We start from the raw sequence: 69,241 nt of genomic DNA, 5'->3' as shown, positions 1-69,241 counted from the left end.
GCCAGGGGTGTGGTTGCACATGATACCAGACATTATTGCTAAAAGGCAGCTGGGATTCATTTTGCATGCTCGACACAACGTGAAATATTCAATCTTTACCTGTGGGCAGGAAAATTCTGCACTCTAATCCCAGGATCCGGTGTTCTGGGACAGGGAGAAAAGTGGAGGGGAAATATTTGTGCTCTGGAGGGTTCTGCTGTAACTCTGTGCAGTCCCTTTAGCCAGCAGGGAAACCCACCTGGACATCCCTGTCAGGTGCACTGGGAGCTCCCTGTAGCACAGCTCTGATCACCCATGTGCTGCAAGGAGCAGCTGGGATGCTGAAAATCCTCTGCAAAAGGGATGGGGATTGAGAGGAGTCTGGTTTGGGGTTTTTCCTCTTTGTTTTCAGTCTGGTTTCTCCAGAAAAATGAGATTTTCTGCCGTCACAGGGAATTCTGTCATTTCTCACCTCTCTCCCAGGAACTTCTGAGATAGGATGGCTTCAGCTCCATTCGGCTGCATGTCAGTTTTTGATCCCCAGTCAATGGGAACTGCTTTGGGTTTCAGTTACAGAAGTCATTTCTCCTTTTGGCTCTAAAAAAACATTTTTACTTCAAGACAAGACTGGAGAAGGGCTGTGACCTTTCCCTTTGGGCAGGGAGGGAGAGGGGTCTCTGGTGGGGCTTTGCTAGGGTGACAACTGCAAATGCCTCATCCTAAGGAGCTCTGTGATTAACAAACCATCAGAGATTCCAGTCCAAGGATTCTTCAGAACATTTCTGAAGTTTCTGAAGGAGGCTCACACTCCTCAGACAGTGATTTTCTGCTCCTCCCTGTGTTGAGGCAGAGCTGCTGGTGCATTCCTGTCCCAAGCCCATTGTGGTGGCCTTTGGGCAGTGACATGGGGCCAGAGGAAGGGGCAGGGTGTGATTAAACCCTCCTTGGGCTTTGCAGGTGTGCCATGGCAGGAAAGGAAGGGGCAGCAGGTGGGGCAGTGCCAGAGCAGGAAAAGGAATTTCCAGCATCACTCCACGCTCACCCTCTCAGCCTCCAGCCTGCTGGTCATGCCAATTTGTCACCGAGCTGGGATTTCAATTAAACCCCAAAAGAAGGGGTCAGAGGTTATGCAAACACGTTGGGAAAGGCCACTTTGCCTGGAGGGCTCTCCCGGGGCCACTGGAGCTTTACACAGCCCCAGTGACCCGGGCTGAGGCCAGCATTGTTCCCCCTGCTCCATTCAAGAGGCAGTTTGTCAATAAAATTGACCTCTTGGCTCCTGGGGGTGCTGCCACCTCATCTTTCCCCTTTTCCTGGGTTTGGCTGGAGCAGAGCTGAGGTTTCTCTGTGGTCCCTGTGCCATGCCAGGGCTGGGAGCAGGAGCAGCACCCTCAGCACCTTCTCTTCCCCTTGGGGGTTTTTATTCTGCTTTCTGCCTTTTGGGGCACCTGAGGGCAGTTTCCAGCTGGACCCCTGGGAAACACCATCACAAACATCAGGTGTCACAGACAACTTTTATGAAAAATCCTTTCTTCAGGATTTTTTCCTCCTGAGAAGCTGAGAGGCCTCAGGAACACAATGTAAACAATGGTTATCTGCTGCTGTGGAATGCAACAGGTGGAACTGTGATTGGTCTCATGTGGTTGTTTCTAATTAATGGCCAATCACAGTCAGCTGGCTCAGACTCTCTGTCCAAGCCACAAACCTTTGTTATCATTCTTTCTTTTTCTATTCTTAGCCAGCCTTCTGATGAAATCCTTTCTTCCATTCTTTTAGTATCGTTTTAATGTAATATATATCATAAAATAATAAATCAGCCTTCTGAAACATGGAGTCAGATCCTCGTCTCTTCCCTCATCCTCAGACCCCTGTGAACACCATCACAATCAGGTTCTGTTCATCCTCTCCAGACCTCGTTCTCCTTTCAGGGCCATCATTCTCCACAAGAATCCCACATTTATTTTCTGCCCCTCACCAGCCAGGCTGGCTTGGGATGAGCTCGAGGTCCCTCCCTGTTACACAACTGGCACCAAAGTCCCCCCCAGGGCAGCAGCTCTCCCTGCCAAGCTATGTGCCAACCAGCACACCCACCCACTGTGGGCACAATCCCATTTCTGGGGAGGTGTGAGGCTTCCTGGTGGGTTTGGGTGGTGGGGCTGTGTTGGGATCGCTGCTGCTCAGAGTGGCCCCAAGAAAAGTTGGAAAGTCTCTTTTCCCAGCCCAGCACTTGAAGAAGGAGTCAGGGCTCTTCATTTCTCTGTCTCAAGGTTGTTTATTGTATCTTTTCTATAAAAAATTTTCTCCTGCCCTGCTGGGTTCAGCTCAGCAAGACAGTCCAGGCACTCTGCCTGCCCCAGGGCAGTGTTATGTCTTTATACTAAAAACTACCTGTGCAATATTTACAATAACTTTCCAATACCTATCACCTATATTAGACAGTGAGCTTCTAGTCTAAACCAATCCAAAAGTGCCACCATCACAGCAGAAGATGGAGGCCAAGAGGAAGAAGAAGAAGCAGAAAGGCTGGACACACCCAGATCCCTCCATCTTGCCCCCTGAACCCCCATTCTAAAAACCCCAAAAAATCTATTTTTCACCCCATGATAAATTCACTATCATTCTACTCAAACTCCTGTGGCTTGTAACTTCTCACTCAAAGCTGGTAATTGTTTCCAGCCCTTGGGGTGGTGATAGTTTTTTATACTAAAAACTACATGTACATTATTTACAATAACTTCCCAATACCTATCACCTGTGTTAGACAGTGAGCTTCTACTCTAAACCAACCCAAAAGTGTCAACATCACAGCAGAAGATGGAGGCCAAGAAGAAGAAGCAGAAAGGCTGGGCACACCAAGATCCCTCCATCTTGGCCCCTGAACCCCCATTTTGAAAACCCTAAAATCTATTTTATCACCTTTTGATAACTTCACTATTATTCTATTAAACTGTTGTGGCTTGCAGATCTTCATCTAAGGTTGGTTAACTTGCTCCACGGGTCATAATCAAACCCACAGGGGCATTTTGGGCTCTGTGCCAGGGTCCCTGTGCCCCCTGGCAGGGTCTGGGCTGCTCAGGACAGCCATGGGGATGCCCTGGGTGCTGACAGGACTGTAGCAGCCCCTGTGCTGCTGCACTAATTGCACTGGGCAGTGCTGCAAACAACCCACAGGGCTGAGGAGGCCATTTCAGCTGTGAGATAAATGGATATCATGGAGCAAGTGGCAATTAGCGTGGGTAAAGAGCCCCTTAGTGACTGTCCCTTACATAACACCTTTGTTCCAGGCCCTTCACTTCATACTCGGTTTGTAAATAAACTTGACTCCCGGCTTTGCTGAGGCCTTTATTCCCTCTTTATTTTTATTTTATTATTCTTTGAACCCAGGGAAGAACGAGGCGATTGTTCACCCCCAGGGACATGCAGCAATGTGAGCCCTGCCCAGCCTGGCAGTGCCCACTCACCCCAAAAGGGGCACTGGCATCATCCCACACCAGAGCCACCCACGCAGCCACCAGGGCAGCGATTTTAATTGCTTTCCCCCCCATGATGAGGCCTGAGGGCTCATTATGGCTCTGGCAATGAATGGGGGCCTGAAAAGGTGGCTCTGTAATTGCAGTGGGCACCGAGCTGTGCCCCCAGAGTTTGGGGTCAGGGAGGAACTGGGGGGCTCTGGGGCAGCCCAAGCACAGGCACCTGCTTCTAATTCCCATTGTGTCCCCCCTGTCACCATCCAAACTGTGGCAGGGTTTCCTGCACCCACGGTGCCACTGGCATGAGCAGAGGTTCTGATGTGCTTTGGAGGGTTTGGGGTGCCAGGGCTCCCTGCATCCACGGTGCCACTGGCATGAGCAGAGGTTCTGATGTGCTTTGGAGGGTTTGGGGTGCCAGGGCTCCCTGCATCCACGGTGCCACTGGCATGGGCAGAGGTTCTGATGTGCTTTGGAGGGTTTGGGGTGCCAGGGCTCCCTACACCCCCAGGCTGGCACTGAGCAGAGGCTCTGATGTGCTTTGGATGGTTTGGGTTGCCAGGGTTCCTTACACCCACAGTGCCCCTGCCAGGCTGGCACTGAGCAGAGGTTCCAAGGCATGGTGGGATGTGCTTTGGAGGGTTTGGGGTGCCAGGGCTCCCTACACACATGGTACCTTTGCAAGGCTGGCATGAGCAGAGGCTCTGATGTGCTCTGGAGGGTTTGGGGTGCCAGGGCTCCCTGCATCCAGGGTGCCACTGCCAGGCTGGCACTGAGCAGAGGCTCCCAGGCATGGTGGGATGTGCTTTAGAGGGTTTGGGGTGCCAAGGCTCCCTATACTCACAGTGCCACTGCCAGGCTGGCATGAGCAGAGGCTCTGATGTGCTCTGGAGGGTTTGGGGTGCCAGGGCTCTCTGCATCCACAGTGCCCCTGCCAGGCTGGCACTGAGCAGAGGTTCCAAGGCAAGGTGGGATGTGCTTTGGAGGGTTTGGGGTGCCAGGGCTCCTTACACCCATGGTACCACTGCCAGGCTGGCATGAGCAGAGGCTCCCAGGCATGGTGGGATGTGCTTTAGAGGGTTTGGGGTGCTAGGGCTCCCTATACCCATGGTGCCACTGCCAGGCTGGCATTGAGCAGAGGCTCTGAGGTGTGCTGGGATGTGCTTTGGCGGGTTTGGGGTGCCAGGGCTCCCTACACTGCCAGGCTGGCACTGAGCAGAGGCTCTGATGTGCTTTGGAGGGTTTGGGGTGCCAGGGCTCCCCTACACTCATGGTGCCATTGTGAGGCTGGCATTGAGCAGAGGCTCCCAGGCATGGTGGGATGTGCTTTAGAGGGTTTGGGGTGCCCCTACCAGGCTGGCACTGAGCAGAGGTTTCCAGACATGCTGGGATGTGCTTTAGAGGGTTTGGGGTGCCAGGGCTCCCTACACCCATGGCACCTTTGCAAGGCTGGCATGAGCAGAGGCTCTGAGGTGTGCTGGGATGTGCTTTGGAGGGTTTGAGATGCCAGGGCTCCCCTACACTCATGGTGCCATTGTGAGGCTGGCATTGAGCAGAGTTTCCAAGGCATGGTGGGATGTGCTTTAGAGGGTTAGGGGGCCATTGTCAGGCTGGCACTGAGCAAAGTTTCTGAGGTGGGATGTGCTTTGGAGGGTTTGGGGTACCAGGGCTCCTTACACCCATGGTACCACTGCCAGGCTGGCATGAGCAGAGGCTCCCAGGCATGGTGGGATGTGCTTTAGAGGGTTTGGGGTGCCAGGGCTCCCTATATCCATGGTGCCACTGCCAGGCTGGCATGAGCAGAGGTTCTGATGTGCTTTGAAGGGTTTGGGGTGCCAGGGCTCCACATCTCTGCTGCCTTTAACCTTCACTTGTCACCTTTTCATGTCCTTTCCCAAAGGGCAGAGCTGCCTGGGGGGTTTTTGAGGTGTTCACTGGTGCCTCTTCCTCCTCTGCCACCTCTGCCTGGGCTCTCTCCTTGCTGCTGACCCCCCAAAGCATCACTGGTGATACTGGTCCGTACTGGGAACTTCCTGGGTCCGTACTGGGAGGCTCTTTGTTCAGAGTGGGGGCGGCCAGGCCCCTGTGGCCCCTCTCCCCAGCCCTGCCTCTCCCATATGGTGCCCATTATGGGATGTGTCTGACAAGGAGCTCTCCAGGTGTCGCCGGGATAACGATTCACACTCCGAGGAAGGTGGCAAAGATGATTAGCTGCCTTTCCATCAACCAGCACGCGGCATCAGCTGCTCGGGGGTGGGGGCTGTGGATGTGTAAGGACACGCACACCACGAGCTCGGGCTTTGTCCTGCTCCTAATTCCAATGGACTCCCGGGTGTCCCGTTCTCAGCTGTTTTTTGATGGCCTGGAAAGGCTCAGGATGGCCTTGGGACAGCCCGTGCTCCAAAGGACGAGAAGAGTCTTCAGGTTTTTTCTTGGTCTTCAGTGTTTATTGGTTTTTATCTACAAGATTTTCTCTTGGCCCGACAGAGGTCCGCACAGCACGTCGGCCATGAGCACACTGAGAGCCCTCGGGGCGGTCACTTATCTTTATACCCAAAACTACGTGTAAGATATTTACCTATTTTCCCCAATGCCTTTCACCCTTATTGACAAGTGCACTTTTAGCAAGAGCCAATCCCAAAGTGCCACCACCACCACAGAAGATGGAGGCCAAGAAGAAGAAGAAGAAGGACAGGACACGCCCCAATTCCTCCATCTTGTTTCTCTAGAACCCCCCTGTACCGAGATTCTAAAACCTGTGTTTCACACTATAATTAACCTATCCCTTCACCATTTATCCCAGTGAGATCCTCCCATCCTCACACAGGTGTCGTCTCCTGTGCAGGATCAAAGTCCAGCCACCAGACACTTCTGGCAACATTCCAGGACCTCCGAGCCCCCCAAGGGTTGTCTCGGTGACTCTGCACATCAGGGCTGCTGTGCTGAGATCCCACACCCAGGCACCTCTTTGTGTGCCTTGGTTTCCCCAGCTGTAGCACAGGGATGTTGTTATTGCTTTGACTCGTGAAACGCCCCCCGAGCAGCTGATGGAGCTCTTGCATTAGCGAGAGGTGAATTGGGCAGGTCTGCGGGCAGCTGGGCTGGCATGGAGAGGGCACGAAGCTGTCAGAGCCGGGGCTCTCGGGGGATGTGAATAAACAAACCCTCCGGACACGGGCATGGGGTGCAGGGTGCCTGGGGTGTGTCCTGGGGGCTGGGAGAGCCCCGAGGTGTGGGGAAGGGTCTGTGGTGCCAGCCTGGAGTGAGGAAGAGTCTCTGGTGCCAGCCTGGTGTGGGCAGGGCTTGCTCCATGGTGATGTGTTTGTGCCCCATGGCGTGGGGAAGGGTCTGTGGTGCCAGCTTGGTGTGGGGAAGGGTCTGTGGTGCCAGCCTGGAGTGGGGAAGGGTCCCTGGTGCCAGCCTGGCATGGGCAGGGCTTGCTCCATGTAGATGTGTCCATGCCCCATGATGTAGGGAAGGGTCTGTGGTGCCAGCCTGGCATGGGGAAGGGTCTGTGGTGCCAGCCTGGCATGGGCAGGGTTTGCTCCTGTGTCCGTCCCCTGCCTGCATCATATCTGTGGGGCCTCGGGCTCTTCCCGCTGATGTTTTTAATCAAGTTTTAATAAAGTTTTAAATAAAGACTCATTTAGTGAGCAGATCCCGGCATCCCTGAGCTCGACACGGGCACACTGCACACCCAACCCCTGGAATTTCTTCAGCTCTTTCCACATCTCCAGTACTGCTGGAAAGAGGGGCAAAATAGGAAAAGGAGAGGGAAATGAGCTGCTGGAATTTCTTCACCTCTTTCCACATCTCCAGTACTGCTGGAGAGTGGGGTAAAATAAGAAAATGAGAGGGAAAGGAGCTGTTTGAATTTCTTCAGCTCTTCCCACGTCTCCAATACTGTTGGAGAAAGGGGCAAAAACAGGAAAAGGAGAGGAAAATGAGCTGCTGGAATTTCTTCACCTCTTTCCACATCTCCAGTACTGCTGGAGAGAGGGGTAAAATAAGAAAAGGAGAGGGAAAGGAGCTGCTGGAATTTCTTCACCTCTTTCCACATCTCCAATACTGCTGGAGAGAAGGGTAAAATAGGAAAAGGAGAGGGAAAGGAGCTGTTCTCAGCTGTGGGAAGGCTGTTCTGTCTCACATCACATCTCCCCAGGTCCCTGCGATCCGGAGGTGAGCCCTGCCTTGCAAAGTGACGGAGCAGAGGCTCCCCACGGGGGAAACTGAGGCACGAGCGGAGTCTGGCACCCAAACGGGGGCAGCAGAGGTGTGAGGACGGGGTGAGCTCCCTGTGCTCGGTCGGGTGCGATCACCGGGGTCCCCCCGGTCCCGGGCCGGCCGCGGGCGCTGCGGGCAGAGCCGGCGCTGCTCTCGCCGAGCCCGTCGGGATTATCCGTGCTTAGCTGCACCATCTGTTCCTCAAACTGCCATCATTATGTTCAACTCGGGAAGAAAACGGCCCCTACAGAGAAGCAATTTGTTCGCTGACTAAACCTTTCAGGCTCCCCGCGCACGGAGAGCTCCGCGCTCGCTTAAACAAGCGCGGGGAGAGCGGCCGGAGCGGCGTGGGGAGGGCGCAGGGCTGCCCTTAATCCGATTACAAAACATAACAGCCGAGGAGGAGGAGGAGGAGGAGGAGGAGGAGGAGGGAGGGTCCATTTCACACCCGACCCCGACGTCTGAGGGTCTCGCAATGATCTCACTGCAGCGGATTTGCTCGCCGGCGCAGTGGGGTTGCTTTTGAGATGCGCTGCGAGGAGATCAAAAAAGGAGAAGGGGGATGGCTGGGAAAGGGGAGGAGAGGGATGGGGAAAAGGGTGAGGTGGGTCAGGGGTCTGCAGGGTGAAATAAACAGGGGATGTGGGGTTGGGGTCTGCAGGGGGGTGTGGGATTGGGGTCGGCAGGGTCAGGGGTCTGCAGGGGATGTGGGGTCAGGGTCAGGGTTCTGCAGGGGGATGTGGGATTGGGCTTCTGTAGGGGGTGTGGGGTCAGGGTTCTGCACTGGGATGTGGGGCCGGGGTTCTGCAGGGGGATGAGGGTCAGGGGTCTGCAGGGTGAAATAAACAGGGGATGTGGGGTTGGGGTCTGCAGGGGGATGTGGGTCAGGGTTCCATAGGGGGATGTGGGGTTGGGGTTCTGCACTGGGATGTGGGGTCGAGGTTCTGCAGGGGCATTTGTGGTCTGCAGGGGATGTGGGATCAGGGTTCTGCAGAGGGATGTGGGGTTGGGGTCTGCAGGGGGATGTGGGGCTGGGAGTTCTGCAGGGTCAGGGTTCTGCAGAGGGATGTGGGGCTGGGGTCTGTAGGGGGATGTGGGTCAGGGTTCCATAGGGGGATGTGGGGTCAGGGTTCTGCAGGGGGATGCAGAACTGGGGTTGTGCAGGGGGTTGTGGGGTCTGCAGGGGATGTGGGGTTGGGGTTCTGCACTGGGATGTGGGGTCGGGGTTCTGCAGGGGCATTTGGGGTCTGCAGGGGATGTGGGATCAGGGTTCTGCAGAGGGATGTGGGGTCAGTGGTTCTGCAGGGTCAGGGTTCTACGGGGGGGGATGTGGGATTGGGGTCTGCAGGGTCAGGGGTCTGCAGGGGGATGCGGGGTCTGCAGGGGATGTGGGGTCAGGGTACAGGGGGATGTGGGTCAGTGTTTTTCACAGGGATGTGGGATTGGGGTCTGCAGGGTCAGGGATCTGCAGGGGGGATGTGGGGTCGGGGTTCTGCACTGGGATGTGGGGTCAGGGGTCTGCAGCTCAGGCAAGGGGCAATGAGCACCAGCCCTGCTGCACCCCGTATCTCCCTCCTCGTGTCACACGGATGTGGGGACAGGGACATGTCCTCCCCTGCCCCCTGAGCCAGGAGTGGGGCTCTGGTCCCTGCACAGACCTTCCTCAGGGCCTGCAGCGGCAGCAGGAACGCCTGACCCACTTCCCTGCGTTTCGTCATGGAATTTCAGTGACACCAAGGCTTTAATGTGCTGATTTCACCATTTTCTGTAAGGGACAACGAAACTGGGGAAGGTTTAAAGTGACAGTTTGACTTATATCAAAGCAAGATGTTTTGACTTCCTGCTGTGTTTTAAAGTGACGTTTTATGACCACCTGCAAACAAATGCTTTTCATTAATAATTTCATTAATGCATTGAATTAATGAATTTTCTTCCTCCTTTTGAAATTTTGAAATTGAAATTTTGAAATTTTGTCCTCCTTTTTGTCCTGTCAGTTAAAAGAAACCCGAGTGCTTCAACAGCAGCAGATACCAGCACAAGAGAGTCCCACCTGTGGCAAAGCATTTCCCCCAAACTTTTCTGTGGTGTCCCCCGTGGGGCTGTGTCCCCTCCTCAGGGATGGTGGCACTGGCAGCTGGGCACACCTGTGCCCACAGGAATCCCACATGGTGAGTGCCAGTCTGGCACAGGAGGTGTGGAAGCGTCTGGCAGCCACCTCAGGCTCGTGGGAGAAGGGACCCCAAGGTGTCCCCCACACTGGGGACCCCCAGCACATCCAGCATGGCCCCTCTAGGAGCCCTGTGGGGCTGTGGCCCTGCTCCAGTCGCTGCAGGGCTCTCTGTGGGTTCCAGAGTGTTCCAGAATGTTCCAATCTGCTCCCAGGGGAGTGGGAGCCCCTCTGTGGGGTGCAGGGCAAACCGGGGGTTCCAGAGGAATGGAAAGGGGCATCAGTGTTTGGGGTGCAGGGCAAACTGGGGGGCTTTGCCTTCCCCCCTGGATGACACCTGAAGGAAACAGCCAGCAGAGCTGGGCAGGTGCCATGAGAATTCAGGGGCAAATCCAACAAAGCTACAAAAAATTCCATATATTTTAATTGCTACGTGCACACAAATATCTGTACAAAGTCTTTGCTGCTTTCTGCTCAGCCTGCTGGGCCCGCTCCCCACCACAGCCATCCCTCCTCTCGCCATTGCCTCCCTCCAGAAAGCAGCTGATGGGGAAACTGAGGCAAGGAGCAGGGAGGGGATGTGGCGGAGCCAAGCCTGGACACCCTGAGCAAACACAGGGATCCTGCAGCTCCTCTTCACCCTGCAGAGGCCTGTGGACACCCAGCTGCTCCCAAAAACATTTGGCTGGCTCCTGCTGGGAGGTTCAGGCTGCCAGAACCAGCTGGCACTGGCCATGGCACAGCCCACAGAGGGGTTTTGGGGTTGTCACACCAAGGTGCTGATGCCCAGCTCCTCCTTTCCACTGGCACTGGGCTCAGATCCTTCCTCAGGCACCTGCACCAGAGACAAGAGAGGGGCAGAAATGGGCCCTGCACCAGAGAGAGACAGAAATGGGCCCTGCTCAGGGACAAGAGAGGGGCAGAAATGGGCCCTGCACCAGAGAGAGACAGAAATGGGCCCTGCTCAGGGACAAGAGAGGGGCAGAAATGGGCCCTGCTCAGAGAGGGGCAGAAATGGGCCCTGCTCAGAGAGGGGCAGAAATGGGCCCTGCACCAGAGAGAGACAGAAATGGGCCCTGCTCAGGGACAAGAGAGGGGCAGAAATGGGCCCTGCTCAGAGAGGGGCAGAAATGGGTCCTGCACCAGAGACAAGAGAGGGGCAGAAATGGGCCCTGCTCAGAAACAAGAGAGGGGGCAGAAATGGGCCCTGCACCAGAGAGACAGAAATGGGCCCTGCTCAGGGACGAGAGAGGGGCAGAAATGGGCCCTGCACCAAGGACAAGAGAGGGGCAGAAATGGACCCTGCTCAGAGACAGAGGGGCAGAAATGGGCCTTGCTCAGGGCAGAGCGGGGCTGGGTGGGGGCTCAGCTTGCACCAGGAAGGTTTAGATGGAATATTGGGGGAAATTCCACCACTGGAATCATCCAGCACTGGCACAGGCTGCCCAGGGGAGTGGTAAAGTCTCCATCCCTGGAGGGATTTAACAGATTTTTGGGGACTGGAGGGATTTAACAGACTTTTGGGGACATGGTTTCGTGGTGACCTCGGCAGCAGTGCAATGGTTGGACCTGGTGCTTTTGGAGGGCTTTTCCAATCTAAAACGAGTCAGGGATTCTCTGACCAGGGGCATTTACTGCACCTCTCCTAAATGCTGCTGCAAGAGGAGGGAGCTGGAGGAAAATACCCAACCCCTGCCGCTGCCTGAGACCCAAAAATCCCTTTTTACCACCAATTCCCAGCTTTACCTCCTGCAAGCCGGGGCTCTCCTTGTACTGGGTGTCCGCGCAGCACCTCGGCACCTTGATTTTCAGGATGGTTCCTGAGGACACCCAAAGCCGGGCGAGGGCGGCTGAGAGCGGGGCGGCCGCTGCTCGGGCTTCCCCTGACATCTAGCGGCGGCGGCGGGGACCGAGACCGGGGGAGCGGGGGGAACCGGGGGGAGACGGGAGCCGGGACTGGGGGGAACGGGGATCGGGGGCAGCCGGGACCGGGAGGAGCAGGGGGAACCGGAAGGAACTGGGAGCCGGGACCGGGGGGAGCCGGGGGGAACAGGGAGGAGCCGGAGAGAGCCGGGCCCGGGGGGAGCCGGGACAACCGGGGGGAGCCGGGACCGAGGGGAACCGGGAGGAGTCGGGACGGGGGGAACCGGCACCGGGAGGAGCGGGGGGAACCGGAGGGGAGCCGGGACCGGGGGGAGCCGGGAATCAGGGTGTGCTGGGACCGGGAGGAGCGGTGGGAACTGGGACCGGGGGGAACGGGGACCGGGGAGGAGACGGGAGCTGGAACTGAGGGAAACCGGGATCGGGGGGTGCCGGGACCGGGGGGAGCGGGGAGAAGCGGGGAGCGGGGGGAACCAGGACTGGGGGGAGCCGGGGGCAGCCGGGACCGGGGGGAAGCCGGAGGGAGACGGGACCGGGGATGAACGGGGACCGGGGGAAACCGGGACTGGGGGGTGCCGGGGAAACAGGGGCCAGGAGGTGCTGGGACCGGGGGGAACCGGGACCAGGGGGAACCGGCACCCTGGCACAGGGGTGCCAGGGGGAACCGGGATCCGGAACCGGGGGGAGCCCAGACCCCCGCGGGGAGCCCGGACCCCGGGAGAAGAGCGGACCTGGGCAAAGCCTCAATCCCGAGGGGAGCTCCGGGCACAGCAGGGAGCACAGACCGGGGAGAGCACGGACTGGGGGGACCCCCGGCCAGAGGGGAGTAAAGCCCCATGCATGGCCCCGGCCCTTCAAGGGAAACGCAGCCCCAAGGGGAGCCCTGGCCCCGATCTCGGCTGGGTTTGCCCAGGGCTGAGCCCCGCTGGGCTCTGCCCGGCCTGCCTGAGGGGATGCTTTGCTTTGGGGCTGCTCCCGCGCTTTCCCCCAAACCCATCCATTCCCTGCCCCTCCATCCCTCCGTGCTGGAGGCAGAACTCACCCGTGATCCAGCCCCCGAGCGTGGCAAGCAGCAGGGTGAGGGGCAGGGCACTGAGCTGCATGAATGCCTGGTCAGTGACTGTCCGGCTGCCCTGGGCCACCAGTGGGAACACCAGCTCCAGCCTGCATGTCAGACAGAGGACAGGCTTTGCGGAGCTGCTTTGTTTGGGGAGTTTGCTTGTTTTGGGAGCTTTGTTTGGCTCATATCTCTGGGTTTTGCCTCCTAAAGGGCTGCTGTACCAGGGGAGTGGTGCAGCTCTGATCTCAGGGGTTGTGGTGACCCCAGCTTGGTGCATAAGGCACTGGCATCCCCGATTCTGGCTCCTCTCACCTGTAACCAAAAGTGTCAGCGGTGGCCAGCAGCGCCAGCAGCGTCCCCAGCAGGGCCCCCAGCACCCCGGGCAGGCCGTGGGTGTTGTGCACCCCACAGGTGTCCTGGATTTTCAGCTTGGAGTGAAGAACAGGCTGGGGAGAGCACAGGGAAGAGCTGGTGGTGGGCTGGGATCAGCTGCCCAGGCGTTTGCGGGTTTGGGAGCAAATCCCTGGGCTGGGATCAGCATCTTTGAGGACTCACTGTGAAGAATCTGAAGCCAAGGTGGATGATGAGGCCAACCAGAAACCCTGCGATGAGGGCACCAAAGGGGGTGAGCAGCATCTCCCCAGCCATGCCCATCACGGCCACGGCAGCCAGGGTGGCATCTTGGAGCTGAACCTGATGGAACAAGACACGGTCAGGGGAATGGACTCCATGGAGAGCACCAGCATGGGGCTGGGAGAGGGGTTTGTCTTCCTCAAATTGGTGTCGCCATGATATTTTCTGAAAAATCCTTTCCTTAGGATTTTTCCTCCTGAGAAGCTGAGAGACCTCAGGAACAAAATGTAAACAATGGTTATCTGCTGCTGTGGAATGCAACAGGTGCATCTGGGATTGGTCTCATGTGGTTGTTTCTAATTAATGGCCAACCACAGCTGGCTTGGACTCTGTCTGAGCCACAAGCTTTTGTTATCATTTCTTCTTTTTCTATTCTTAGCCAGCCTTCTGAGGAAATCCTTTTTTCTATTCTTTTAGTATCATTTTAATATAATATGTGACCATGTTCACAGGGGTTTTTGGATGAGGGAAGAGACGAGGATCTGACTCCATGTTTCAGAAGGCTTGATTTATTATTTTATTATATATATTACATTAAAACTATACTACAAGAATAGAATAAAGGATTTCCTCAGAAGCCTGGCTAAGAATAGCATAGCAAAGAATGATAACAAAGGTTTGTGGTTCGGGCTCTCAGTCAAAGCCAGCTGACTGTGATTGGCCATTAATTAGAAACAACCACATGAGACCAATCCCAGATGCATTCCACAGCAGCAGATAATCATTGTTCACATTTTGTTCCTGAGGCCTCTCAGCTTCTCAGGAGGAAAAATCCTAAGGAAAGGATTTTCCATAAAAGATGTCTGCCACAATAATATATATAATAAAATAACAAATCAAGCCTTCTGAAACATGCAGTCAGATCCTCATCTCCTCCCTCTTCCTCGGACCCCTGTGAACATGGTCACAAATTTGTTCTTAATGAACCTTAATGAGCCTAACAGGCCTCCCCTTTTGCCCTGGGTGTGTTCAGGCCTGTTCCTACAGGGCAGGGTGTGGGTTTGTCCCAGGAGAGGACTGACCTACCATCCTTGGGGTGCTCTCCTCATAGAGCACAGGAGAGAGGATGAAGGTGGACACGGTGCTTGCCACCAGTGAGAAGTAGGAGTTGAGCACTGCCCAGTTCTCTCCATCGTGGTGGACAGTGGTGGTGGAGGTGAAGCTGGGCCAGAAGATCCACAGGTAGATGGTTCCTGCAGGGAATAGAACAATCTTGGTGCTGGAGTTGATCCCTTGTGGGACAGAAAGTTCCTGTGAGGGCCAAGAGATGCACGAGGCCACAAGGGAGGTTCAGACAGAAGACAAGGAAAAGGTTTTTCTAGAAGAGGGTGGTGCAGCCCACACAGGTCCCTGGGGAGGTGCAGGACATCTGTCCGTGATGTTTGCAGCAATCTCCTGCTCAAAGCCACACCCTCAGATTGGTGACAACCCTTCCACCAAGCAGCTGTAGGTGCTGCAGATTCGAGCTCCATACCAACCACAGCAAAGACATCCTTGTGGTGCCCCTTATCCTGCTGCTCTTCCCTCTTCCTCTTGTCCTTGTGGGGCTGGTACAGGACCCGTGAAACCATCAGGCCAAAATAAGCACCAAAGGTGTGCACGGTCAAGGAGCCTCCACTGTCGCTCACCTGGGGAATGTGGAAAACATGGAAAGTGCAGGAATTGGGGTGATGTGGAAACCCAGGGCACCAGGAATGTTCCTCTGTCTGCCCTGACCCCCAGGGAGCACTGACTTTGACCCTCATTCATGGAGAAAGTTTCCTAAACTTCAAGATAGACTGGAACCCACAAAAGTGTGAAATAAATTACAGAGAGTAGTGTAGGTTTATCACTTGGTGAGAAATTGAGATTTTTGGGGTTTTTAGTATGCACAGAGTGTCATCCTGGGTTTCTTCTTCATGGGTTTGGGTGGCATTTTGTAATTGGGCAGATAAGTCCCCATTGGGATCAGTTATTGGGTTAAAAGGGGAAAGAATCTAAGTGTTATTTCTTAATTGGATAGTTTAGTCTTAAAAGACCTTGTAACAAAAGATTATTGGCCATTTTGTGCCTTCTAATGAAAAGCTGCTGAACTCACAGCAGTGAGGCTGTTTTACTGATAAGAAATAATAAACACCTGAGCCCAAATATGAATTACTGTCTCAAGTGCCTTCAATCCAGGCCCAGGAAACCAACAACAACCAGTGCAAATACTACAGCAGGGTGAGGGATTTTCATCTCCAGATGAGGCAGAATTTGCCATAAGGAGCCACTCCCTGTCGCAGTGGGTGACTCACCCCTGTGAGACTGAGCAGGATGAATTCATTGAAGGTGCACGGGGGGACTTCCAGCATTTTGTAATTGGGCAGAAAAGTCCTCATTGCAGGTTCTTTGGGATCAGTTACTTCATTAAAAGGGGAAATATTCTAAGTGTTATTTCTTAATTGGATAGTTTAGTCTTAAAAGACCTTGTAACAAAAGACTGTTAGCCATTTTGTGCCTTCTAATGAAAAGCTGCTGAACTCACAGCAGTGAGGCTGTTTTACTGATAAGAAATAATAAACACCTGAGTCCAAATATGAATTACTGTCTCAAGTGCCTTCAATCCAGGCCCAGGAAACCAACAACAGAGACCCCCACAAGTAGTGCAAATACTGCAGCAGGGTGAGGGATTTGCCTCTCCAGACCAGGCAGAACTTGCCATGAGGAGCCCAAACCCAGGGCCAGTCCCTCTCCCAGTGGGTGACTCACCCCCATAAGCCTGAGCAGGACGAATTCATGGAGGGTGCACAGGGTCACTTCCAGCAGGGCCAGCAGCAGCATCTGCACAGGGCTCACCCTGCCCAGAACGGCTCCAGTGGAGATCAGAACAGCTGCGGTGCAGAAATCAGCACTGACCATGCTGGGAAGGAGAGGAAGAGTGTGAGGCTGGAGCTGGCACTGCCAGGGGTGAGCACAGGGACTGGGGAGAGCTGGCAGGGATCAGGAGCTGAAGAGGTGCTGGTGGCACAGGGATGGCTGGGCTTGAGGCAGGTGGGGACCAGAGTGTGCCCCTAAACCCCTTGGCAGGGCTCACACAGCCCTTGCCAGGGTGGGATGTTGGGAAGGATGGAAGTTTGACAAGAAATTCTCAATCAAAAAGAACTGAAAGAGTGCTGGATTTACCCTTGCTTTCTGGAGGTGATTTATTTACAGCTTGTACCTTCTCCATGCCCAGGTTTGGTTGGGCTCTTTCAGAGGACACGCCTCACCTTTGCTGGGGCAGAAAAGGAGCCTCCTCTGCACTCTCCAGGTGCTCAAAGTATCCAGACAAGCAAGAAATGGCCCCATCCCTTTCACCCCAAGCCCCTGAGCACTGCTGGGTTCTCAGGTCACAGTGGGGACACCAGGAGGTGGCTCTTTGGTCACCTGGGTAACTTCAGTTGCCCATTAGAGAATGAGCACAAAACCCTTCAGGAATCACCTTCCCCATGCTTGGAGCTGCTCAGTTCTTCCCAAACCCTGACAGAGACAGGGGGGAACCATCATGTCCTGCACCCTGGGGTGAGTTGGGTGTTCCAGGCTGCTCCAGTGGGGTGGGGAAGTGCTCAGAGGTGAAAATATCTGGGTTTGGACACAAACACCCCAAACCCGGCCAAGCCTCAGCAGCCAGAAATGGCCCCAGCACTGTTTTGTGTTGGGAAGGATGAAAGTTTGACAAGAAAGTCTCACAGATATGAGTGCTTAGCTTTAAATGTAGAGTCTGATGAAGGAATAAAGATGGAAGCAAGTTTTGATACAGAAGAAAAGAATTGCTGAGCCAATTTTACTGGATAACCAAGGAGGCAAATGGTATTTCATGTTAGTTATGAGGGGTTTTTATGGCTTAGAGCAAAGGATAAACCCACCCCAAACAAGATGTTTTTACTAAGCAGAAAGACAGCACGGCCAAACAAGGCAGCAAAGTTTGCAAGCAGAAAAAAGGTCTCAGAATTTTCCCCGGCAAGAAAACTGATAAACAACTTGTAGCTTAAACTGTAATGTACTGACTTTTAGTGATTGGAGAACAGTAACATGAATATGGCAATTATAGGGGTTATGATAGGCTATAGGTAAAATTAAGGTATATATTGGTTCTAGTGTATTAAGATGCTCAGCAAAGAAAAGTTTATAATGTAATGTAACCAAAAGAAAAGTATATAATGCATTGTAACCAAAAGGAAAGTTTATAATGCATTGTAACCAGAAGAAAAGTACATAATGCAATGTAACCAAAAGGAAAGTATGTAGTGCATTGTAATAAAAAGAAAATTTTATAATGTAATGTAAGCAAAAGAAAAGTATATCATGCAATGTAACCAAAAGAAAAGTATATAATGCATTGTAACCAAAAGAAAATTTTATAATGTAATGTAAGCAAAAGAAAAGTATATCATGCAATGTAACCAAAAGAAAAGTTTACAATGCATTATAACCAAAAGAAAAGTTTATAATGCACTGTAACCAAAACCAAAGGGTCTCCAGGCCTGCCTGCAGCTGGAGCTGATAGCTGTAGGCACAGCTCTCTCACCCACAATCCTGGACTGCTGTAACTCTTGGATACAATAAACTGCATTTTGAAGAGCCACCTGGAGTCCCACATCTCTCATTTAGACTCTTACAGTGGTACTCAAACAACCCCATCCCACTTGTGTGCAAAATGCTCCTGCAAAGCAGAGCCCCGAGTTTTACAGAGGAGGGAGCCAGCGTGCCAGGGCTGGGCTGGGCTCAGCAGCTCCCTCCAGCCTTACCTCCGAGCTCCCACGGAAATCTTGCCGCTGAGGAAGAAGAAAAGCATGCCCTGCATGAGCACAGCCCACTGGATGGAGAAGGCTGTGATGAGGATGATGATGGCAGCACTGCCCGGCCCATAGCGGCTGAGGAAGGCCACCAGCAGCCCAAAGCTGAGGAGCAGCTGGACGTGGACATCCTGAAACCCTGTGGGGGGAGAGGCACAGGGATGGGTCTGGGGGTGCTGAGGGAGGGCAAACACCCTCCTGATGGTCCCTGAGGGGACTCAGCCAGGGCTGAGACACCCTGGGTTTGGGAGATGAAGGCTCACTCCTCTTTATGTGAGTCTGGAGCCACGGTGGAAGATTGTCAGGATCTTTAGCTGGTCAGAGTGACGCCAAGAAAAGTTGGAAAGTTTCTATTCCCAGCCCAGCACTTGAAGAAGGAGTCAGGGCTCTTCAGTTCTCGGACTCAAGGTTGTTTATTGTGTCTTATCTATAAAAAATTTTCTCCTGCCCTGCCGAGGTCCGTCCAGCAGGACAGTTCCAGGCACACTGCCTGCCCCTGGGGCAGTGTTGTCTTTTTATACTAAAAACTACGTGTACAATGTTTACAATTACTTCCCAATACCTATCACCTGTGTTAGGCAGTGAGCTTCTACCTTAAACCACTCTAAAAGTGCAGAAGATGGAGGCCAAGAAGAATAAGAAGGAGAAAGACTGGACATGCCCAGATCCCTCCATCTTGCTCCCTGAACCCCCATATTAAAAACCCCAAAAATCTATTTTCCACCCTGTGATAGCTTCACTATTATTCTACTTAAACTGTTGTGGCTTGCTGATCTTCATATAAGGTTGGTAATTTGCTCCATGGGTCATAATCAAAACCACACAGGTGTTTTGGGCTTCTGAGCCCCCTGGCAGGGGTCTTGGACAGCCAGAGGGATGTCCTGGGTTCCCACAGAAGATCTTTCTTGGAGATCTGCAGTGGGGAGTGCCAGGGACAGCTACAGCCACCCCTGACCCTCTGCAGCCTCTCCAGGCCACCCCATCCTCATCTGCCCCATGCAGATATCTCATCACATTCTCCCCACAGCACAGAAACCTCAGAGCTGGCTGCACCCACCAGAGCAGCATCAAAGTGGCTCTGAGATGAGCACCCCTGAAGGCATCATGTCCCAATTCACAGGATGAGCAGAGAATTGGGGTCAGTCTGGCACCATTCGGTGGCAAACCAGAGGATGGGGGGCCTGATTCCTGCTCGGGCTGGATGCCCTTTGCACAGCTGACAGCTGTGGGATGGGCTGCTCCGTGAGTCACTGCAGGGTGGGGTTACGTGGGCAGGAGGAACCGGGAGAACCTGCTGGATGCAAACCCCAGCTGGGAAGCTCTGCACACCCTGAAGTGCCAGGAGCAGCTGCTGTGCTCCCTGTCTGGCTTGGGATGATGATCTCTAGATTTTCTCTGCACTCAGAGACCCCTTTTGAGCTCAAATCCTCCATGGAAGGGGCTCAGTGTGAATCCCCTGGCACTGCAAAGCCAGGTGGGAAGCTCTGCACACCCTGAAGTCCCAGAAGCAGGTGAGTAGAACCTGGCAGCCGCCCTGGCTGTGCTCCCTGCCAGACATGGAATGATGATCCCATTTTTTCATAGAATGAGAAAATGCAGTTTTTCACTGCACTCAGTGACCCCTTCTGAGCTCCACTGCTCCAACACACACCCCAGCCCCAAATTTCCCTCTTTTGCTGCAAGTATTTCAGAAATCCTTGCAGCGTGTCTGCTCTACCCCTCTGGGAGGCCCCAGCACCCCAAGCCTGCAGTCCTCTGTGAAGGGGCTCAGTAAGAACCCAGCAAACCTGGCTGGGAAGCTCTGAAGTGCCAGGAGCAGCTGCTGTGCACCCTTATCAGGCATGGAATGATGATCCCCAGTTTCCCACTGCACTCAGTGATCCCTTCCGAGCTCCACTGCTCTAACACACACCCCGGCCCCAAATTTCCCTCTCAGATATTTCAGAAATCCTTGCAGCGTGTCTGCTCTACCCCTCTGGGAATCACCAGCACCCCACACCTGCAGCTCGATGGTGCCTCTCTGGTATCTCTGGAGCCAGTGCCAGCCCTGCAGGTGACACCCAGTGCCATCCCCACATCAGGAGGGTTCTACTCACAGGGCTGCAGGAAATTCGGGTCCTGGCTCCTCTGGCTGCAGTTCAGCTGAGGGGGGCACGGCCCGGGGCTGCCCTCGGGGCTGTAGCGCACCAACACCGCGAACAGGAGGATGAGGAGGATCTGCAGGAGGAAGCACAGCCCCGAGAACCACAGCCTGGAGGCGGCTGCGTGCTCAGGCATGTCGGGGGGCAGGTGAAACCCTGCAAAGAAGGGGGTGCATGGGGAGGGAGAGCCAGTTTAGGGCTGAAACTCCTCCTGCTGGGGCGGCTGCCAGCTGCTCCTCACCTCGAAGGGAGTGCCGGGAGCAGGGCAGCGCTGCCAACACGGAAATTCGGGCTGGGATGCCCTGGCACACCTGCGCAGGTGGTGATGCCACACCAGGTGGCTGCAGGCACTGTGCTGGGAAGTGTGTGGCATCGGTGTTCCTCTCTCTGGGCAGTCTCGGGGTCTCTAGCTGGTCACTGTGAGCCCTGAGAAATGTTAAAAAAATCTCTTTTCCCAGCCCAATGGTCGAAGAAGGAGTCGGGGCTCTTCATTTCTCAGTCTCAAGGTTGTTTATTGTATCTTATCTATAAAATTCTTTTAAAAAAATTTACAATTACTTTCCAATACCCATCACCTATGTTAGAAAATATTTACAGTTACTTTACAATATTTACCAAAAAATATTTACAATTACTTTCCAATACCTATCACCTATGTTAGACAGTGAGCTTCTACTCTAAACCAATCTAAATGTGCCACCATCACAGCAGAAGATGAAGAAGAAGGAGAAAGGCTGGGCATACCCAGATCCCTCCATCTTGCTTCCTGAACCCCAAATCTATTTTTCACCCTGTGATAATTTCACTATCATTCTACTCAAACTCCTGTGGCTTGTAACTCCTCACACAAAGCTGGTAATTGCTTCCAGCCCTTGGGATGGTGTTAGCTTTTTATACTAAAAACTACATGTACGTTATTTACAATAATTTCCCAATACCTATCACCTATGTTAGACAGTGAACTTCTACTCTAAACCAATCTAAAATTGTCAACATCACAGCAGAAGATGAAGGCCAAGAAGAAGAAGAAGGAGAAAGGCTGGGCACGCCCAGATCCCTCCATCTTGCCCCCTGAGCCCCCATTCTAAAAACCCCAAAAAATCTATTTTCCACTCTGTGATAAATTCACTATCATTCTACTTTAACTGTCGTGGGTTGTAATTCTTCATACAAGGTTGGTAATTGTTTTTTCCAAGGGGTTTTGGGCTCTGTGCCAGGGTCTCTGAGCCCCCTGACAGGGCTTTGAGCCATCCAGGGCAGCCAGAGGAATTTCCTGGGTTCCCACAGGCAGGAGATGTTGGGGGAATGTATGAGATTTCTGCCTCTGCGTTGTGGAAGCACGGTGGGTTTTGGGGACTGGGTTAGGCAGTGGAGGTGGAGGGTGATGCACAAGGGCCTGACCTGCTGTGGAGGTGCTGGCTCAGCAAAGCTTGGCTCCAATTCCCTGGTCAGAAGGAAAAATGAGTGTTCAGGAGGCTTTGGGGGTGAGGTTTCCTGTGGGGTCGAGAGGAGAGAAGGAAAATCTGAGTTTTTAAGAACAAGGAGCAGAGTCAGAGGCTCGTGATGGAGCCAGCCAGATGCTGGTGAATCTGAGCACCAGGGGCTCCTTGGCTTTTCTCTGGCTGCCTCTGCTGCTGCAGAGGTGTTGTAGAGTGGGTGCAGATCCCAAAAAGGGAGAAAAAGAGACAAGGAGCAGAGAAATGACTTGGGAAGTCACTTGGGTGACTCCTTCCCACAGCGCTGGGCCAAACTCTGAACTCAGATAAGCAGTGGTGGGCTGGGGTCAAACCCTGGTGCTAACAGGGTGGGAAAGGGGGATGAGTCACACATGGGAGCCCTTGCAAGTGTTCTGCCTCGGGCTGTGGTTTGCTGAGGGCTGGGGACTGTAGCTGGTGCCTTCACTTGGGAAAAATGTGAGAAACAGCTCGTCTGTGATAGCACAGAGCTGGGAATCAGCATCCTGCAGCCAAGAAATCCAGAGCTGCTGCTGGGGGATGTGAAAAACGCCAATCACTTGTTTTTAAAATTTGAAAAGTTTAATAGTAATAAAATGGTTATGAAAATAGTAATACAATTAGAGTAATAATAATTTGGATAATTTGAATTAGGACAATGTGAGAGAATAAATACAAAGAGTTATTGACATCTGGGTACCTTTTTCTGGGCAGCACCAGCCCAAAAAAGGACCCATGTTAACAAAGGATTAACCCTTAAAAGCAACAGCCTGTTGCATATTCATACACTTCATACATGATGCATAAATTCCATTCAAATACAGGATTCTGTCTGGTCATCGTCAACTTCTTCCTCTGAATTCTGACAGCGCCTTTGAGGTGGGAAGAAGTTCATTTCCTGTGATAAGAGAGCAATAAATTCTCTTTCTCTGAAAGATTGAGGTGTCCTGTGGCTGCTATCTCACTGCAAGTCCTTTCTTTAAAAAAAGTATCCTACATAGCACAGTTTCTATTTTAACATTTTGTTATAACCTAAAACTACTTAAGAGAATTAATACAGCATCACTTTCTAACACAACACATACCATATTCATTTGAATATTTGCAAAAAGCCAATCATAAAATACATGCATTTTTCACAGGGGAGAACAGGACGTGCTTCTGCAGCCGTGGGCACAGGAAGTGTGAGGGAGGGAGATGACAGACTCCATGAAGAGCCTCGGACCCAGCCCATGACCATGAGGAGCTGCAGGGAGGAGTTCGCAGTGCTGCTGCTCCAGTTTAGCCTCCCTCAGCCCGGGAGAGCAAAGCTACAGGCTCCTTTTGCTCATCACAGCGATGATCACAAAGTTCTGAGCATTCTGAGCTGGAAGAAGCGTTGGGGAAGATGGAACAGGAAAGCCGTAAAATATGATTGTCTGGCAAAAGATTTTGTGAATATAGAAACTATAAGTGAGATTGAAATGAAAGGAAGCTTTGAGATCCCTCAGTTACTGAACAACTGGAAAACAATGGTGTGGCTGCTGAAGGTAATCCCCTTGTGATGGAACAACACCCTTTGCTTGCAGACAGGCCCAAGGCTCAGAGCAGACCCTACAGCTTGGCAGAAGGGGTCCAAAGAGGAGGTTTTAGGGTTTAAAATGTAACACAGTGTGGTAATGTAATGATTCTTATAGGCTGTATGGAAATGCTATAGGATTTGTATATTGTACTAGATTGGTTAGTGAGAATTAGAATATTCAACACAGAAGAAGATTTATTGTATTGTAACGGGAACCTCACCCTCTTACCCCTTTTACTCTCTTACCCTTTTTACTGTCTTACCCTCTCACCCTCTCTCCCCCTCTCTTCTCTCGGGCCTGCTCCAGCTGTGGCTGCAGCTCCCAGCAGGGCCCTGCACCCAGGCCCTTTGCAATAAACCCCAAATCCCAAAAGGCCCCTGCACCCAGGCCCTTTGCAATAAACCCCAAATCCCAAAAGGCCCCTGCACCCAGATCCTTTGCAATAAACCTCAAATCCCAGCAGGGCCCTGCACCCAGGCCCTTTGCAATAAACCCCAAATCCCAGCAGGGCCCTGCACCCAGGCCCTTTGCAATAAACCCCAAATTCCAGGACCTGGCTTCAGAGATCTCTCATCTCCGTCCATCCTTACCATCCTACTCCCTGATGCTCCTACAAAGAAGCTTCCAGTTCAACCTGCTGCCACCAAAACTGATGTCCCTCCTTGAAAAGAGGCTGGGGGGACTGGGGAGCAGGTGGGGGGATGAGGGCACCCCGATGCCTTTCTCCCCTGTGGGGCTGTTTGCTGTGCTGTGTGTGCCATGGCCAGGCCAGGCTGGTGTTGGGGACAGTCACTGCTTGTCCTGTGCTTCCTTCAAGAAAAGCTTCCTCCATCCTTGGAGATGGACCCTGGGGAAGGAAGGAGTTGTGGCAGCCCAGAACACAGCACCATTGTGTGCCTGTGCTCTGCTCCTGGCCCGAGGGGATGCTGGGGAAGCCTCTCTGATGCCTTTTTGGAGGGCAGGATAAATCCAGAGGCACTCGAGTGGTGGGGCAGCCCCCTTGCACAACCCTCCAGAGCCTCAAGGGGTGGGAACACCATCCCTCCATCAGGGATGAGGAGAGGGGAAATTAAATTTAATTAATTAAATTAACCATTGCCCTGCTGTCTGTGGGCTCACAGAGCCCATTCCAGCACAGGGGGGCTTTGCCAGCCCAAGAGGTTTTTCCTGAATTCCCAAAGGGAACATCATCCCTCCATCAGGAGCAGAGAGAGGGGAATAAAATTAACCCTTGCCCTGCTGTCTGTGGGCTCAGAGAGCTCCATCCCAGCACAAGGGGGGGTTTTGCCAGCCCAAGAGGCTGCTGGAGGCCGATGCAGAACTGAAGTCGTCCACCCTGAATTCCGAGTCGTTTTCCCTGAATTCCCAAAGCTGTGCCCTGCAGATAAAGGGATGTTTGTTACCCGGGCACACTGTGTTTTGCCGAGCAGAACAATAAAGAGAAAGACACTCACAATGGGAAATTGTGCTTCCTCCTCCCTGTGCGCTCCTCGGGGAGGTGTTGGAGAGGGGACAAAATAAAAGAGAAGAAAGCAGGAAGAGACGGTGACAGGGCAGGGCACCATGGGAGCGGGCATCAAGGGCCAGGGGGGTGCCAGGGCACTGCCCGCCCCAGTGCGGTGACAGGGCAGGGCTGGCTGGGAGCACCTGCTCGCCACCTTCCGTGTGTCCCCGTGTCACCTCTGTCTTCGTGGGACCCCCAGCCCCACCATGGGGTGTTGGTGACAGAGGAGGGCAGCAGCAGGAGCTGCTCGTGGGCACGGGGCATTGGATGGGCACAGCGGATCCCCCAAGGACCTGGCTGGGCACGGTAAGAGAGCGGGGCAGTGCCAGCAAGGACAGTTGGCACGGGCAGTGGGGTCCTGCAAGCCATGTCCTCTCTGCACAGCAAATGTCACAGAGAGCCCCCCCAGAGCAGGGTGAGACCCTCCAGGCCCCCCCAAAGCTGGGGGGTGCCCCACTGCATGTCCCTGTCCCCTGTTCTTCCCCCCAGGGTCCCTCCTGCCCCCGGCTCTGAGGATGCACAGGCTGCTCCTGCTCGGCTGCCTCTGGCTCCTGGCAGCACCCCCAGGGTCCAGCATCTTCCAGAGGCCAACGGGGACCCCAGGTAGGGAGCAGGGACTGGGGGGCAGGATGGGGAACCCTATAGGGTGCAGGGCCTAGGGGGCAGCATGTGGGGCCCTATAGGGTGCAGGGATTGGGGGGCAGGATGTGGGGCCCTATATATATAAATATATATATACATGTATATATATACATATGGATGTGGAACCCTGTAGGGTGCAGGGCCTTTGAGGCAGGACGTGGAGCCCTATATATATGTATATATATGGATATATGTGTATATATATGGATGTGGAGCCCTGTAGGGTGCAGGACCTGGGGGGCAGGATGTGGAGCCCCTATAAGGGAGCAGGGCCTTTGGGGCAGGATGGGGAGCCCTATATAAATGTATATATATGGATGTGGAGCCCTGTAGGGTGCAGGGCTTGGGGGGCAGGATGTGGAGCCCTATATATATGTATACATATGGATGTGGAACCCTGTAGGGAAAAGGGCCTGGAGGGCAGGTTGTGGGGCCCTATATATATGGATATATATGGATGTGGAACCCTATAGCGAGCAGGGAATGGGGGGCAGGATGTGGGGCCCTATATATATGTATATATATGGATGTGGGGCCCTATAGGGTGCAGGGCCTGGGGGGCAGGATGTGGGGCTCTATAGGGAGCAGGGCCTGGGGGACAGGATGTGGACCCCTATATAAATGTATATATATATATGTATATTTATTGGTATATATATATATATATATATATATATATATATGTATATATGTATATATGTATATATGTATATATGGATGTGGAGCCCCTGTAGAGTGCAGGGCCTGCAGGAAGGACTGGGCACTGCTGTTTGGACACAGTGCTGGAGAGGGGAGGTGCTTTTGGGTGGGTCCAGTCTGGGCAGGAACTGAGCTGTGCCTCCTGAAAGTGCAGGAGAGGTGAAGAGGAGCCAGGATATGGATGATAGAAACCATCAGACACTGCTGAGGGTTGAGGGTTGATGCAGAGGAGCCAGGATGGGTGATAGAAATCATCAGACACTGCTGAGGGTTGATGCAGAGGAGCTGGGATGGATGACAGAAACCATCAGATGTTGGTGAGGGCTGAGGCTGCTCTGGGGGTGTCAGAGGGGTGGTGCTGAGCCCACCTGGGGGGCTGCAGCCCCCCTGCACCTGCAGTACCTGCTGGAGCCCCTGCACCCCACGGTGCACACGCAGCGCGGTGCCACGGCCACCCTGCCCTGCGTGCTGCGCGCTCTGCCTCGCAACTACCGCGTCAAGTGGAGCAAGGTGGAGCCGGCCAACTACGGGGAGAACATCATCATCATCACCAACGGGCTGTTCCACAAGAACTACGGGCCCCTGAGCCCGCGGGTGCGCCTGCGGCACAGCCACCGCTACGACGCCTCGCTCACCATCAGCAACGTGGCGCTGGAGGACGAGGGGCGCTACCGCTGCCAGCTGGTCAATGGGCTGGAGGATGAGAGCATCTCGCTCACGCTGCACCTTGAGGGTGAGATTGGGATCATTCCTGGGGGATGAGGGGCTGCTAATGCTGCCAGCTGGTCAACGGGCTGGAGGATGAGAGCCTCTCGCTCACGCTGCACCTTGAGGGTGAGATTGGGATCATTCCTGGGGGATGAGGGGCTGCTAATGCTGCCAGCTGGTCAACGGGCTGGAGGATGAGAGCCTCTCGCTCACGCTGCACCTTGAGGGTGAGATTGGGGTACAGCCCTGGGGGATGAGGGCATCTCACTCACGCTGCACCTGGAGGGTGAGATTGGGGTACAGCCCTGGGGGATGAAAGCATCTCACACTGCACCTCGAGGGTGAGATTGGAATGATCCCTGGGGAATGAGGGGTGCTAATGCTGCCAGCTGGTCAATGGGTTGGAGGATGAGGGCATCTCGCTCACACTGCACCTCGAGGGTGAGATTGGAGTCATTCCTGGGGGATGAGAGCATCTCACTCATGCTGCACCTTGAGGGTGAGATTGGAATGATCCCTGGAGGGTGAGAGCATCTCGCTCACGCTGCACTTCGAGGGTGAGCTTAGGGTGCATTATAACAGTCTGAGGTTTTGGGGTCCATCTGACCCCGGCTGCCATGGGTGTCTCTTGTAAACAAAGTCCCCTGACAAAGGCAGGAATGATGCACCTGACTCAATCTTATCAGAAGGCTAATTTATTACTTTATTATGCTATATTATATTAAAGAATACTATACTGTACTAAAGAATACAGAAAAGATGCTTACTGAATGCTAAAAAGATAATAATGAAAACTCAATACTCTTTCCAGAGTCCCGACACAGCTTGGTCCTAATTGGCCAATGAGTCAAAACAACTCACACTGGAGTCCAATAAAAAAATCACCTGTGGGTAAACAATCTCCTAACACATTCCAGATGAGCACAACACAGGAGAAGCAAATGAGATAAGAATTGTTTTCCTTTTCTCTGAGACTTCTCTCGCTGCTTTTCAGCTTCCCAGGAGAAAAACCCTGGGCAAAGGAAGTTTTTTAGAGAATGTGAATGCCACAGGTGTCCCAGATAGAGAAGTACCACTCAGCACAACCTGCCCAGGTCCCTCAGGCAGGCTCCCAGCCGCAGGCAATCTTAGCAAGCAGCTTAGCTCTTAAGTCAGATCAGCTCTTTGATGAATTCAGCTCTTTGGTGAATTCAGCTCTTTAGCAATTTAAGCTTTTTGCTTGCTGAATGCCTCGGCACACACAGGGATGAAAGAGGAGTTGTATGAGGTTCCACAGATGTGTCTTTATTGGCAGCTTCCGTGAAGGGTGACAGTGACAGCTCTTGTCCTGAACCCACATACCCTATATAAACCCCTAGTTCTGCCTGAACTGGGCAGAAATTGGGGTTTATATAGGGTATGTGGGTTTTGGGAAATAGTCCAAGAGTAAGGGTCGAGGTGAATATCACCTGTGGTCTTAGAGAGAGATAACAAGGGTCTGAAGGCAGAAGAGAGGTCTCTTGGTCCAGTCATCATGACTAGGCATTTCTTATCTTCTTATCAATTGACATTGCAGGCCCTGTGGCTGCTACAGTCCATCCCTGGGGGATGTGGCAGGAAGGGGATGCTCAGCTGGAATGTGCCTGTGGCTCTGTGCCTCCACCCCCATTGCATGGCCATTCCCCAGCCTTAAATTCAGCACTGAATCCCCAGAGGTGTTGAGTCAAACCCTCCTTGGGGAGAGCATTGCCCTCACCCCATCTCTGTCCCTCCAGGTGTCGTCTTCCCTTACCAGCCCAGCAATGGGCGCTACAAATTCAACTACCACGAAGCCAAGCGAGCCTGCGAGCAGCAGGACTCTCGCCTTGCCACCTACCAGCAACTCTACAAAGGTGAAGCACCCAAAAAACCTCCTTTTTAGCCCAAACCCACGCCTGTCTGGGGATGGGGAGGGGGGAAACACCAGTGTTATGAATATGAACGAGGCCAAACTTTCTCTGGAGAAAGAGGTTCTTGTTTATTAAAATGGCTGCAAGGAATGGAGTCCCCAGGATAAGCCCAAGCACCCACACAGCAAGCCAAAACCAGAACAGTGCGCTACCCCCAGGTGCACTGGGTTGTCCCCACAAAACAAGTTTCCAAAATGAAGAACCCTGACCCAACCGAACTCCCCCCATTTATAGCCCCCTTGGAGTCCAGGATTGGTCCATTTTGGATCTGCATGGTGATTGATCCATTTCCAGGCTTCTCATTGGTCTTTAACACCGTTTATTCTGGACCAATTGTTTCTGCAGGACTTCAAATGATGGTCAAATCTTCCATCCAATCCCTCTTCAACCTCACCTTGCCCTGCCAGACCACCCTTCCACCAAACTCTGGACCGTTCTCCTGGAACATTCCACTCTTAACATAATACAATTAATATAACATAATTAATACAATATAATTGAACAACACCCTAATTTAGCATAACTTAGCTTTTACCTATAACACCATGACTGAGCTGCCTCTCTCCCCACAGCCTGGACAGAGGGGCTGGACTGGTGCAATGCTGGCTGGATCCTGGATGGGACCGTGCACTATCCCATCATCAACTCGCGGGAACCGTGCGGCGGCCGCCTCCTCCTGCCCGGGGTGCGCTCCTACGGCGCCAGGGACAAGCAGAAGGACAGATTCGATGCTTTCTGCTTCACTTCTGCCCTTCAAGGTAGTGCTACGTTCCCCTGTGCTGCTCACAACGCCCCCGAGCCCTGCTGCCCACCCGGATCTGCAGCAGGTTGTTTCGTGCATTTGCGGGTTACGCAGATGTCTTGGTTTGGAAAGAAAGGAGTCTGCTAAGGAAGGCAGGAGCCTCCCCTGAAATGGAGAATGTAAAACCCTCCCCACCCCTCCAAATTGCTATAAATTTTAAATTAAGGGGCTCTCGGGGAAAAATATGGGAGCAGGAAATAATAGTTTTTTAATAGGGAAGGAAAATATAAGAAGAAAAAATAAACAATGCAGTTCACTAGAACAACACTGACAGAGTCAGAACCCAACCTGACACCCTGTGGGGTGTTGGTAGCAGTCCAATTGGAAATGTGGCTGCAGCCCTCCTGCAGTGTCAGGTGTGGTTCTGTTAGAGCAAGGGGAATCTGTAGAGAAGGATGTATTCTTCCTCTGAAGATCCAGTGGAAGAAGAGACAGCTGCTGTTCCTCTGGGGAATCCTGTGGAGAAAGCCATGCTCGTGTCTCAAAACCTCTGGATTATATCTGGGTAGCAATGCTTGGCTCCTCCCTCTGGGCAGAGCATCTCCCAATGGGATGTTATAGTTCTTATCAGCCATGCAGTGACATTCAATAGTCTGTTATCAGCAATGTCCCCTCCCGAGGGAGGTGTGATTGTGATCACTCAAAGAGAGAGATAAAGCAAACTGCCCACTTGACAAAGATAATCTGCCATACAGATGGTAATGGAAAACATCTTGCATTGCAATCTGGAGCACCAGACGAAGGAAGGAGTGATGAATCTGACTACATGTTCTTAGGAGGCCGATTTACTATTTTATGATGTATATTATATTAAAGAATGCTATACTAAAACTATGCTAAAGAATACAGAAAGGATACAGACAGAAGGCTAAAAGATACTAATGAAAAATTCGTGACTCTTTCCAGAGCCTTGACACAGCTTGGCTGTGATTGGTCATTGAGTGAAAAACAATTCACATGAAACCAATGAAACAACCACCTGTTGGTAAACAATGTCCAAACCACATTCCAAAGCAGCAAAACACAGGAGAAGCAAATCAGAGAATTATTGTTTTCCTTTTTCTCTGAGGCTTCTCAACTTCCCAGGAGAAAAATCCTGGGCAGAGAAGTTTTCCAGAAAATATGACAGTGAGAGTTGTTTGCAGGAAGGGTGCTCACCTGTGGTGTCCCCCCTCCATCCCCCAGGCCAGGTCTACTTCATCTGGGGCCACCTGAACTTCAAGGCCACATGTGGACTTTCATTCACATGAAACCAATGAAACAGCCACCTGTTGGTAAACAATGTCCAAAGCAGCAAAACACAGGAGAAGCAAATCGTATAATATTGTTTTCATTTTTCTCTGAGGCTTCTCAGCTTCCCAGGAGAAAAATCCTGGGCAAGGGGATTTTTCAGCAAATGTGACGGTGACAGTTGTTTGCAGGAAGGTTGCTCACCTGCCGTGTCCCCTCTTATATTGGAATATTACCAATATAGCCAGATGGGACATGCCTGAGCTTGTCTGGCCCTTGATGCTGAACCAAATAGTGGCAACTGTGGTGTTTCACCCCAGAGACACTTTGGGCTGGCTGGGTATGTGGTGTTTCACCCCATAGACACTTTTGGCTGGCTAGATGTTGCAGTTGGGTGCATGGAGACAAGTCCAGGCCTGCAGGAGCTCTGGTGGTGGTGGGATGGATCTTCCCCCATAGCAGGGTCTCTTCCTCGGGTTTATCTCTGCTGGACAAGCTTTAAGGTGATGGTGAAGGAAAGGAGTCGGTTCTGATGGAGGGTTTGGATGCAGAGCTTTATTCTGGCCCACAGGGCTCTGAATGCAGCACCAGCTCCAACAGAACTCCCTGAGCCCGTGGTTGCTGCTCCTTTAACCCTGGGGAGAGGGGCAGGGAAGGGGTAGGGAGTCACCAAGCAGGTACAGGAGGAGAGGGACAAAGGACACCTGGATGGCCCAGCGCTCCCCCAGGGGTTTGAATGTGCCAATCACTCAATGCCCTTCTGGAATTCCAGGACTGACAGACAGTGCTGGGAGGGGAAAGGAGAGGTGACTGACACACCTGGGAGGGAATTATCAGGGGAGGGACCTGAATTTCTGAGCTAAACCCTGAAATCACAACGCAACACCCTCTCCATCCTCCAGGCCAAGTCTACTTCATCCGGGGCCACCTGAACTTCAAGGAGGCGGCGCAGGCGTGCCGAAACCAGGGTGCTGCCCTGGCCAAGGTGGGCCAGCTCTACTCAGCCTGGAAGTTCTCGCAGCTGGATCGCTGTGACGGGGGCTGGCTGGCGGACGGCAGCGTGCGCTACCCCATCACCACGCCCCGGCAGCGATGCGGAGGGCTGCCCGAGCCCGGCGTGCGCAGCTTCGGCTTCCCCAGCAAGGAGATGAGGACCTACGGCTCCTACTGCTTTGTGGGCAAGTGAGGACACGGGGCTGAGCAGCTGGGACACCGCTGGTGTGGTGTTTGTTTGAGGACACACAGGACAGCGCTGGTGTGGCGGTGTTTGAGGACGCATGGGACACCGCTGGTGTGGTGGGGTTTGTCTGACGACACAGGGGACGGCCCATGTGTGGTGGTGTTTGAGGGTCCCCAGGATAAGGGAAGAGATGAGAACACCATGTTTCAGATGGCTGATTTATTATTTTATTGTATGTATTATATTAAAGGAAAATTAAATACTAAAACTGTACTAAAAAAAGAGAAAGGAGGACCTACGGCTTCTACTGCTTTGTGGGCAAGTGAAGACACGGGGCTGAGCAGCTGGGACAGCGGTGGTATGGTGGTGTTCGTTTGGGGGTACATGGGACAGTGCTGGTGTGGTGGTGTTTGAGGGTCCCCAGGACAGGGGAAGAGATGAGAACACCATGTTTCACAAGGCTGATTTATTATTTTATTATGTATATTATATTGAAATGATACACTAAAACTATACTAAAGAAAAAGGAGGACCTACGGCTTCTACTGCTTCATGGGCAAGTGAGGACACAGGGCTGAGCAGCTGGGACAGGGGTGGTTTGGCCGCGTCTGAGGACAAAGAGGACAGCGCTGGTGTGGTGGTGTTTGAGGGTCCCCAGGACAAGGGAAGAGATAAGAACATTGTGACTCCATGTTTCAGAAGGCTGATGCATTATTTTATGATGTATATATTATATTAAAAGAAAATTATATACTAAAGAAAGAGAAAGGAGGACTTACGGCTCCTGCTGCTTCGTGGGCAAGTGAGGACACAGGGCTGGGCAGCTGGAACAGGGGTGGTTTGGTGGGGTTTGGGGACACACAGGACAGCGCTGGTGTGGTGGTGTTTGAGGGTCCCCAGGACAAGGGAAGAGATAAGAACATTGTGACTCCATGTTTCAGAAGGCTGATGTATTATTTTATGATGTATATATTATATTAAAAGAAAATTATATACTAAAGAAAGAGAAAGGAGGACCTAGGGCTCCTACTGCTTTGTGGGCAAGTGAGGACATTGGGCTGAACAGCTGGGACAGTGGTGGTTTGTTGGTGTTTGAGGGTCCCCAGGACGAGGGAAGAGATAAGAACACCTAGACTCCATGTTTCAGAAGGCTGATTTATTATTTATGGCATATATATATTATATTAAAAGAAAATGCTATACTAAAACCATACTAAAGAAAGTGAAAGGAGATGTCAGAAAGCTAGAAAGGAATAAATAATAAAATCTTGTGACTGACCAGAGAGTCCAACCCAGCTGGACCATGATTGGTCATCAAGTAAAAACAATGCACATGAGACCAAAGATGCACCCGTTGGTGAACCATCTCCAGACCACATTCCACAGCCATCAGTTATTGTTTAGCTTTTTTTTTTCCGAGGCTTCTCAGCTTCTCAGGAGAAAAATCCTACTGAAAGGATTTTCATAAAATATGTGAGTGACAGTGGTGGGAAACCAGAGCTCATCACCTGGGCAGAGAGCTGGAGGTGAGGAAGGAGGGGTGATCTTCTCCCAGAAGGTTTGGGTGGTTTGTGCATCCTCTGGTAGGGCTGGGTGTGGGTTCTTGGTGCATCCCCTGATGGAAAGGGTGCCCATGTCCCACCTCTTGAGGCTTGTGGGGTGTTTGGGACTTCCTTGGGGAGTGTTTGGGACTCCTTGTGGGGTATTTGGGACACATGGGGTGTTTGGGACTCCTTATGGGATGTTTGGGACATGTTGTAGGGTGTTTGGGACACATTATGGGGTGTTAGGGATTCCCTGTGGGATGTTTGGGATACCTTTGTGGGGCATTTGGGACTCTCTGTGGGGTGTTTGGAACACCTTGTGGGGTGTTTGGGACACATTATGGGGTGTTTAGGACTCCTCATGGGGTGTTTAGGACTCCCTGTGGGGTGTTTGGGACTCTTTGGAACACCTTGTGTGGTGTTTGGGGACTACTTGTGGGGTGCTTGGAACACATTGTGGGGTGTTTAGGACATGTTATGGAGTGTTTGGGACTCCCTGTGGGGCGTTTGGGACATGTTATGGGGTGTTTGGAGCACCTTGTGAGGCTCTTGGGACACCTTATGGGGTGTTTGGAACACGTCGTGGGGTGTTTGGGACTCCCTGTGCAGTGTTTGGGACTTCTCGTGGGGTGTTTGGAATACCCTGCGGGGTGTTTGGGGCTCCTTATGGGGTGTTTGGGACACCTTGTGGGTGTTTTGGGACAAGTTGTGGGGTATTTAGGACACCTTTTTGGGGCGTTTGGGACTCCTTGTGGGTGTTTGGGACTGCCTGTGGGGTGTTTGGGACACCCTGTGGGGTGTTTGGGACTCCCCACAGGAGTGGTGGTGTCTCCATTTCTGTGGCTTCTGAGGGTGCCCAGCTCTGCTGGGATGTGAGGACACTTTGGGACCCGGTTTTGTGGCTCCTGGGGGTGTTTCTGGGATTTGGGGGCATTTTGGGGTGGTTTCCGCCTGTTTCTGTGACTCCTGGGGGTGTCTCTGGGATGTGGAGGCATTTTGGGTGATTTCTCCCTATTTCTGTGGTTCCTGGGGATGTCTCTGGAATGTGGGGGCATTTTGGGGTGGTTTATCCCTGTTTTTGTGACTCCTGGGGGTGTCTCTGTGCCCAGGCTCCCCCCTGCTGCCACCCTCCTTGCTTTGGGGCTGTGCAGTGCCACCCACCCCTGTGCCAGCCCCTCCGCAAATAACCAGCTCACCACTCTGTGCCATCTGTTTACTGGTTTTAATGCCCACAGCAGCACGGGGAGGGGGTTTGGGCAGCAGGTCCCCACTCCAAGCCTGCTGCAGCAGCTTCTGCCTCTCCAGGGAGGTGCAGGAGCCCCCCCAGACCCCTTTGGGTGGGCGCTGAGCTGCAGCAGAGCTCGGATGTCCCCATGCCAACCCCCAGCTGGATGGGAGGGTGATGCTGGCACGTCTCTGCCCGTGGTGTCCTCTGGATTTCAGCTCTGCTGTGACTTTGAGGACAAAATTCCTGCGCTGCATTTTGGGGCTCTGGGGGCTCCTTTCAATGGGCTCTTTTAATTTTTTTTAGGATATTTTTGTACAGATATAAAACAAACAAAGGGGGCAGACACCCAACAGCGAGGTTTCACTCCATCGAGGTCCCCCAGTGCTGTCGCCATCCACACCAGTCCAGGCACTGGGGACCCCCTCACTTGTTGGGGGGCTCAGCCACACCTGGGGGGACACAGAAGTGCCAGATGAAGGGAAAGCACCACCAAAGGGGTGTCAGAACTCAGTACATCCCCCTGGGTGGCCAGAGTTGTCGAAGACCCCGTCAGGGGGCTCGGAGACCCTGATGTAGTATATGATAGAGATAATTCATGCTATTAATGTATAAAATATTGTAAGATCCAAACTATGTCTTTTGACCACCCTGGTCAAGAGCAGTGTCTTATTCATATTCATCTAGTTCCAAGACTAAGTTGAGATAACTTCGGAGTTTTTAACGTAAGAATAGAAGCTTCCAGGTGATAATCACCAGCTTCCCTGGGTCACAGGACCACTCAAGAGTGATTTTCACCTCGAAGATTATATCTGCCATGATGATTACCGGTGCCACCCTGTTACATCTGAATACTGACTTCCCTGAAGTTCTCTGACAACATCTGGACACCTGGACTGGACTTTTGTCTAGCTCTGCACATGTAAAGCCGCGGTTATCATTTGAAGGAACACAAAGAACATTCGGTCATCTCTACCTCGGGCAGAATAAACTGTATAAAAACTCTCTGCGTGGAGCAGCAATTGTGAACAGGGGAGACTCTGACATTTTGGAGGTCAGGTCCGTGTGTTCACCCAGCGCCAAACCCGGGCACGACGCTGCCCTTGGCTGTGGTGGTTTTTGATGATCGAAACTCGGTCTTGCTGACAAATTAATAAATCATTGCTAAATTTTCTTATAAGTTTGGCTCTCAATTTCATCATTTATAACACTGGCATGCTGCCCAGAGCACCTGGGGATTTGATTTTGACCCTTGGAGCGAGTTACCAGCTTTGTATGAGGACGTGAAAGTCACACAGGTTTGAATGGTGTAATAACAAAATGATCACAGGGTAAAAAATGTAGATTTTAGGATTTTTGGTTATGGGGACAAGATGGAGGAATCTGGGCATGTCCAGCCTTTCTTCTTCTTCTTCTTCTCCATTTTCTGCTGTGATGCTGGCACTTTGGGATTGGTTTAGAGTAGAAGTTCACTGTCTAACAGAGGTGATAGGTATTGGGAAGTAATTATAAATATGTTATATTTAGAGTAGAAGCTCACTGTCTAACATAGGTAATGGGTATTGGGAAGTAATTATAAATATGTTATATTTAGAATAGAAGTGCACTGTCTAACATAGGTGATGGGTATTGGGAATTAAGTGTAAATATGTTATACGTAGCTTGTAGTATAAAAGGACAACACAGAGAGTGCCTGTGGCTGCTCTGCTGAGCAGACTGTGGGAATCCACAAAATCAGAGGGTTTTGGGAAAGCTGCAAAAGGCAGGCCCCAGAGACAGCAGAACTGTGAGTAGAACTAAGCAGCAGCCATGAGATAGGTCAGCAGAAAAATTATTTAAACTGTAGAAAAAGCAAGGACAGATAGAACAATGGCCTGTGTATTAACGCTTGTCTGAATAGCTCTCTAAGCTGCAGAAAGTTTATCTAGCAAGATATTAGGAAGGTTAAAGGTTAATAATGGAGCTCTGTGTGTTGTGTTCTAAGGCTCACAAGCAGGTATTGTATAGGAAATAAGTAAGCATTGTTTCAACCAAAGGTACCTGTGCTTATGGTAATTGGATAGAACTGCTGTCAATGTGCTTTTGCTTTGTGTGATTGGTCAAGAAGCTTATAAAGTAAGTTGTAACATTAAGATTTTTGGCTTGCTGCCTGGAATGTGAGCTGTTGGCATCTTCCCATTGCCATAACCATGTAATGAGACTGATGCTGAAAAATAAAACAGCTCGAGGCACTTTCCAGAGCAGCCCCATCTCGTTTGTGTCTGTAAATATCCCCCCTTGCCGGTGTCACAGACCTCAGCTGGGCAGAAAAAAAATTATAGATAACAATTAATACACAACCTCAAGACCAAAAACTGAACAGTGCAGACTTGTTCTTCAGCCGCACAGGCCGAAACAGAGACATCCTGCACATCTGTTGAAGATTGCAATGCAAGATGTTTTCCATTACCATCTGTATGGCAGATTATCTTTGTCAAGTGGGCAGTTTGCTTTATCTCTCTCTTTGAGTGACCACATTCACACCACCCTGGGAAGGGGACATCTGCTGATAACAGACTATTGAATGTCACTGCATGGCTGATAAGAACTATAACATCCCATTGGGAGATGCTCCGCCCAGGGGGAGGAGCCAAGCATTGCTACCCAGATATAATCCAGAGGTTTTGAGACACCAGCACGGCTTTCTCCATTGGATTTCCCAGAGGAGCAGCAGTTGTCTCTTCTTCCACTGGATCTTCAGAGGAAGAATACATCCTTCTCTACAGATCCCTCTTGCTCCAACAGAACCACCCCTGACACTGCAGGAGGGCTGCAGCCACAATTCCAATGGGACTGCCACCAACACCCCGACCCACAGGGTGTCAGGTTGGGTTCTGACTCTGTCAGTGTTGTTCTAGTGAACTGCATTGTTTATTTTATCTTCTTATATTTTTTTTCTTTTCCCTATTAAAGAGCTGTTATTTCCTGCTCCCATATTTTTTCCTGAGAGCCCCTCAATTTAAAATTTATAGCAATTCAGAGAGGTGGGGAGGGTTCACATTCTCCATTTCAGGGGAGCCTCCTGCCTTCCTTAGCAGACTCCTCTCTTTCCAAAACCGAGACAACATCTCGGGGCAGCAACTATCAACACAACCCGAGATGGGGGGGTTCGGGGGCAGGCTCAGCACTCACCAGGCCGGCAGGAAAGCTGGGGGGGCTCCCAGGTGCCATCCTCACGGCAGCGGATGATGGGCGAGCGCCGCGGGGTGAGCCCGGGCCGGCAGCGGTAGCGGGTGGTGGAGCCGATCTCGTAGCGCTGCTTGGCTCTGCCGAAGGCTCGGGCGTTGATGAGGGCAGGGGGGGGCCCGCATTGCACTGCAAGGATGGGGGGGTCATTGTAGTAAAGCCCCCCCCAGCCCAGAGCACAAACAGGAACATTGCATTTCCCAGCCCAGAAAGCCCAAAGGGGGATAAAGTCCCCCCGAGCCCCAACAGGGGCATTGCAGTAAAGCCCCCCCAGCCCAAAAAGCACAAACGGGGGTAAAACCTCCCCAGCTTGGAGCCCAAATGGGGGTAAAGCCCCCCCCAGCTCAGAGCCCAAATGGGGGCATTGCAATAAAGCCACCCCAGCTCAGACAACCCAAACAGGGCATTGTAGTAAAGCCCCCCCGGCCCAGAGTTCAAAAAGGGGGAATTGCAGTAAAGCCCCCAAAAGCCCAAATGGGGACATTGCAATAAAGCCCCCCCCCCAGCCCAGAAAGCCCAAACAGGGGTAAAGACCCTCCAGCCCAGAGCCCTAACAGGGTTAAGGCCACCCCAGCTTGGAGCCCCAACAAGGATATTGCAATAAAGCCCCCCCCCAGCCTGGAGCACAAACAGGGGAATTGCAATAAAGCCCCCCCAGCTTAGAGCCCAAACAGGGGTAAAGCCCCCCCAGCCCAGAACCCAAATGGGGATAAAGGTCCCCCAGCCCAGAGCCCAAACAGGGGTAAAGTCCCCCCAGCTCAGAGTCCAAACGGGGTCATTGCAGTAAAGCCCCCCCAGCCCGGAACCCAAATGGGGATAAAGCCCTCCCAGCCCAGAAAGTCCAACAGGGGCATTGCATTTCCCAGCCTAGAAAGCCTAAACGGGGTAAAGCCCCCCCAGCTTGGAGCCCAAACAGGAACATTGCATTTCCCAGCCTAGAAAGCCTAAACAGTGGAAAGCCCCCCCAGCTCAGAGCCCAAATGGGGATAAAGCCCCCCCAGCTTGGAGCACAAACAGGGGCATTGCAGCAAAGCCCCCCCAGCCCAGAGCAAGCCCCAGAAAGCCCAAACAGGCTGAGGGTGCCATGCCCAGGACTCGTTTCCCCGCTGTGGAGGTGGTGGCGAAGCCCCTCCTCGGTGTGGGGGGTGAGACAGAGTGGAAATTTTCCAGAAATCCATTTTGATTGAGGTGAAATGTACATCTTTGAGTTAGCTCTGTAGCTTGCGAACATTGCTGTTTAATCTGACTGCCTGTTCTCCTGAAAACCTATGCTCTAAGAAACTGCTTCAGTGAAGGACAGAGATTAAAGGGGAGGGCAGACAGAGCAGGGCAACCTGAACCAGGAATTCTTGCTGATAAAGAAAAATTAGCGGCAAATGTCACGTGAAATTTGTAAAAATGAATATGTATGAACCTACTGTGAACTTGTGAAACAATGAAATTATGACCAATTGTGCAATTGCATGCGTATGGATTTGAGAGGGAGCTAAAGAAGGATCTGGAGTTCCCAGAGGCACTCATGTCATTTTAAGGGGAGCCATCCTAATAATTGCTGTAATAAACATGCAGCTTTCACAAATTTACAATTTTCACAAATTTACAACTTTACAATTTCACAAAAATTGTGCGGTTTCTATGCTTCCACGAACAACCCAGCTTACCCAGCCCCATCTTGCAGGTGTAGGACAGGTGGTAGTTGCAGGGCACATCACTCCATTGCCCACCGTCGTGCCACACGATCACCACGCAGTTCTCCCCCGAGAGGAAATAGCTGTCAGGCTGCCCGGGGTGCCAGTTCTCGTAGAGCTGTGGGCACAGGGGGCACAGGGGGTGCAGGGGGCATCCAGCACACCCCGCAGGTGTGGGGGGCAGCATCCTGGCAGTGCCACCCCCATTGGGACAGAGGTGCCATCTCCATGGCAAAGCCCAGGTGTGGCTCCCTGGGGTTGTTCTTGGATAGAAGTGGAAATAGGATGGAGGTGGAGAGGGTTACTGGGATTAAGAGTATTGTGAAAAATGTATTTTATGATTGGCTTTTCGCAAATATTAAAGTGAATATGATATGTGTTGTGTTAGAAAGTAATGCTGTGTTAATTCTCTTAAGGACTGTGTTAAATATAGTTTTAGGTTATAAAAATTGTTAAAATACAAACGATGCTATGTAGGATGCTTTTTTAAAGAAAGGACTTGCAGCAAGATAGCAGCCACAGGACACCTGAATCTTTCAGAGAAAATTAATTTATTGCTCCATTATCAGAAGAAACTAACTTCTTCCCACTTCAAAGGCGCTGTTAGGATTCAGAGGAAGAAGTTGACGATGACCAGACAGAATCCTTTGTTTGAATGGAATTTATGCATCATGTATGAAGTGTATGAATATGCAACAGGCTGTTGCTGTTAAGGGTTAATCCTTTGTTAACATGGGTCCTATTTCGAGCTCGTGCTGCCCAGAAAAAGGTACCCGGACATCCATAACTCTTGGTCTCTATTGTCTCATATTGTCCTAATTCAAATTGTCCAATTTGTTATTACTCTAATTGTATTACTATTCTTATAAACATTTTATTACTATTAAACTTTTAAAATTTTAAAAACAAGTGATTGGCGTTTTTCACAGCATGAATGTATTTAGGACTAGTGAGAGGTCCATGACTTTCACTTGGACCTGCACCAAGATGAGTGGCTCCTAAAACCATTGCGTTACTATTATCCTTACAAAGTAAGGAGACTGAGGTTTTATATTCAGATAGCAGTTAGCAGTTCTCGCTGGTTTTACCTCTCCTCGGCAGGTAAGAAGGGTTTAACTTCTATTTTTTAGAGTCTAATATTTTGGTTGAAACTATCCTTGCATATGGGGATACCAGAGATTAGTTCAGGTTTGAGGATTAGGAGCATTATGGGGATTATATTTAGGGCTATGAGGGGATGTTTTGGTGTGGACAAGTTTTGGACTGATGTGATGTGGGATGGGACAGTGCCTCATTGTGACGGTGTTCACAGGAGTCTCAGGTTGAGGGCAGTGATGAGGATCTGACTCCATGTTTCAGGAGGCTTGATTTATTATTTTATTATATATATTACATTAAAACTATACTAAAAGAATAGAAGAAAATATTTCATCACAAGGCTGGCTAAGAATAGAAAAAGAAGGAATGATAACAAAGGTTTGTGGCTCAGGCTCTCTGTCTGAGCCAGCCAGACTGTGATTGGCCATTAATTAGAAACAACCAACATGGACTAATCAAAAATCTACTTGTTGCATTCCACAGCAGCAGATAATCAATATTTTGTATTTTGTTCTTGAAGCTTCTCAGCTTCTCAGAAGGAAAAACCCTAAGGAAAGGATTTTTCATAAAACATGTCTGCAACACCTCATTGTGTCATTATGAGCATGCATAAGGTGAATGAGGCAATAAGGTGGATTGTATAGGGTGAAAGAGGCAATAAGTAGGATTGCAGCTCCTGTTAGGATAACTGTGAAGGCAGATCAGTTGAAAAGTGTGATTACAACAGTTAGTCGTGCTATGAGGTTTGCTGTTAGCTTAGCTAGGAGTGGGGATGCTCAGCCAGGTGAGGCAGGCAGCTCCTGTTTGGGAGCCCCAAAACCCGAGTTGGGGGGGAGGATAAGGAGGTGCCAGGCTGGTGGTGCCCACCCTGTGAGGGCACCCAGGGCGTGGCAGCCCCACTTACCAAGGGGCTCCCGTCAGACCACTGGAAATCGCCCTCGATGGTGCGGTCGTTGAGGCCGATCCACTGGTACTCCCTGTACTGGTCTGGGGGACACGGGGGGGTGTTGGGGACAGGGACACAGCCAGGTGCCACCTGCCAGGAGGGGCTGAAGGGATATTGGGGGACACAGGGGATGTTGGGGACAGGGACACAGCCAGGTGCCACCTTCAGGAGGGGGCTGAAGGGCTGCTAAGGGACACGGGGCATGGTGGGGACAGGACACGGGGCGTGTTTGGGACAGGGGCACAGCCAGGTGCCACCTTCAGGAGGGGCTGAAGGGATATTGGGGGACACAGGGGATGTTGGGGACAGGGACACAGCCTGGTGTCAGGAAGGGGCTGAAGGGCTGCTGGGAACATGGGGTGTGTTGGGGACAGGGACACAGCCAGGTGCCACCTGTCAGGAGGGGACTGAAGGGCCCCTGGGGGACATGGGGCGTGGTGGGGACAGGGACACAGCCAGGTGTGGGACACAGGGACACAGCCAAGGCCACACACAGGTGTGTCAGGAGGGGCTGGAGGGCACCTGGGGTACACGGGGCGTGTTGGGGACAGGGACACAGCCAGGTGTCAGGAGGGGGCTGAAGGGCCGCGCTCAGGGGGATTTGGGACCTGGGGGTGTCCCTTGTCCTGCAGCAGGAAGGTTCTGGGAGGTTTGGGGACACCCCAAAGGGACATCGGGGAACCCCTTTGCCCCTCAGCCCCGGGGAGGCAGGACAGGACCGGCCGGGAGAGGGCGGCAGAGCCCGGACCCGCCTGTCCCCTCCTGTCCCAGCCTGTCCCCGCCTGTCCCCGCCTGTCCCCGCCTGTCCTCACCTGTCCCTGCAGGTCCCCACCTTGCCCCACCGGTCCCTACCTTGCCTTACCAGTTTCCACCCGTCCCTGCAGGTCCCCGCCTGTCCCTGCAGGTCCCTACCTGGCTATGCCACTCCTCACCTGTCCATCAGGTCTCCACCTGTCCCTCCTGGTCCCCACCTCTCCCTGCAGGTCCCCAACTCTCCCCACTTGTCCCCACCCAGTTCTGCTGGTCTCCACCTGTCCCTGCAGGTTTCCACTTGTCCCCGCCAGTCCCCACCCGGTTCTGCTGGTCTCCACCTGTCCCTGCAGGTTTCCACTTGTCCCCGCCAGTCCCCACCCGTCCCCGCCTGTCCCTGCAGGTCCCTACCTGGCTATGCCAGTCCCACCTGTCCCTGCAGGTCCTCGCCTGTCCCCCCTGGTCCCCACCTGTCCCCACCTGGTTCAGCTGGTCCCCACCTTGCCCTGCCAGTTCTCACCTGGCCCTGCAGGTCCCCACCTGTCCTCTCCTGTCCCCACCCACCCTGCAGGTCCCCATCTGTCCCTGTGAGTCGCCACCCCGCCCTGCCAGTCCCCACCTGTCTCTGCATGTCCCCACCTGTCTGCACCTGGCTCTCCCAGTCCCCTTTCAGGTCCAGCCAGTCCCTGCCTGTCCCTTTGTGTCTCTTTGTGTCCCTTTTTGTCCGTGTCAGGTCTCTCCTGCCCCTTCCTCCTCCGCCGCCCTCAGTTCCTTCAGGCTCTTTGCTCCCTGTCCCGTTCCCACAGCACTTCTCCCCTGCTCTGCCTTCCCCCATCCCTCCAGGGCTGATTTCAGGCAGGTCCTGGCTTTGCCTTCACATTTACACCCAATTTTCAAATTTACACACCCACCCCTCTGCTGCTCTGCCCAGCCATCACTGGACTGCGGGATTTTGCTGGAAAAGGGACAAGATCATCGAGCCCAGCCATCCCCCACAGCCAGGGGCACCTCTGTCCCCAAGTGCCACATCCACAGGTCTCCTAAACCCCTTCAGCCATGGGCAGCATCTCCATGGAGGAATTTTCCCAATATCCAACCTAACCCTGCCCTGGTGCTGCTTCTCCTGCTCTTGAGCCTTTTTCCCTGGGAGCAGAGCCCGACCCCCAAGTGATTCCACCTTGTAAAAAGTGAGAAGGTCCCCCCTGAGCCTCCTTTTCTCCAGGATGAGCTCCCCCCATAACCCTCAGGAGCTCCAGAGCCCCTTCCCCACTCTGTTCCCTTCTCTGGACACTCTCCAGAGCCCGACCCTCAAGTGACTCCATCCTGTAAAAAGTGACAAGGTCCCCCCTGAGCCTCCTTTTCTCCAGGCTGAGCTCCCACCATAACCCTCAGGGCTTCTCCCCTTCTCCCCCAACCCCCAGAGCCCCTTCCCCACTCTGTTCCCTTCTCTGGACACTCTCTGACCCCCAAGTGACTCCACCTTCCTGTCAGGGAATTATAGAAAGTGAAAAGGTCCCCTGTGAGCCCTCCCTGAGCTCCCTTAGATGCTCCAGAGCCCCTTCCCCAGCTCTGTTCCCATCTCCGGACACATTTCAGGGCTGAACCTGTCTGCTCCCACGTCTCTGCATGCACCATCCCTGTCCTGGCCTGTCTGTGTGTCCATCCATCCCTGCAGGGCCGGGCTCCACCTTCTGTGAACTCGCAGCCCCACAGGGCTCAGCAGGGAGGGGACAGCAATGTCACACACCAACAGCAGCAGGGAGGGGACAGCAGTGTCACACAGCAGCAGGGTCACACAGCAGCAGTGTCACGTACCGTTGATGAAGTCCTGCTCCTCGGCGGTCAGGATGGTGGCCAGGTGCCCCCCGTGGTGCCGGCACTGGCTCTCGGCGTCCTCCCAGCTCCTCCGGGTGGAGAAGTGTCGGTAGCAGGAGCCCTGGAAGCTGTCCCAGCCCGGGCTGCAGCTCCTCAGGGCTGAGCCGTGCCAGGGCAGAGGGGAGAGGGTGAGCACGGAGCCCACCTCACCCCAAACTCCTCATCGCCCCTCCTGTGTGCCCGCCGGGCTGCTGAGAGCTGGGCAGCGTGGCCAGGGTGGCACCAGGGCACTCACATGGGCACCCAGGGCACTCACATGGGCAGGGTGGCACCCAGGGCACTCACATGGGCACCCAGGGCACTCACATGGGCAGGGTGGCACCCAGGGCACTCACATGGCACCCATGGCACTCACATGGGCAGGGTGGCACCCAGGGCACTCATATAGCCACGGTGGCACCAGGGCACTCAGATGGCCGGGGTGGCACCATGGCATTCACATGGCCAGGGTGGCACCCATGGCCAGGGTGGCACTCACATGGCCAGGATGGCACCAGGGCACTCACATGGCCAGGGTGGCACCAGGGCACTCACAGGCCAGGGTGACATTCACATGGCCAGGGTGGCACTCACAGGCCACGGTGGCACCATGGCACTCACATGGCCAGGGTGGCACTCACATGGCCAGGGTGGCACCCAGGGCACTCACAGGCCAGGGTGGCACTCATGTGGCCAGGGTGGCACCAGGGCACTCACACAGCCAGGATGGCACCATGGCACTCACATGGCCAGGGTAGCACTCATGTGGCCAGGGTGGCACCAGGGCACTCACAGGCCAGGGTGGCACTCACATAGCCAGGGTGGCACTCACAGGCCACGGTGGCAGCCATGGCCAGGGTGGCACCATGGCACTCACATGGCACCCATGGCACTCACAGGCCAGGCTGGCACCCATGGCCAGGCTGGCACCGGGGCACTCACAGGCCAGGCTGGCACCCATGGCACTCACAGGCCAGGCTGGCGCCCATGGCCAGGGTGGCACCGGGGCACTCACATGGCACCCATGGCGCTCACAAGCCAGGCTGGCACCCATGGCCAGGCTGGCACCGGGGCACTCACGTCTCTCACAGCTGCTGCCCCCGTAGCCGGGCAGGCACAGGCAGGTGAGCTGGGCGCCGTCCTCCACGCAGGTGCCTCCGTTCAGGCAGGGGTTGGGGACACAGCCACCTGCAAGGGACAGCAGCCGTGCTCACCACAGGGCTCAGCACCTCCCCGGTGCCCAGCGGTGCCACCTGGGCATCCTCACATCAGAGGATTTCTGCCAGGCTGAGCCTGGGAATTGTAGAGGAAAGAATTCAAACAATTATTATCTGTTTCTGTCAGCATTGTTTGGAGTTGTGGTTCTCCACAGTGTGTTATTCATGGGCACCAATAGTGTGAGGTGTTCCTACTTTGAGGCCAATCAGACACTTCTAATTTTGAGGTCACCAATAGTGGGAGATGTTTGTAATTTGAGGCCAATTAGATATTTCTGATTTTGAGCTCACCAATAGTGGGAGATGTTTCTGCTTTCAGACCAATTAGATGTTTCTCATTGCTTTGAAGCCAATTAGATATTTCTGATATTTATTAGATATTAGATATTTCTGATTTTTAGCTCACTAATAATGTGAGATGTTTCTACTTTGAAACCAATTAGATGTTTCTCATTTTGAGCTCACCAATAATTTGAGATGTTTCTGCTTTCAGACCAATTAGATTTTTCTGATTTTGAGCTCACCAATAAAGAGAGATGTTTCTACTTTGAAGCCAATTAGATGTTTCTCATTTTGAGTTCACCATTAGTGTGAGATGTTTCTAATTTGAAGCCAATCAGATTTTTCTCATTTTGAGTTCACCAATAATGTGAGATGTTTCTGCTTTGAAGCCAATCAGATTTTTCTGATTTTGAGTTCAATAATGTGAGATGTTTCTGCTTTGAAGCCAATCAGATTTTTCTGATTTTGAGCTCACCAACAGAGATGTTTCTGCTTTGAAGCCAATTAGATGTGTCTCATTTTGAGCTCACCAATAATGTGAGATGTTTCTGCCTTCAGACCAATTAGACATTTCTCATTTTGAGTTCACCAACAGTGTGATATATTTCTAATTACAGACGAATTAGATGTTTCTCATTTTGAGCTCACCAATAAAGTGAGATGTTTCTACTTTGAAGCCAATTACATATTTCTGATTTTTAGCTCACCAATAGTGTGAGGTGTTTCTACTTTGAGGCCAATTAGATGTTTCTCATTTTGAGCTCACCAATAGTGTGAGACGTTTCTAATTTGAGACCAATCACCTTAGAGAGTCCCATTATTAAAGACCCTTGACTCTCATTAAACAGAGCCTTCTGATCCACCTCAAGAGTGGAGTTTTTCTTTCCATCCCTGACTCAACATCCTCAGCCCTGCAGTGTCCCACAGCAAGCAGGGCTCTGAGCTGGCTCTGGGGCCACCAGCTCTGGGCCAGGTGAGGCTCTCAGGTGCACCAGGAGGTGCCTGGAGCAATCCCACACCTCCCTTCCACCTCTGGGTGTGCACAGCCCAGCATCCCTGGCCCAGAGCTGGCCAATCTGGGGTTTTGGCCTCCCCTGGAGCACAGAGGTGAGAGATGGATGCTCTTATCTCCCTTTCCTTCAGAGCTGGGTGCTCTTATCTCCCCTGGGCTCATTGCCACGCCAGCCCCTGCCCCACTCCCTCTGCTCAGCTTGGGGCAGATATTTTTTATGAAAAATCCTTTCCTTAGGATTTTTCGTCATGAGAAGCTGGGTGGCCTCAGGAACAAAATGTAAACAATGGTTATCTGCTGCTGTGGAATGCAACAGGTGCATCTGGGATTGGTCTCGTGTGGTTGTTTCTAATTAATGGCCAATCATAGTCAGCTGGGGACACAAACCTTTGTTATCATTCTTTCTTTTTCTATTCTTAGCCAGCCTTCTGATGAAATCCTTTCTTCTATTCTTTTAGTATATGTTAATATAATATATATTAATATAATTATAAATCTAATATATATTAATATAATTTATTAAAATAATAAATTAAGCCTGCTGAAACATGGAGTCAGATCCTCATCTCTCCCCTCATCCTCAGACCACTGTGAATACAACCACCCCAGCTCCTGCTTTTCCCTGGCTGATGCAGTGTTTTGGGAGGGAAGCACACAGACCACAAAGCCTTTGGCACATCCCAGCCCCGTGTCCTTGTCCTGTCCTTCTGGTGTCACCTGCAGCCTGGCCAAGGCTGGTAACTCAGCCAGCACTGCCCCCGTTCTGGTCATTAATGAACTCGGAGCACAGCGTGTGCTCCCAGCTCAGTGTGATGAACGGCTGCTGCTCGCAGTCCTTGACCCATTCCAGCCCAATCACGCCCTGTTTTATGGTCCTGGGTTTGTGACAAGGACAATGCTGCCACCCTCACGCTCCCCATGAAGTGCTGGTGGCTCCCTGTGCAGCCCATCCATCCCCAGCAGAGCCAGGCATGGCACAGAATGGGTGACCCAAAATGTCCCATGGCTGGCTCCTTCTGGGCATCTCTCCTTGCCAAGGCAAATGCAGCCGTGCCACAGGGTCTGGGCACCCTGCACAGAGCCTCCTTGGTGCCCTGGGGCTGGGCTGGGCACTGCCCTCTCTGTCTGCCTCTCATAATGCAGGAGGAGAGTGGGAACTCGGAATTTTGGGGGGGAAATCGCAGAGCTGGAGGCTGCCAGGCTGTGGATGCAAATGGAATTCCTAATTCAGGGCATTTCTTAAGCCCTGTGTGTGTTCTTGTTATGCCCTGGGGAGGGAGGGCGAGGACCCCACATGGTGCCCTGTGCTGCAGGGAGCGGGATGGGGCAGGGGATTGGCACTGGGATGGGCATCAGAGCCGGCATCACCCCAGGGGTGACCCCCACCCACCCACAGCAGCTCGTGCTCCCTCTGCTCATCCATCTCAGCCCCTGCGGGATGTGGCCCGAAGGCTCTGCAGTGATTTTAGGGAGAGCTGCACAAGGCAGGGTGGTCCTGGTGGGGCTCTGTGTCCCCCGTGTGTCCCCCTGCTCATGCCATGCAGCGTCCAGCCCTCACCCACCTCCCAGGGCAGGGCAGGGTCAGTCCTGAAGGGGCAGACGGAGGGGGAAAAGCAGCCCCTGGTCAGTCCTGAAGGGGCAGATGGAGGGGGAAAAGCAGCCCCTGGTCAGTCCTGGGGGGCACATGGATGGGGAAAAGCAGCCCCAGGGCAGTGCAGGGTCAGTCCTGGGGGGCTCATGGAGGGGGGAAAAGCAGCCCCTGGTCAGTCCTGGGGAAGACATGGAGGGGGAAAAAGCAGCCCCAGCCCTCTGAGGGTCAGTCCTGGGGGGCACATGGAGGGGCAAAAGCAGCCCCAGGGCAATGCAGGGTCAGTCCTGGAGGGGACATGGATGGGGAAAAGCAGCCCCAGCCCTCTCAGGGCAGTGCAGGGTGAGTCCTGGGGGACACATGGAGGGGGAAAAGCAACCCCAGCCCTCACCCCCCTCCCAGGGCAGTGTGGGGTCAGTCCTCGGGGGCTCATGGAGGGTGCAAAGCAGCCTCAACCCTCCCAACCCCCCCCCACCAAGGGGTCCCTTCCACCCCATTCCCGGGCAGGGCAGGGCAGGGCCGGGGGCAGGGATTAGTTCGTCAGTGGGGGAGGCGCAAGGACGAAGGGAAGAGCTCGCCGAGATGCTTGTTCTACAAAGCTTTTAATTAATTCCCTTTATTAGTACCACGGTTAGTCAGAGCAGGGGCTGGGGCCGCCTTTCGCTTATCGGGGCTTTTTCATGGAAACAGTCATTAAAACACTTCACAGAAGTAGAAGAGATTTAAAGTGCATGCAGAGATCAGACCAATTTGTTTGACAAATATGTGCTTCTCCAGACCTGGAACCTTCCCTTACCCAGCTGAGAGAGAGAGAGAGAGAGAGGAGACACGGACGGACAGACAGACAGACAGAGGGCAGCAGTGAAGGAAAGGTGTCGCCTATCTCTAGTGCCACAGAGCGGCCAGCACGGCTGCCCCGAGGGCAAGGCTGGCACGGCAGGGACGCCGGGCAGAGCAGGCGCCCGCCCCGACGCTGGCCCGCTCGGTGGGCACGGCGGGCAGGGGCACGGCCGAGCTGGGGGTCCCTGGCACCACCACCCCCGAGGTGCCAGGACGGGGAGAGCTGAGGCCATCCCTGCGGGTCCCACCTGCTTCTCCCGGAACGGCCGTAAGGAAACCCTCCACGGTGCCAACGGAGGGATGCTCTTCCTCCTCCTCATCATCCTCATCCTCCTCCTCCTCGGAAGGTGCAGCGGGCATCCCTTGCTGTGTGCCCGAGGCCGGTGCGGCGCTGCTGCGGGGCAGCCACGGAGTCGCTGCGGGCGAGGGGAACCACACGGCCCCCGAGTGCTCCTCTCCGTCCTCCTGCGGGGGCGCGGGGGGCAGCGGGGACACCCCGGGGCTCTCCCCGACATCTCCGGAGAGCTCGGCGTCCTCAGCCCCGGAAAAGGGGGTGCTGGCCCCGCCGGATTTGTGCCCGCGGCGGGGGCTCCCAGCGCCTTCTCGGCTCTCTGAGGTGGCAGAATTGGCACCGGTTGGCGATGGCACTCGGTGCCCGGGTGGCCCGGGGGTAGCAGGGCCGCCCGGCCGCCCCAAGGCGTCCCGTGGAGGGTCCGGGCGCTGTGTGGGAGGGCGAGGAAAGCCCTCGGGAGGCTCCGTGTCACCTGCGGGGGCAGCCGTGGGTCCCTCCGGCTCCGTGGGGTGCCCGCGGTGCCGCCCTCCGGCCGGGCGCTCCGGGGATGCGCTGCCAGCTCTGCCCGGCGCTGCTGCCTGCGGCTCCTCTGCAAAGGGCAAGGCGGAAAGGCAGTGAGGGCAGGCAGCCAGCCGGGGCACTGCGGGCACTGCCAGCGGTGCCCACCCTGTGGGCACCGCCAGCTCTGCCCACCCTGCGGGCACTGCCAGCGGTGCCCACCCTACGGGCACTGCCCATCCTGCGGGCACTGCCCACCCTGTGGGCACTGCCAGTCAGAGCCCAGGGCTGTAGGCACTGTCAGCGGTGCCCACCCTGCAGGCACTGCCCACCCTGTGGGCACTGCCGGCCAGAGCCCAGGGCTGCGGGCACTGTCAGAGGTGCCCATCCTGCGGGTACTGCCAGCTCTGCCCACCCTAAGGTCACTGCTGGCACTGCCCATCCTGCGGGCGCTGCCCACTCTACGGGCACTGCGGGCACTGCCCTCTCTGCGGGCACTGGCAGCTCTGCCCATCCTGTGGGCACTGCCAGCCAGAGCCCAGGGATGCGGGTACTGCCAACGGTGCCCACCCTGCGGGCACTGCCAGCATTGCCCATCCTGAGGGCACTGCCCACCCTAAGGACACTGCCGGCAATGCCCATCCTGCGGGCAGTGCCGGCACTGCCACCCTGTGGGCACTGCCCCTCCCGCGGGCACTGCCAGCATTGCCCATCCTGCGGGCACTGCCCATCCCGCGGGCACTGCCAGTTCTGCCCACCCTGCGGGCACTGCCCATCCCGCGGGCACTGCCAGCTCTGCCCATCCCGCTCGCACCAAGTTATGTGGGGCGATGGGAGTGGCCCCGAGCCCGTGTGACGCTGTCCCCTGTCCCCTCCGCAGGGCGCGGCTGCCCGAGCTGTGCCCGAGCTCTGCCCTCACCGCTGCCCCTCGCCTGGTGCCCCTCCAGCTGCCAGCTCCCTCCTGCCGCTCCTGGTGCTGCCAAACCCCGCTCCAGCACTGCCCTGCATGCTGGGACACGCAGATGTCCCTTTGTCCCTGCACTGCCCTACACCAACACTCCGGTGCCCCATCCATGGCGAAGGACGGGGACAGCTGGGGTGACCTGGGCACCATCTGCGGCTGCTCTGTGCCCAGCCCTGGCACCACCATGACAGCCCCCGCTGTCCCCCGTGCTCCTGGGCAGGGATGAGCTCCCCAGCTGAAACAGGACCTGCCTCGGGGCTGGCCGGGGCTGTGGGGAAAGGGGAGGTGGGATGGGGTGACCTGAGGACACAGAGGTAGCTAGTGGCCCCAGGGTGTCTCCAGGGGTCTGGCTTGGCTTGCCCAGGTCAGGGTCCTCAAAGAGGGGCACGGCGTAAATGGCCCCTCGCGACTCGAGCTCCACGGGCGCTCGGGGCAGCTGCAGCTCCTCCAGCTTTTCTGCCACTGTGACAATCTCCTGGAGGAGATTCTCCTCGGGCTCTTGGCCTTGGTATTTTCCTGCAGCCTCAGGGAAAGAGTTTGTCCCTTCTGTGGGCAGAAAGAAAGTGGGATATTACTGCCCGGTCCTGGCTCCGCAGCGCTCGGAGATGAGCGCACCCCACAGCAGGCCTGGAGCCTTGGCACCCCAGCTCTCCTCAGCCTCCCCTTCCCCTTCTAGATGGGGTCAGCAGGGGGAGGATCAGGCCCTCCCAGGCAGTGCCACCAGCCCCAGCAGGAGCTGGCAGTGCCACCAGAGCTGGCAGTGCCACCAGCCCCAACAGGAGCCGTGGGGCTCAGCAGCACGTGGTGGGGCCAGATCCTAATCCCTGCATTCCCCTCGCTGTGGGGATCCTCCTCTACACCCCCATCCCCACCCCGGGGAGGGCAGACATGCATGGGGGGTTAGTGGGTTACAGGGGTGGTGGAGTCATGGCACGGGTCCATCCTGCTTAAGCCAGAGAGATGGGGAAACTGAGGCCCAGAGATGCTCAGCATCCCCACACTGGGAGCCCCCACGGCCCTGAGCGGACACACAGAGATGTGGGGTCAGGCAGGAGGAGTGCAGGGACAGCTCTGATCCTTCTGTGCCCCTTATCCCTGCCAGCCTGTGTCCTGCCTCACTGCTCACCTTGCTGCTCCCCACAGGTCTCCTTGCTGCCCAGCATCACCCCAAACCAGCCTGGCAGGCTGTGCCCCACAGCCCCAGGGCCCCAGGAGTGCCCCCCAGGCCTGCTGCCCAGGGGGATGAACCCTCCTGGAGCTGTGCCCACAGAGCCCACGCAGAGTGATGGTGCCATGCAGGACACCCCTGGTCTGTCACAGTGAACTGGCACCAAGGACATGCAGGGCCGCCCTCCTCTGCCACAGTGTGTCTGCATGCACTGCTGGGACCCTGCAGAGCATCCCTGCTGCATTGAGAGCTGTCAGCATGCACTGCTGGGACCCTGCAGAGCATCCCTGCTGCATTGAGAGCTGTCAGCATGCACTGCTGGGATCCTCAGAGCATCCCTGCAGTGTTGAGAGCTCTCAGCATGCACTTCTGGAACCCTCAGAGCATCCCTGCCCTATGGAGAGGGGTGAGCATGCAATTCTGGGACCCTCAGAGTATTCCTGCAGTACTGAGAGCAGTCAGCATGCACTGCTGGAGCCATGCAGAGCATGCCTGCCTTACTGAGAGGGGTCAGCATACAATTCTGGGACCATGCAGAGTATCCCTACCCTATAAAGAGCTGTCAGCACACAGTGTCAGGAGCCTGCAGAGCATCCCTGCCCTATGGAGAGCTGTCACATGCATCGCTGGGACCCTCAGAGAATCTCTGCAGTACTGAGAGGGGTCAGCATGCACTGCTGGGACCCTGCAGATCATCCCTGACCTACTGAGAAGTGTCACCATGCGCTGCTGGGACCCTGCAGAGCATCCCTGCTGTACCAAGAGCTGTCAGCATGCAATTCTGGGACCCAGCAGAGCATCCCTGCCCTACGGAGAGCTGTCACATGCAGTGTCAGGACCCTGCAGAGCATCCCTGCCCTATGGAGAGCTGTCACATGCAGTGTCAGGACCGTGCAGAGGATCGAGGTGTCAGCATGCAGTGTCAGGACATGCAGGTTACGCCTCCCCTCTCAGCTCCACCAGCATGCAGGGCACCCCTGTCCTAGCACAGCAGCTTCAGCCGGTACCAAACACCCCTGCCCTGCCCCGACAGCGTAGCAGCAGCACCGAGAGCACCCAGGGACCCCAGCACAACCCCGGCACATGCACCCCAACCCGGGGGACCCTCCCACCGATCCCTGCCGGGGGTGCCCCTGTTTACCTCGGAAGCAGTACGCATCGTATCTGCTCTGGGCATCGGGGAACCCCGTCTGGTTGCGGAACAGGAAGATGGTTTTGACGCCGGGCAGGGCCCCTCCGCAGCGCTCCCGGGGGGTGACGATGGGGTAGCGGACGCTGCCATCGGCCAGCCAGCCGGGGCTGCAGGCGTCCAGCCCCGCGTTCCAGGCAGCGTACAGCTGGCCAGGGCTCGCCAGCTCCGCGCCCAGAGCCCGGCAGCGCTGCGCAGCCTCCTCCAGGGTGAACCTGGCCGGGGATGTCTCCAGAAAGATCTCACCTGGGGAGAGAGGAGGGAGAGGGGGGTTAGAGATGGGGAGGGGGGTAAGGGAGGAGGGAGCCCCCTCGGCTCGTCCGCTCTCGGCATGAGCCCAGGAGAGGGTGTGGAGATGGAGAATGCGGTGTGGAGGGACACCGGGGGCTGGAGGAGGGCTGCATCCCTGCCTGCATCCCTGCCTGCGTCCTTGCAACCCTGCCTGCATACCTGCCTTCCAGCCTTCATCTCTGCCTGCTTCCCTGCATCCCTGCCTGCCTCCCTGCCATCCTGAGTGCTTCCCTGCCTGATTCCCTACCTGCATCCCTGCCTGTTTCCCTGCTTCCCTGCATCCATGACTGCTTCTCTGCCTGCTTCCCGGCCTTCCTGAGTGCTTCCCTGCTTTCATCCCTGCTTGCATCCCTGTCTTCCTGCCTGCATCTCTGCCTTTCTGCATCCCTGCCTTCATGAGTGCTTCCCTGCCTGATTCCCTATGTGCATCCCTGCCTTCCTGCATCCTTGCCTGCATCCCTGCCTGCATTGCTGCATCCCTGCCTTCCTGAGTGCTTCCCTGCCTGATTCCCTACCTGCATCCCTGCATCCCTGCCTGCTTTCCTGATTCCCTGCCTGCATCCCTGCCTGCCTTCCTGAGTGCTTCCCTGCCTGCTTCCCTGCCTTCCTGTCTGTGTCCTTGCATCCCTGCCTGCATCCCTGTCTTCCTGAGTGCTTCCCTGCCTGCATCCCTGCCTTCCTGAGTGCTTCCCTGCCTGCATCCTTGCCTGCATCCTTACATCCCTGCCTTCTTTCGTGCTTGCTTCCCTGCTTCCCTGCCTGCATCTCTGCCTTTCTGCATCCCTGCCTTCCTGAGTGCTTCCCAACCTGCATCCCTGCCTGCTTCCCTGCCCTCCTGCCTGCATCACTGCATCCCTGCCTGCATCCTTGCATCCCTGCCTGCTTCCCTGCCTTCCTGCCTGCCTCCCTGCATCCACGCCTGCTTCTCTGCCTGCTTCCCCGCCTTCCTGAGTGCAGCATCCCTGCCTTCATCTCTGCCTGCCTCCCTGCCCATGCACAGCAAGTCACAGTGCAGGCACATCTGGAGCTCTCACGCCACATGGGATTGATCCCTGCCCTTGCAAAGAGAGCTGAGACTTTGAAGCGGCCCTGAACGGGACTGCAGAGGAGCAGATCCATGCCCTGCACTGAGCAATCCATGTGTGGGACATTTCTGAGGACACCTGCAAGCCCAGCGAGCACCTGGGTGAGGCTTCATGCTCAGGAGGGCTGGGGAACACTGCCCCAAAGTACAGCATTAACCAACCCCACAGCTGCCCCTGCCTCCCAGTCCCTCACCCCTGGCACCCGCCTGGCACCACCAACCAACCCCAGAGCAGCTGCCACCACCAGTGGGGACCCCAAAAGGAGGGACCAGCCACCCCCAGGCACACAGAGCCAGGCAGGATCTGCAGCCCTGCTCCTCATGCAAAGCACAGCACACACACAACCAAACCCAAACCACCCAACCCAGCGTGCTGCTGGTCTGGGGCACATCACTGCAGGCACAGCCCAGTCTGGGCACTGCCTGCTGCCAGGGACAGAGCCCCCACCCCTCCAAAATGAACCAGGAATGCTTTAGGAAGCACACAGCAGGTCCCCACACCCAAAGACAGCACCTGCAGCTTTTCACTTGTTGGGTTTACAACGGGTTACAGAGGTAAGTTAGCGTGGGAGCAAAAGCAGAGGAGGGCAAGAGGTGGCACCACGGGCACCTGGCAGGTCCTCAGCGTAGCAGTACACGTCATACATGTCCTCAGGGTCCACCACGCCGTAGTTCCTCACCCCGGGGAAGCCATTCATGTCTCCATAACAGGCCTCACGGGGAGTCTGGATGGGGTACCTGGGGCAGAGAGCACAGGGGAGCTGCTGACTCCATGGGGAACGGGTGGGAGCAGTGCCAAGGTGTTACAACCAAACAAACTCCAAGGAAGCACACACAGATGAGTTACAACCAAACAAACTCCAAAGGAGCACACACAGATGTGTTACAACCAAACAAACAACTGAGGGGGCACACACAGATGTGTTACAACCAAACAAACAACTGAGGGGGCAAACACAGATGTGTTACAACCAAACAAACACTGATGGAGCAAACACAGATGTGTTACAGCCAAACAAACTCCGAGGGAGAAGTGCCAAGGTGTTACAACCAAACAAACTCCGAGGGAGCACACACAGATGTTACAATCAAACAAACCCAAAGGGAGCACAGGCAGAGGTGTTACAACCAAACAAACACTGAGGGAGCACACACAGATGTGTTACAACCAAACAAACTCCAAGGGAGCACACACAGAGGTGTTACAACCAAACAAACACTGATGGAGCACACACAGATGTGTTACAACCAAACAAACCCAAAGGGAGAAGTGCCAAGGTGTTACAACCAAACAAACTCCGAGGGAGCACACACAGATGTGTTACAACCAAACAAACACTGAGGGAGCACACACAGATGTGTTACAACCAAACAAACTCCAAGGGAGCACACACAGATGTGTTACAGCCAAACAAACTCCAAGGGAGCGCACACAGAGGGGTTACAACCAAACAAACTCCAACGGAGCACACACAGAAGAGCACGGACAACAGGATTACAACAGTTTATAAAGGGGGGCAGTCCAGGGGAGGAGACTGCCTACAAACCAATCAGGAGCTAGCAAGGAGGAGCATGGTTGTCACAGACATATTTTATGAAAAATCCTTTTGCCAGGATTTTTTTCTCCTGAGAAGCCTCAGAGGAAAAGAACAACAATGATTATCTGCTGCTGTGGAATGCAACAGGTGCATCTGTGATTGGTCTCACATGGTTGTTTTTAATTAATGGCCAATCACAGTCCAGCTGCCTCAGACTCGCTGGTCAGTCACAAGATTTTATTATCATTCCTTTCTATTCCTTGCCAGCCTTCTGATGAAATCTTTTCTTCTCTTCTTTTAGTATAGTTTTAATAGATACTTTTCTTTTAATATAATATATATCATAAAATAATAAATCGGCCTGCTGAAACATGGAGTCAAGATTTTAATCCCATCCCTCATCCTGGGACCCCTGCGAACACCACCACACATGGGGTGGGCTCACATCAACCTAACACCGATGAGGAAGAAGGAGGGAGGAGTGAATACATAATTAGCAAACGGATGAAGGGAAACAACATCACGGACATAGAACTTTCTGGCTAAAGGGGTGTAAAAACCATAACTGAAAAACTGCAGGGGCTGGGTTTAGAGGATTGACAGGGGAGAGTTTGGAAACATGGGAGGGGTGGAGGAGATTGACATGGGGATTGATACAAGGGAAAAATATGGGGTAACAACTTCTGGGAAGAACCCTTTGGGAAACTGAACAGAGGGGGACGGAACGAACCGTTTTTCTAACATAGAAAAATCTAACACATTAAAATTAAACAATTAAAACCCAAAAGCAAACCACAACAGGGCGAGGCACAGGGGTGCCCACCTGACGGTCTGGTCGGCGATCCAGCCGGCGTCACACTGCTCGTAGCCCCCCAGGTAGGCGGCGTAGAGCTGCTCGGGGGTGGCGATGCTGGCACCGATCCTGGCACAAGCCTCCTGCGCCTCGGAGAAGGTGTAGGCGTAGCGCATGGAGCCCTCCCGGTAGTGGAACACCACTCCTGTGGGTACACATGGCCATGGGCAAGGGGCTTCATGGCAGCCCCCCACAAATGCACCTAGGGTTTGCTGCAGCTCCCTTCACAGAGAAATCCTTCCCAGGATTTCTCCTGGGGAAGGCAGTGAGAGAGCTCACGGAAGGGAATGAAAACAATTCTTATCTCTACGTGCTGCTCCTGTTGTTTGGCACACGCGGAATGTGTTATGGGGATTGTGTACAGGAAGGGGTTTGTTAATTAGACACTGGTGATGGTTGTTTGGATTGATTGACCAATTAGGTCAAAGCTGTGTCGTGACTGTTAGAAAAGGGTCACAGGTTTTTCCTTAGTATTAGTATAGTATAATACAGTATAGTTTGAGTGTAGTATAATATAGTTATAATAGCTTATAAAGCAATTAGTTAATAAATGAATTGCTTAATAAACTAATATAAAACAATTAGTTAATAAATTAATTGCTTAAAGCAATTGTTTTATAAACTAATAAACTAATTGCTTATAAAGCAATTAGTTAATAAACAATTGCTTAATAAACTGATATAAAGCATTTAGTTAACCAACTAATTGCTTAATAAAGCAATTGTTTAATAAAGTAATAAACTAATTGCTTATAAAGCAATTGGTTCATAAACAATTGCTTAATAAAGCACTTATTTAATAAACTAATAAATTTTATTATAAAGCTTATAGTTTTCTATAGCATAGTATAGCATAGTACAGTTTGAGTGTAGCAGAATATAGTTATAATAGTTTATAAAGCAACTGGTTAATAAACTAATATAAAGCATTTAGTTAATTAACTAATTGCTTAATAAAGCAATTACTTAATAAACCAATAAAATAATTGCTTATAAGGCAATTGTTTAATAAACTAATAAAGTTTATTATACAGCTTATAGTATAGTATAGCAAAGTATAGTATAGTTTGAGTGTAGTATAATGCAGTTATAATAGCTTATACAGCAATTATTTAATAAACTAATTGCTTAATAAACTAATATAAAGCATTTAGTTAATAAACTAGTTGCTTAATAAAGCAATTGTTTAATAAACTAATAAAGTTTATTTTAAAGTTTATAGTATAGTAAACAAAGTATAGTATAGTTTGAGTATGGTATAATAAAATATCTAATAAAGCAATTGGTTAATAAACTAATATAAAGCAATTAGTTAATAAACAATTGCCTAATAAAGCAATTATTTAATCAACTAAGAAACTAATTGCTTATAAAGCAATTATTTAATGAACAATTGTATAATAAAGCAATTATTTAATAAAATAATAAACAATTGCTTAATAAAGCAATTGTTCAGCCTTCTGAAATCACTAGTCATTGCATGTTATTCCCATGCTGGGGGTCATCCTGCTACAACACCCAGGGCAGCATTTGCCGAGCCAGGAGAGGGCCCCTGGCTGCCCCCAGTGCCACCTCTGCCTACCCTGTGGTACCTTTGACTTTGACATGGAGGATGTCGTGGCCGTCCTCATTAAACAATTGTTTATTAACTAATTGCTTAATAAAACAATTAGTTAGTAAACTAATAAACAATTGCTTAATAAAGCAATTGTTCAGCCTTCTGAAATCGCTAGAGTCATTGCACGTTATTCCCCTGCTGGAGATCATCCTGCTACAACACCCATGGGAGCGTTTGCTGAGCCAGGAGAGAGCCCCAAGCTGCCCCAAATGCCACCTCTGCCCACCCTGAGGTACCTTTGACTTTGACATGGAGGATGTTGTGGCCGTCCTCATTAAGCAATTGTTTAATAAACTAATAAACAATTGCTTAATAAAGCAATTGTTCAGCCTTCTGAAATCACTAGTCATTGCATGCTATTCCCCTGCTGGAGATCGTCCTGCTACACTACCCAGGGCAGCGTTTGCCAAGACAGGAGAGGGCCCCAAGCTGTTCCAAACGCCACCTCTGCCCACCCTGAGGTACCTTTGACTTTGACGTGGAGGATGTCGTGGCCGTCCTCGATGCCGTGCTGCACGTCGCAGCGGTAGATGCCCGAGTCGTTGGGGCGCAGCTCGGTGAGCAGCAGCGAGGCGTTGGTGTAGCGCTGGTGGAAGATGGGCAGGGAGGCGCGCAGCCGATAGTCCTCGCTCACCTTCACCCTGTCCCCACGAGCTACCAGGATCTCCACCTCCCTGCCCTCAGAGATGAAGGTCCACTTCACCCGGGGTGTGCCCAGGACGGCGCGGCGGCCGCCGGTGCTGGCGGTGGTGGGCTGGGGGCCAAGGTAGGTGATGAGGCACGGGATGGTGACATCGCCCGCCAGCACGGCCTCCAGGGCTGGGTGCCGTGGCATGGACACCTGCAGAGCCTTGGGGTCCTCTGGGTGGGAGAAGAGAGGAGATGTGAGCAGGGTTAGTGTGAGGAGCCCCCCGAGATCACCACTAGGGCGCCAATGGGGTGCTGAGTTACCTGTGCCATCTCCAGGGCCAAACACCTCCGGGAGTGCCGTGGGGACAAACAGCCAGAGCAGCAGCAGGGGGAGGGCTGGGGCCATGCTCTGCCCTGCAAGGGGGGAGAAAAAACCACCCAGATGTGCTCAGAATCCATAAAAACACCAAAAATCTCCCATCCCTGCAGGAGGGGAAGAGGCTGGGGAGGTCCCCCAGAGCCTGGGGGGGAATGGGATGATGGATGTGGAATTGGGGCACAGAGGGAAGGGAAGTTTTGGGAAGTTTTGGGAAGTTTAGGGAACTTTAGGGAAGGGAAGTTTAGGGAAGGGAAGGGAAGTTTAGGGAAGTTGGGAAGGGAAGGGAAGGGAAGGGAAGGGAAGGGAAGGGAAGGGAAGGGAAGGGAAGGGAAGGGAAGGGAAGGGAAGGGAAGGGAAGGGAAGGGAAGGTGCCCTGGCTCACAAGAGGAAGAAGACACCATAAGCAACCAGGAGCAATGGCTGGGAGCCACTGGGTGCCATCCAGCCCCTCTGACCTCCCCTGGGGACAGCACAGTCCAGCCTGGCCTGCAGAGCACAGATGGTGCCAGCCCAGCCCTGGCTGCAGCGGGCAGGGAGGCGATGCCAGCGCCAGGGCCGTGTGCCCGTGGTGCCACCGTGAGAAAGCTCGGGGAGGGTTTGGTGAGGAAGGAGGTGCTGAGGGACCTCAGGGAGCAGGCAGGGCACACTGCAGGTGCGCACACGCGTGTGCATGCCCTCGTGCACGCCTGCCCTGCCAGGGGGGCTCGAGGAGGGAGCTGAGCTCAGCGAGCAGGGGGGGACAGCCCAGAGCACACACAGAGCCCAGGGCAGGGGGGAGGGAAGGAGCAGGACGGCTCCTTTGCCATTCAGCTCACGCCGGAGGCTCCCCGTGCGCGGGCTGGGAAAAGCGAGGCTGCCCAAAGCAGCCTTTATGTCCCGTGCCTCCCTCAGGCTGCCTGGCACAAAGGGCTGCCACCGGTGGGGTGGGCACCAGCCCTGAGAGAGCCTCGTGGTCAGTCCTGCCATCACCCAGCCCTCTCTGGGGAATAGCACAGGGGGTGATAAGAACATCATGGGGGCCTCTGGGTGTCCTTTCTGAAGTGAGAGTCCTGTGGGCAGCACAGGGGGTGATATGAACATCATGATAAGAACATCTTGGGGGGCTCTGGGTGTCCTTGCAGTCTTGCTGCTCTTGCAGCCATCCAGAGAGGAGGCTGATGCTGGGAATGTGGGGAAATGTCCCTGCCTGGTGCACTCTCCATACCCTCTGACCCCTCTGCAGAGGCTCCTTGGGGCTCCTCAGCCTCCCGTGCCAGGGATGCAGCGTGCCATTGCCAGGGAACCGAGCAGCCCGAGGCTCTGAGCAGATTTGTAATTTATGAGCTCTTTGCGCTGTATTGATTTCAGCAGCCACAGGAGCAGCTCACTGTCCAGTCACTGGCTGCAGGGACAGACTGACAGGATGCTGCCTTGTCACCTGTGTCCCTCCTCAAGCTGTGTTCCCAGAGTGTGCCCGGGGCACCACTGCTCTGGGGGGAGGGTGTGAATCCAGCCCTGGGCACCACACACACCCCAGCACCAATTACCGTGGATGGGCAACCCCTGGAGCCATGGATATACAGGCCTGGCACCACACACCATGGATGCACACCCCCTGGAACCACAGATACACATTCTCTGACACCATACACCATGGGTACACAGCCCCTGGAGCCGTGGATGTACAGCCCTGGCAGCACAAACCATGGGTACACAGCCCCTGGCAGGACACACCATGAGTACACAATCTCTGGAGCCATGGCTGTACATCCCTGGCACCATGTACAGCCCTGGCACCACACACCATGGGTACAGAGCCCCTGGAGCCATAGTCACACAGCCCTGGCAGTGCACACCATGGATGTACAGCCTCTGGAGCCATGGATGTACAACCCTGGCACTCACACCATGGGTGTACAACCCTGGCACCACGGATGTACAACCCTGGCAGCACACACTATGGGTGTACAACCCTGGCACCACACACCGTGGGTACACAGCCCTGGCACCACACACCATGGACACACATCCCCTAGAACCCTGGCAGCATAACACCATGGATGTACAGCCTCTGACACTATGGATATACAGCCCTGGCATCACACACCATGGGTACAGAGTCCCTGGAGCCATGGTCATACAGCCCTGGCACCACACATCATGGATGTACAACCCCTGGAGCCATGGATGTACAACCCTGGCACTCACACCATGGGTGTACAACCCTGGCACCACGGATGTACAACCCTGGCAGCACACACCATGGGTGTACAACCCTGGCACCACACACCATGGGTACAGCCCCTGGAGCCATAGTCACACAGCCCTGGCAGTGCACACTATGGATGTACAGCCCCTAGAACCACAGATATACATTCTCTGGGGCCACACACCATGGGTACACAGCCCTGGCACCACGCCCCATGGGTACACAGCCCCTGGCACCACACACCATGGGTACACAGCCCCTGACACTATGGATGTACAACCCTGGCACCACACACCATGGGTACACAGCCCTGGCACCACACACCATGGATGTACAGCCCTGGCACCACAGATATACATCCCTGGCACCACATACCACGGGTGCACAGCCCTGGCACCACACCCCAGGGGTGCACAGCCCACAGCACCAGGCACTGTGCATGCACAGCTCCCAACACCAACAAAAAGCCCCTGACACCACACACCATGGATGTACAGCCCTGGCACCACACACCATGGGTACACAGCCCCTGGCACTATGGATGTACAACCCTGGCACCACACACCATGGATATACAGCCTTGGCATCACACACCATGGATGTACAACCCTGGCACCACACACCATGGGTTCACAGCCCCTGGCACCACACACCATGGATGTACAGCCTTGGCACCACACACCGTGGGTACACAACCCCTGGCACCACGCCCCAGGGGTGCACAGCCCACAGCACCAGGCACTGTGCATGCACAGCTCCCAACACCAATACAAATCCCCTGGCACCACACCCCATGGGCATCAACCATCCAGTGCAGACCACAGACGTCCCCTTCCCAGCAGGAGCAGCCAAAGCTGGGCTGCCCAGTGGTGCCAGGGCCAAGGCAGGAGCTGTCTGTGCTCCAGACGGATATTTTGAATGCAGCCCCATGGCTCTGTGTGAGGGACAAAACCCTCCTGCGTGGCAGCCGTGGCCAGGCTCCAGCCCGGGGGCTGGTGCCACCCCCTGGGCAGCCGGGCAAGGCAGGCTTTTGTCACTGGCACCTTTTCTTCCCGTCCCCAAGGCGCCGGGGTGGCGCGGACAGCAACCCTGAAATCCCGGGGAGGAAATCCAAGAGATAAAATTCCACAGGAATTGGGCAGGCTGGAGTGGCTGCCCTCCTCCTGTGCCCATCCCTGAGTGTGTGCTGGCACTGGGAATGGGGTGTGGGAAGGGTTAAAGCAAATTTCACCCTGCCCCATGAGCAGAGACTCTCAGGGTTTGGGGTTTGGAGTTGGATTTTTACGTTGGGTATCTTTCCTGTTTGCCACAAATGGAAAATCCTTCAACCCACAAATTCTGAGGGAAAAGCTGAGAGCAGGATAGGGAAGAGCAGCCAAAAAATGTTGAATAATTATAATGTCAGCAACTCGTGAGGCTCAGAGTTGTCCCAGAGACCTCAGAGCTCAGGAGCTGCCGGGATCAGACAGACACACAGGCAGGCACGTGGCGGGGCCAGCTAACCTCCATTTCTGTGGGAAACCAGGTGGAAAATGGAGCTGGGATCTATTTTGGGACAGCGCTGCTCCTCCTTTCTCCCCTGAGCTCGGCCCTGCTTTCAGAGCTGGCTCCTTGAATGTGGCACCTGCAGCACCTGGGCCAGGGCTCAGCACTGGAGCTGTGCCTGTGGATGTCCCTGAGAGGGGTTTGTGATGTCCCTTAGTGGGGTTTGTGATGTCCCTTAAAGGGGGTTGTGGATGTCCCTTAGAGGGTTTGTGATGTCCCTTAAAGGGGTTTGTGGATGTCCCTTTTTATCTCTGGAGGGGGGTTTGTGGATGTCCCTTAGAAGAGTTTGTGGATGTCCCTTTTCATCTCCAGAAAGGAGTTTGTGGATGTCCCTTAAAGGGGTTTGTGGATGTCCCCTTTTATCTTCGGAGGGGGGTTTGTGGATGTCCCTTAGAGGGATTTGTGATGTCCTTTAGAGGGATTTGTGGATGTCCCTTTTCATCTCCGGAGGGGTTTTTCTCCTGTCCCTTTTCATCTCCGGAGGAGTTTTCTCCTGTCCCTCCACGTGATGCTGCTCACGCCGCTCCCAAGGTGCCCTGCCAGCCCGCAGCGATCCGGAGCAGGAGGAGGAGGAGGAGGGAGCAGAGCGGTGCTTTTCCAGGGATGCTCAGCTGCAGAATGAGTCAGCAGCCTCCGGCACAGCCTGGCCCCGCTCCAGCCCCGTCCCCACCGGCAAAGGGCTCCGGACACGCCGGTGCCGCACGGGCACGCACACGGACCCGCTGTCCCGGCCGCGGTTCTCTCCTATCCGCTCCGTGTCCGTCCCCCCGGAGCTGCAGACCCCCAGGATCCGTGCCCACCCCTGCCCCAAACCCCCAGGATCCGTGCCCACCCCCGGAGGGGTCCCCGGGGGGAGCGGGGCCGTGCCAGGCGGTGCCAACCCCGGGAGGGCCCGGAGGGCTCCTGGCAGCGGAGCTGGCAGAGCTGAAAGGCCGGAAGGAGGTGGGGAGGAGGGGGGTCCCTGCAGCTGCCAGGAGCCCGAGCCCCCCGAAGAAAGGGGCTCCTTGTGCAGGGGAGAGCGCGGGGAGGGTCCCGGGGGAGGTTCAGAGGGGCGGGGGGCGAGCAGAGCCCGCAGGAGCCGCCAGGGACACCCCGGCACGTGTAGCCCTGGCTAAGTGTGTCACACGCACACGTGTGTGGTTTGCACACCCACCCCCGCCTTCCCGGGGATCTGCTGGGGAAACTGAGGCACGGGGAGGGGCAGTAGTGTGCGGGTCCCTGATTTCAGCACCTCCCAAACTCGCATGTCCCCCCTCCCAGCACAGCCTCACCCCAGCTCCCAGTTTAAACCGTTCCCTGGAAAACAGCTCTAAAATATCCTGCTCGGCCTCTCCCTGCCGTGCAAAACGCTCCGGGATGGGCACAGGGGGGATTCTCCCACCCCAAGTGCAGCCAGGAGGAAGAGCAACAGGTTCTGGGGTGGGAAGTGACAGGGGCAGAGGTCCCTGGCAGGGATGCTCAAGGGCAGCCCCTTCACCCTGGGGATGAAATGTTCCGCCTGCGGGAGGGGAAAAGGGCTGCGGGAAAATTCCCCTTCCCCGGGACACCCCCGGCGGGTCTGGGGTTCACAGCGGGGCGGATAGGTTGGAAAAAGCCGTGAAAATCCTGAAATATTTCACCTCTTGCCCCCTCCTGCCTCCCAGCAGAGAGAGCTGGGGGAGGACGGGGAGAACCATCTCAAAATCCAAAAATCCCAAAGTCCCAAAATCCCAAAACCCCAAACCTTGGGCTCGGCCCCAGCTCCCCCAGACCGGGCAGCTCTGCCCCGAGCTCAGCCCAGCGACACAAACGGGAAGGAGCTGGGGGAGCCTGATCCCTGCCCGGCTCCGTGCCTCAGTTTCCCTTTGCACTGCTGCAGCCTCCTTGGGACAAGGAGCAGGGACTCTGCAGAACACACCAACCCCATCCTGGACCCCTGACCCCTCTCCCAAAACGGGGTTCCTGAGGAAACAACGTGGAAAATGCTTTTTTGTGCCCAACACCTCTGAGCCCTGCTGCTGGACTGGGCTATGGGCTGGCTCTAGGCTGGGCTCTGGGCTCCAGGCTGGGCTCTAAGCTGGGTTCCAGGCTGGGCTCTAAGCTGGGTTCCAGGCTGGCTCCAGGCTGCAGCAGCCGGGCAGCACCAAACTCCTTTCTCCTCCCAACTTGGCAGAGCCCCCCCAGCCCCCGCTGTGCCCGCTCCGAGCCGCCCCCTCCAGAAACCTCGGGGACAAGGACAAAGCCACCCGAGCCCTCCCCGCTGCAGGGCAGGACGGTGCGAGGGGAAAAACCCCGGGGAAACCTCCGAACTGAGCCAGCCCGGCTCTCGTTTCGCTTTCTGTGCGGAGCTGAATGAAAGGCGAGACCGGGATGGAAAGCGCAGATCCCGGGGGCACCGCAGCTCCTGGGGCACCGCAGATCCTGTGGGCACCAATCCCGGGGGCACCAATCCCGAGGGCACCGCAGATCCCGGGACAGCAATCCCGGGGCATCGCAGATCCTGTGGGCACCAATCCCGGGGCACAAATCCCGGGGGCACCGCAGATCCCGGGGGCACCGCAGATCCCGGGGCACCGCAGATCCCGGGGCACCAATCCCGGGGGCACAGCAGATCCCGGGGCACCGCAGATCCTGTGGGCACCAATCCCGGGGGCACCGCAGATCCCGGGGTACCCCCGGTATCCCCCCAGTTCACCTGGCTCGGTGCGGGGCCGCACCCCCGGGGTTCCCGGTACCCCCAGCTCACCTGGCTCGGTGCGGGGCCGCAGCCCCGGCCCCGGGGCCCGGCGTGCGGCTGAGCTGCGGCTCCTCCGGGGCAGCGCGGGCAGTTCGGCAGCAGGGCTGGCACGGAGCTGCACCAGGCATAAGTGCAGGCACCGAGAAAAGAGCCTTCTCTGTGTGTGTGTGTGTGTGTCCGTGTCCTCCACTCCGCTTTTTTTTTTTTTTTTGCTTTTTTTCCCTTCCCCTTTCCCTCCTCCTTTTATATTTATTCCTTCCCCTAATTAAGAAGGAGAAGAAGGAAAAAAAAAAAAAAAGATACTACCGTGTTGGCAGGCTGCTCGTCCCTCCCCGTCCCTCCCTCCTGGCGGCTGGCAAAGCCCGCACGAGAGGAGAATGAGGAGGATGAGGAGGATGAGGAGGATGAGGAGGATGAAGAGGATGCTCAGCCCGGTGTTAACCCGATGCAGCAGAATTGGGGAGCAGAGAATGGGGGTGTCGCCCCCCCAGACCCCTCCGTGGCTCGGGAATGCCCTTGGGGTGGCGATTCCTGGGATTTGGCAGCTTCGGCTGGATGGGGAGGGGGCGGCGGGCGGGGGTCCCGGTAGCCAGCAGAGGCTTTGTCATGTAAAAAAACCCTTTTGCTGTGGGTGGAGGAGTCTGGGGGGCTTTGCCAGCCCCCACAAACCCCTCTAAGGGACATCACAAACTCCTCTAAGGGACATCACAAACCCCTCTAAGGGACATCCACAAACCCCTTTGGTTGTGGGAGCAGCCAGAGCCGAGCTGGCACAGCACAGCACTCACAGTGCCTCAGTTTACCTGCATCTGCGGCAGGGCCAGGATCATTGATGCATCTTTAGGCTGCAATGCCTCAAGTCCTCAATCCTGCGGGAATTCTGGGGACCTGGGCACCGGTGGGGTCTGGTGGGCAGCTGGCACACCCCGTTGGCAAAGGGGCAGCACCCAGCTGGCACCGAGGGTTTTTTAAAGCTGATCTCGCCGAAAGTTTGCCTGGCACGGAGCATTCCCCGGCCGGGGGGGCGGCGCGGAGCTGCCAGGGAATTGCTCGGGTGAGTTTGCAGAAAGCCTCAGCTCCGTTCCTGAGCTGAATTAATCATTTGGCACCCTGGGAAATAATTGCGGGCGGCAGAGGCGGCACCGGCAGCGCTGCAGCTCCGGGGAGGGGAATGGCCAGGGGGGTGATGGGACACAGCGCGGGATGGGAATTGCACTCACACTCACACTCACACACTCACACTCACACTCACACTCACACTCACACTCACACACACTCACAGCGTGGGATGGGAATTGCACTCACACTCACACTCACACTCACACTCACACACTCACACTCACAGCACGGGGTGGGAATTGCACTCACACTCACACTCACAGCGCGGGGTGGGAATTGCACTCATACTTACACTCACACACTCACACTCACAGCACGGTGTGGGAATTGCACTCACACTTACACTCGCGCACTCACACTCACAGCATGGGATGGGAATTGCACTCACACTCACACACTCACACTCACACTCACAGTGCAGGGTGGGAATCCCACTCACGCTCACACTCACACTCACAGCGCGGGATGGGAATCGCACTCACACTCACATTACAGTCACACACACACTGACAGCACAGAGATGGGAATCACACTCACACACTGACAGCACGGGGATGGGAATCACTCACACTGACACACACTCACACTCACAGCACGGGATGGGAATCACACTCACACTCACACTGACAGCACGGGGATGGAAATCACACACACTCGCACTCACAGCACGGGATGGAAATCACACTCACACTCACCCTCACACTGATAGCACGGGGATGGGAATCACACACACACACTCACACTCACACTCAGCACAGGGATGGGAATCACACTTACACTCACACTCACACTCACAGCATGGGGTGGGAATCACACTCACACTCACAGTCACACTCACACTCATAGCACAGAGATGGGAATCACACTCACACTCACAGCATGGGATGGGAATCACACTCACACACTCACACTCACTCACACACTCACACTGACAGCACGGAGATGGGAATCATTCACACTCACACTCACACACACACTCACACTCAGCACAGGGTGGGAATCACACTCACACAGCACAGGGCTGGGAATCATACTCACACAGCATGGGACTGGACATTGACACTCACACTCACAGCATGGGGCTAGGCACTCACACTCACACTCAGCATGGGGCTAGACATTGACACACTCACACTCACAGCACGGGGCTGAGAACTCACACTCACATTCACACACACAGCACAGGGCTGGACACTCACACTCACAGCATGGGGCTGGACACTCACACTCACACACTCGCACACATACACTCACACTCGCAGCATGGGGCTGGACACTCACTCACACACTCACACTCGCAGCATGGGTCTGGACATTGACACACTCACACTCACAGCACGGGGGGTGGGCATTCACACTCACACCATGGGGTTGGACACTCACAGGGCTGGACAATCACACTCACACTCACTCTCACACTGCACTGCTTGGACACTCACACACTCACAGTGCTGGACGCACTCACTCACTCACTCACTCACTCTCACACCACAGGGCTGGACACTCACTCTCACTCTCACGCTCACACACGGTGCCCACAGCCGTGCCAGGACAGGCACTGGGAAATTCAGGGCTGAACCCCCAGGGCTGCCCCAGCTCCATCTCCCCAATCCCAGCCCATGAGGTGCCATCCCGCTCCAGATGGGCACCACCCATAGAACTGTGTGGCACAGGGCTGTGGCACAGGGCTCTCCAGTCCCAGCCCATGGGGTGCCATCCTGCCCCAATGGGCACCACCCACAGAACTGCACTTTGTGGGGCAGAACTCCCCAGTCCCAGCCCAGGAGGTGCCCAACGTGGGGCACCATCAGTAAGTGCCTGAATGAGGGACACGGGTCTTCTG

The 69,241-nt window shown here is 54.3% G+C and overlaps 3 protein-coding genes across 6 annotated transcripts; 1 reads left to right on the top strand and 2 right to left on the bottom strand.

Moving 5' to 3' along the window:
* Positions 1-12,042: 12,042 nt before the first annotated feature.
* On the bottom strand, positions 12,043-20,484 carry RHBG (Rh family B glycoprotein). The gene is made up of 9 exons (XM_054292689.1): positions 20,304-20,484; positions 18,160-18,346; positions 16,142-16,292; positions 14,886-15,039; positions 14,438-14,604; positions 13,334-13,471; positions 13,091-13,224; positions 12,761-12,882; positions 12,043-12,197 (listed from the first exon to the last, which is right to left on the bottom strand). The coding sequence occupies exons 1-9, from the start codon at positions 20,482-20,484 to the stop codon at positions 12,043-12,045; spliced, it is 1,389 nt and encodes a 462-aa protein (XP_054148664.1).
* A 4,463-nt stretch (positions 20,485-24,947) lies between these two features.
* On the top strand, positions 24,948-32,510 carry HAPLN2 (hyaluronan and proteoglycan link protein 2). Its single transcript, XM_054292822.1, has 6 exons — positions 24,948-25,174; positions 25,358-25,471; positions 26,592-26,942; positions 28,672-28,788; positions 29,418-29,603; positions 31,780-32,510. The coding sequence occupies exons 2-6, from the start codon at positions 25,384-25,386 to the stop codon at positions 32,061-32,063; spliced, it is 1,026 nt and encodes a 341-aa protein (XP_054148797.1). The 5' UTR covers positions 24,948-25,174; positions 25,358-25,383; the 3' UTR covers positions 32,064-32,510.
* A 2,606-nt stretch (positions 32,511-35,116) lies between these two features.
* BCAN (brevican) lies at positions 35,117-66,448 on the bottom strand. Of its 4 annotated transcripts, XM_054292814.1 has the most exons (15): positions 66,289-66,447; positions 59,773-59,865; positions 59,287-59,682; positions 57,174-57,348; positions 55,423-55,550; positions 53,390-53,683; positions 51,381-51,626; positions 50,091-50,207; positions 49,575-49,937; positions 45,468-45,575; positions 44,349-44,507; positions 41,742-41,824; positions 39,713-39,857; positions 37,998-38,180; positions 35,117-35,278 (listed from the first exon to the last, which is right to left on the bottom strand). In XM_054292814.1, the coding sequence occupies exons 2-15, from the start codon at positions 59,855-59,857 to the stop codon at positions 35,253-35,255; spliced, it is 2,508 nt and encodes an 835-aa protein (XP_054148789.1). In that variant the 5' UTR covers positions 59,858-59,865; positions 66,289-66,447; the 3' UTR covers positions 35,117-35,252. The 4 variants fall into 4 exon arrangements, with proteins under 4 accessions (XP_054148789.1, XP_054148788.1, XP_054148787.1 ...); XM_054292813.1 differs by having other exon boundaries at positions 49,575-50,207; positions 66,238-66,448; XM_054292812.1 differs by having other exon boundaries at positions 49,575-50,207; positions 66,289-66,448.
* Between the last annotated feature and the right edge of the window lie 2,793 nt (positions 66,449-69,241).

This window comes from Melozone crissalis, unplaced genomic scaffold, assembly GCF_028551555.1.
Source record: "Melozone crissalis strain CALT ecotype California unplaced genomic scaffold, PUWL_Pcris_2 ptg000114l_1, whole genome shotgun sequence".
Taxonomy (NCBI): domain Eukaryota; kingdom Metazoa; phylum Chordata; class Aves; order Passeriformes; family Passerellidae; genus Melozone; species Melozone crissalis.
Note: the sequence above shows the minus strand (reverse complement) of the source record. Positions and strands in the feature narration are given on the sequence as shown.

Bases quoted from the DNA above. Each gene is read 5' to 3' on its own strand.
- RHBG (XM_054292689.1), bottom strand. From the start codon at position 20,484: ATGCCTGAGCACGCAGCCGCCTCCAGGCTGTGGTTCTCGGGGCTGTGC. The intron at 18,347-20,303 runs GTGAGTAGAACC...CTCCCCCCACAG, and splicing joins CCCGAATTTCCTGCAGCCCT to GGTTTCAGGATGTCCACGTC. The intron at 16,293-18,159 runs GTAAGGCTGGAG...TCTCCTTCCCAG, and splicing joins ATTTCCGTGGGAGCTCGGAG to CATGGTCAGTGCTGATTTCT.
- HAPLN2 (XM_054292822.1), top strand. From the start codon at position 25,384: ATGCACAGGCTGCTCCTGCTCGGCTGCCTCTGGCTCCTGGCAGCACCC. The intron at 25,472-26,591 runs GTAGGGAGCAGG...GGGGGGCTGCAG, and splicing joins GAGGCCAACGGGGACCCCAG to CCCCCCTGCACCTGCAGTAC. The intron at 28,789-29,417 runs GTGAAGCACCCA...CTCTCCCCACAG, and splicing joins CTACCAGCAACTCTACAAAG to CCTGGACAGAGGGGCTGGAC.
- BCAN (XM_054292813.1), bottom strand. From the start codon at position 59,857: ATGGCCCCAGCCCTCCCCCTGCTGCTGCTCTGGCTGTTTGTCCCCACG. The intron at 45,576-49,574 runs GTGGGACCCGCA...TGTCCCTTGCAG, and splicing joins GGCCGTTCCGGGAGAAGCAG to GTGGCTGTGTCCCCAACCCC. The intron at 39,858-41,741 runs GTAAGTGGGGCT...CTGTGCCCACAG, and splicing joins GGTCTGACGGGAGCCCCTTG to CTCTACGAGAACTGGCACCC.